At 36.6% G+C, this 68,013-nt stretch overlaps 1 protein-coding gene across 2 annotated transcripts; it reads right to left on the bottom strand.

The window, feature by feature from the left end:
• Window positions 1–13,158: 13,158 nt before the first annotated feature.
• MTMR9 (myotubularin related protein 9) lies at window positions 13,159–67,229 on the bottom strand. Of its 2 annotated transcripts, XM_044225051.1 has the most exons (10): window positions 66,624–67,229; window positions 54,110–54,218; window positions 50,257–50,382; window positions 39,366–39,539; window positions 37,143–37,360; window positions 36,132–36,293; window positions 33,537–33,678; window positions 31,533–31,753; window positions 21,547–21,698; window positions 13,159–14,852 (listed from the first exon to the last, which is right to left on the bottom strand). In XM_044225051.1, exons 1-10 carry the CDS (start codon window positions 66,803–66,805, stop codon window positions 14,689–14,691), a joined length of 1,650 nt encoding a protein of 549 aa, XP_044080986.1. In that variant the 5' UTR covers window positions 66,806–67,229; the 3' UTR covers window positions 13,159–14,688. The 2 variants fall into 2 exon arrangements, with proteins under 2 accessions (XP_044080986.1, XP_044080987.1); XM_044225052.1 differs by lacking the exon at window positions 54,110–54,218 and having other exon boundaries at window positions 66,624–66,695.
• Between the last annotated feature and the right edge of the window lie 784 nt (window positions 67,230–68,013).

Below are 68,013 nucleotides of genomic sequence, written 5' to 3'. Positions count from 1 at the left end.
GCCTGCCAAGTTGACATAGACCATTAATCATCATAGTCTCCATAGTTTTGCCTTTTCCAAAATGCCATATAGCTGAAATCATACGGTATGTAGCCTTTTCACATTGGTGACTTTTACGTAGTAATATGCATTTAAAATTTCCTCCATGTCTTTTCATAATTATACAACTAATTTATATTAATTATAATTAATTAATTAATAATTAATCTTCCATTGGTTTTTAGCCCTGAAAAGTATTCCATTATCTAGATATACCACAATTATTTAACCATTCACCTACTGAAGAACATCTTGGTTCCTTCCAGACTTTCTCAATTATGAATACAACAGCAGTAAATATCCATGCGCTCCTTTATCAAAGATTAGTTGCCAATGTTTGCATAAGTGTATTACTGGGGTCTGTATTCTTTTCCATTGATATACTTGTCTGTTTATTTTTTTTACCAGTACTACACTGCCCTGATTACTGTAGCCTTATACTAACTCTTGAAGTTGGGTAGCATCAGTCTTCTGATTTTGGTCTTCTCCAATATTATGTTGGGTATTTCGGGTATTTTGCTTCTTTAGCCTCTCCATATAAATTTTAGAATCATTTTTTCAATAACCACAAGGTAACTTGCTGGGATTTTCCTTGGGATTGCATTCAATCTATGTATCATTTTGGGAAGAACTAACATCCTGACAATACTGAATCTTATGATTAACATGGAATCGATTTGGTTCTTTTATTTCTTTAGGAAGATCTTATAGTTTACCTAGAGGACTTATACATATTTTGTTAGATTTATACCTATGTATTTCATTTTTGGAGGTGCTAATGTAAATGGTATTCTGTTTTAAATTTCATGTTCCACTTGTTCATTGATAGTATATAGGAAAATGATTGACTTTTATGTATAACCTTGTATCCTGCAACCTGGCTATTATCACTTATAAGTTCCAATTTTTTTTTGGCCAATTCTTCTTGATTTTCTGCATAGATTATTATCTCAGCTGCAAAGATAGTTTTCTATCTTCCTTTTCAATATGTATCCCTTTGGGGATACCCTTGCTTTGTTCCTGATCTTAGTGGGAATGTTTTTGTTTTTGTTTTTGTTTTACCAATAAGTATGATGGTAGCTGTAGGTTTTTTGTAGATGTTCTTTATCAAGTTCTCACAGCCAGTGCGACAAATCAACCAGGAAAACGTGAGGGTTAAGAGAATGGTGAAAAGAAATTAAGAGACAAAGAGATGGGGCCAGGAGGGACACTGAGGAGGATGTCCAACAGTGCCGATTTTATTTCACATCTTACAATCATTTATAAGGCAGACCACAATAGGAGGAGTTATACATCAGTACCTAGTCAGATGACCGCAAGTTTCTATAACAAGTTTACATTAACTACAAGCAAACCTCGTCATGCCAGGTAGTCTCGGCTAAAGCTGTTAGCAAGACAATCAACCAGGGAGTGGGTTATGGGAGGTACAGGAACTACAAGGACCAACTAAGAATTCATGACCCTGACCACATTGTTCCCTTCTGTAGGGAGAGCATGTGGGAGGTCACGTAGGCGAGCACACGACACAGACCCTTTCTCAGTGTTACTCAACTTTCCTGTCCTTAACCTTATCAAGGTGACCGGACTTTGAAGGAGACACAAGTCAGGGCCTGGTTTGATCCTCGACTCCAACCGTGCTGTGGCCTCCAACACAAGTTGATGAAGTTCTTCTCTATTCTTAGTCTGCTTTGAGTTTATATAATGAATTGGAGTTGATATTGGTAAAATGATTTTTTTCTAAATCCATTAATTGGATGATGTGGTTTTTTTTTGTTTGTTTTGCCTGTGATGTGATGGATTACATCAATTAACTTTTGAATGTTGAATGAAACTTGCACACCCAGATCATGGTGTTTTTAAAATTTATTCTTCCCTTTTCTGCCTTTTATTGTAATTTGTAATCTACTCTTACAATTAAAATAATTACTGATAAAGAAGAATTTACTTCTGCCATTTTGCTATTTGTTTTCTGTATGTCTTAGAGATTTTTTGTCCCTCACTTCCTCCATTACTGCTATCTTTTGTGTTTATTTCATTATTTGTAGTGACTTTAGATTTTCTCATTTTTTCCTTGTTTCCTCCTCCATAGATATTGTCTTTATGGTTACTATGAGCATCACAAAAAGTAACCTAAAGTTATAACAATCTAATTTGAACTTATATCAACTTTATTTATTTATTTAAAGGGAAAGAGGCCCTTTTATTTTTATTTTTATTTATTTTTTTTTTTTAGAGAGCAGGAGAATGTGAGCACAGGTCGAGAGAAAATTAAGCAGCCTCCATGCTCAACACAGATCCTGCATGGGGCTTGATCTCATGACCTTGAGATAATGACCTGTGTCAAAATCAAAAGTCAGACGCTTAACTGACTGAACTACCCAGAGGCCCCTGTCTCCCGTTCTTTGTTACTGATATCACAAATTACATCATTTTACATTGTGTGCCAAATAAGATAGATTTTTCTATGTCTTTGTCTTTTAAATCCTGTAGAAAATTAAAGTGGAGATACAAACCAAAATGACAGTAATACTGGTTTTCATATTTGCCTACATCTTACATTTGCTGGAGATATTTATTTCTTGACTTGGGTTTCCATTATTGACTATTGTCCTTTCATAACTAACAGAATGACTTCTGTTAGTTCTCGTAGACCAGGTCTACCTGGTAACAAGCTTTCTGAACTTCTGTTAATCTGGGATTATCTCAATTTCTTCATTGTTTTGGGAGGACATTTTTCTGCGTATAGAGTTCTCAGTTGACAAGATGTTTTTCTTTTAATATTTTAAATATGTCATCTATCTTCTGGCCTCCATGGATTCTGATGTAAGATCAATTGATAATACCATTGAAGATCTCTTATATGTTTTGATTCTCCCACTGCTTTCAAGATTTCCTCTGTGATTCAGTAGTTTGATAATGTGTTTTACTGTGGGTCTCTTTGCATTTACACTACTTGGAAGTTATTGAGTTCCTTGGATTTGTAAATTCATGTATTTTTTCAAACTTGAAAGTTTTCATCCCTTCATTCTTCTTCAAATAATCTTTCTGCTCTTTTATCTCTTTTCTCTTTCTCCAGCTCCTATATGTTGGTCTATCTCTTAGGCCTATCTCCTTTCTTCATTTGTTTTCTTTTTGCTCCACAGACTTACCATTTCAATTTACTGATTTTCAAGTTAGCTGATTCTTTCTTCTGCCTGATCAAATAATTTGTTGAACCCTCCTAGTGGACTTTATTTGTACTTCATTTCACTTGTACTTGCAGCTCAAGAATTTGGTTCCTTTTTATAATTTCTTTTTATTCAAATTTACATTATGTACATACACTTTCCTGATTTCCTTTAGTTCTTTGTCCATGCTTTTTGTTAGCTCTTTAAGCCCACTAAATGGCAGTTTTTTAAAAGTTTTTTTTCTAGTTACTCCAATGTCTAAAATTTCTCAGGGAGACTATTTATTTAGTTAAATTTTGTAAAATTGGTTATTTTGTTATTTTTGATTTTTAAAAATATTTTATTTATTTATTTGACAGACAGAAATCACAAGGAGGCAGCGAGGCAGGCGGGGTAGGGGGGAGCAGGCTCCCCACTGAGCAGAGAGCCTCATGCAGGGCTCGAGATCATCACCAGCAACTTGAGATCATGACCTGTGCCGAAGGCAGAGGCTTAACCCACTGAGACACCCAGGTTCCCCTAAAGTTTGTTATTTTGAATGGATCATACTTTCCTTGCTTTTTTTTTTTTGTTTGTTTTGCATGCTTGTGATTTTTTTTGTTGTTGAAAATTAGACATTTGAATATTATAATGTGGTAACACTGGAAATTAAATTCTTATGCTTTCACAGGGTTTGCTGGGGACTTTTTATTTTTTTGATTATTATTATTTTTTTAAAATTTTTTTTCCAATTTATTTATTTTCAGAAAAACATTATTCATTATTTTTTCACCACACCCAGTGCTCCATGCAAGCCGTGCCCTCTATAATACCCACCACCTGGTACCCCAACCTCCCACCCCCCCACCACTTCAAACCCCTCAGATTGTTTTTCAGAGTCCATAGTCTCTCATGGTTCACCTCCCCTTCCAATTTACCCAAATTCCCTTCTCCTCTCTAACGCCCCTTGTCCTCCATGCTATTTGTTATGCTCCACAAATAAGTGAGACCATATGATAATTGACTCTCTCTGCTTGACTTATTTCACTCAGCATAATTATTATTTAAGGTTGTCACAAACTACTTCTTTAGTTGCTTTTCCAAACTAGTTTTGTATACATTGTATTCCTTGTCATGTGTGGTCACTCAGATTTCTGTTCCTTCAGCTCTTCTTAACTTAATGTTTTGGCAGTTTTCTTGGAATGCCAGGAGCTTAAAAAAATAACATAACAAGGGAGCCTAGGTGGCTCCATCAGGTAAGTGTCTACCTTCAGCTAAGATCATGATCTTGGGGTCCTGGGATAGAGGCCCATGTTGGGCTCCCTGCTCAGCAGGGAGTCTGCTTCTCCCTCTCCCTCTGCCCAGCCCAGTCACTCACATGCTCTTTCTCTCTCTCAGAAAAATAAAACCTTAAAACAAAAACAAAAACAAGCAAACAGAAAATACTTCTTCCAATCTTTGCAGATCAGTTCTGTGTTGTGGCCCTCCTTCAATATCTTACACTGAGCCTAGGGATCACCTCTGAGTAAAAAAACCTAGGACCTTCCTAATAATTTTCTCAACATGCATCTTAATTCAGGCATATATGTGGACTTCTAAAGTGATCCATAAATACGAGTTCCTTTGAATGTCTTGATTTCTTAAAGAATTTTCCCCAGGTTTACCTCCCAGGCCTTAAATATATTGACTATAGTTATATATCTTGACTATATTTTGCCCCAGGTATTTGCAGGTTGTTAGTTCTTACAGTATTTTGGATGAAAGACTCACTGCCTTCCAGACTGAGTTCTGAGTTAGGTAGAAGAAAGATGAACACATTCTGTCAGTCCTATAGGTATCCTCTAGACAGGTTACAACAGATTTAAGCAATGTATTTGATCAGAGTCTGCTCTGCTCTCTTCACAATGTGACACTAGAGGCCCACAGTGATAACTCAGGCTGGCACTGTTTCAAGACTGTGCTGTAGAGGGATGGGACAATGGCAAGTAGAAAAAAATGCCAAAAATTTTTACTACAGTTTTCAAGTCACCTTTGAATTCATTCAGGATTTACTTTGTTACTGCAAAACTTGGACTCTTTTCCAGAGTTCTGACAAACTTGGATCTAAAATTTGTTTTTTGACATTTCTGTGTGGAAATACAAGGTTAGATCTGCCTACTCCATCAATTTCTTAATATCATTGTATATGCATTTTAAGAGAGTTACTTTATTCTGAAATTGCACTAATTAAATATTTGTAAATTGGAAAGTAGGTATATTAAACTCACATTATTTCATTAGACATTTAAAAAATAATAAAAAACATAATTTACCATCCTAACCATTTTAAGTGTACAGTTCAGTATTGTTAAATATATTCACATTGTGAATTTCTACAGCAATATGAATATACTTAATGATACTGAATATTTTGATCTTGCAAAACTGAAACTCTACTATTTAAAGAAAATAACTGAACAGTAATTTCCCATTTCCCCTTCCATCCAACCTATGGCAACTACCATTGTCCTTTCAGTTCCTACAGATTTGACTGCTTTAGACAACTTATACAAGTGAACCATAGAGCATTTGTCTTTTTGTAACTGGCTTATTCATTTAGCATGTCTTTAAGTTCCATACATGACATAGCATGTGACAGGAACTCCTTTTTAAGCACTGAATAAGGGGGATTTGGGTGGCTTTGTGAGTTAAGCATCTGCCTTTGGCTCAGTTCATGATTCTAAGGTCTTGAGATGGAACCCCACATCAGGCTCCCTACTCAGTGGGGAGCCTGCTTCTCTCTCTTCCTCTGCCTCTTTACCTTCTGTCTGCTCATGCTGTCTTTTAAATAAATAAATCTTTTTAAAAAATGGTGAATAGTATTCCACTTTTGTATATACCACATTTTGTTTATCTAATCCATTGATGAATATTTGGGTTATCTGGCTATTGTGAATATTGCTACAATAACCTGGGATATCCAAATACTTCTTTAGATTCTTTTGGATATATAACCAGAAGTGGGATTGCTACATCAGATAATTATATTTTTAATTTTTTGAGGAACTTCTAAATTGTTTTCCATAGTGGCTGTGCCATTTGACATTCCCACCAAACAGTACACAAGGATTTCAGGTTCTCTACATACTCAACACTTGTTATGTATTGTTTATCTCAGAGTAGTCATCCTAATGGATGTGAGATATCTCACTGTGGTTTTGATTTGCATTTCTCCAATAATTAGTGATGTTGAATGTCTTTTCATAGGCTTTTTAGCCATTTATACATCTTCTTTGGAGAATTGTTTACTTAAATCCTTTGTCCATTTTTAAGTCTGGTAATTTTGTTGAGTTGTGGGAATTCTCTATATATTCTGGATATTAACCCCTCATTAGACATGATTGGCAAGTATTTTTCCCCACTGTGTACATTGCCATCTCATTCTGTTTTTTCCTTTGATGTGCAAAAGTTTTTAAGTTTAATGTAGTCTATTTCTGCTTTTGTTGCCTTTGTTTTTAGTGTCATATCCAAGAAGTTATTGCCAAATCCAATGTCATGAAGCTTTGCCCCAGTTTTAAGTGTATTATATTTACATCTTTAATCCACTGCATTAATTTTTGTATATGGTATAAAGTAACTAAAAAAATTCTTTTGCATGTGGGTATTATTTTCCTGGCAACGTTTTTGAAGAGAATGGCCTTTCCCTATCATGTAGTCTTAGCACCCTTATTGAATATCATCTGACCATATATACATGAGGGTTTATTTCTTGGTTCTCCATTCCATTCCACTGATTTTTGTGTTTATGCAAGGACAACACTGTTTTGATTATTGTAGGTCTGTAATACATTCAGCCATGACTAGAACATGATTTTAAGTTTTTGGGTCACTTTAATTCCGTCTGGTGTATACAGCATAGAGTTGCATTTTACTTTATCACCCAATTTGGAGATTTTTTTCTTTAAACATATGAATCAAGGCCATTCACATTCACTGGTTGTCTGACGTTTGGTTCCAATTGTCTTTTGTTTTCATATATATACTGTGTGTATCATGATATGTTTGCTGTATTTTTTTGTTGTTCCTTTGTAGTTTTTATTTCCTTGGGTAGAAAAAAATGGAAGATTTTCTAGAGATACATTTATAATACTATTTATAAAGGTAGCTCCATAAACACATTTGTCCTCACCTTACATTCTATGGTTTGATTTGCTTGGGTTTAAATGATACCCTTGACTCCTACCTATTACTTAAATGAGAGCCAAGGAGCTTCTTTTACTTTGTCCCCTTTTCTCCTTTTTTTTAAAAATTTCATTATTTTTGCCAAAATGTATCCCTTCTACCCAATATTCTTCTATCCCTTGTATTAATCTTGGATCTACAATTACAGTATACTTAGTGCTCTAATTTACAGTTTTCCCAGTTATCTCTTAATTGGATGAAATTCATTCTTTCACAGATTTCCCAGGAAGTACTCTTGATTATAGCATTACCTGGGGTTCCTGCGTACTTAAAAACTTTGCTTTGACTCCTTAATTATAGGTTGGCTGAATATAAAATCCTTGGCTCATACTTAGGTCTAATTTGAAAATGCTCTTCTCCTTATTTATCTTAGTATGTTGTGGAGAAGTCTAGCCTGATTCGACTTTTTTTCTAGACACCCTGAGGATTTTGTTTTCCTCTTTATATTTCGCATCTAATGCTTCTACTAGGATATGTCTTGAAATTGGCCAATCTGGATCCACTTCCACTCAGACATTCTTCATTTTTGGAAGCTCTTCTTGAATTATAGGTTTAAATATTAGTTCTGTACCATGATTATTCTAAAGGAACTTCCAATTATTCATACATTGGCTCTTCTTTGTGAGGCCTCTATGTTGAACTCTTTCTCTGTGACTCTTTTCACTTATTTTACAATTTTTCACTTTGGCCTTTCAAACTTTTCTTTCATTATCTTTTGTACACTTGAAGTTGAACCTGTTCTCCCTCAAGGACCTTGTAATTTCAAAGATGACTTTGTCTTAATTCCTCAGATTCTTTCCTGAGTTTATTCAACTCGTTTTCTCTCTTCCTGCTTTGTTTTTCATTCACTTCTGTTCTAAGTTTTGTAGTTTATCACTTGAGGTGTTTTCTCCTATCATATCTGGAGTTTTCCTTAAAAGTATTTATTCCTTTTGGAATGTGTGTCAGTTTTCTTCTGTTCAGTGTTTCATTTTGGGGGGTAATTTTCATCAGCTGAGATATTTTCTTTTAAATTTTATAGCTCTGTATGAATGTCAACTACTGTTTTCTGTTCACTTTGAGTTCTTAAAAAACTTTTTTAAAAGATTTTATTTATTTATTTGACAGAGAGAGACAGTGAGAGAGGGAACACAGCGGAAGAGTGGGAGAGGGAGAAGCAGACTCCCCACTGAGCAGAGAGCGTGATGTGGGGCTCGATCCCAGGACCCTGAGATCATGACCTGAGCCAAAGGCAGATGCTTAATGACTGAGCCACCCAGGCACCCCGAGTTCTTAAAATTTTTGAAGTAAGTTCAAACTTACAAAAACTTTGTAAGTTTTCTTCTGTAATTGAAGAATTTTCTTCTGTAAAATTCAAACAGACCAGTTATGTTGTAGAAGGTCCCCCAATTTAAGCTGGTCTGATGCGTCCTTATAATTAGAACCACGTTGTGCTTTCCTGGTTTGTTTTTACAAAAATGCCACATAAGGGGTGCCTGGGTGGCTCAGTTAAGCATCTGACTCTTGGTTTTAAGTTGTGGTCTCAGGGTCCAGGGATCAAGCCACATCAGGCTCTGTGCTCAGTGCAGTCTCTCATCCCTCTCCCACCTCATTCCCCCTCACTCACTCACTCTAATAAATGAATAAAGTCTTTAAAAAAATCCTAAAATGCCACAAAAGTGATACATTGCTCTTAGTATTTATGATCCATGATGTTGGTATGTACCATAACTAGTAATGTTAATTGTGTTTGGATAAGGTGATATCTGCCTGGTTCCTTCACTATAAAGTTACTGTTTTCCCCCTTTCTAACTAGCATTTTAAGGAAAGATACTTTGAGACTATATGCTTTCCCTTACAAACTCACCTGCCAGTTTTAGCACCCACAGATGATGACTGCCTAGATCAATTATTACTGCAGTGGCTGCCAAATAGTGACTTTCTAATTTTGTCATTCTTCTATGTTTCATAATTGGCTATCTAGTCTAACAGAGAGCTTTCCCTTTTCCTTCATTGATTTATTCATGGTGATATGAACTAAGTAAACAGAATGCATAAATACATACTTGTAAATCTTGAGAGATATCTTTGAAATATTTATGTAGAAAGGTCATGAGGTCTGTAGCTTAACCTCGAATATTTCAGCAAAATAATAGCAATAATAAATACACACAATCAGGAGTGTCAAGTCAAATGTGATAAATATTAATTATTCAGTCAAGTTGAACGGTTTATGGGAGATCATTGTACTATTTTGCAACGTTTTTGTGGCTCTTTTTTCAAAATATAAGGTTTATATATAGCAGTTTTGAGATACTGCCAAAACCTTCATAGATATTTGAAAAAAAATTAAAGTCAGTCTATAGATTTAATTTACCAGCATTTGAATATATTCAAATTTTATTACCACTGTCTATAGACATTTAACACTAGCATCTTTGCAACAGTCCTCTGAGACAGAGAGCACACCACACACATCTTATATACTAGGGTAACAGTACCATGTTCAACAAGACTGTTTCATGATTAAGTAAACCAAGCTTGACAAAGCAGCCAACTCACCATGAGTGATTCCAGTTTCAGGACATAACTGAACTGATCACATAGGGAACATTACAAATAATATTAAAATGTTACAGAGACTTAAAAAGTTTAGAATTCTTCCCTAAGACTATATATATACAGGTTCACATAATAGAAACCTGTCCATTACAGCACTCTGAGGTTTTAGCAAAGCATACGTTATACACATATTTGTCATACAGTGCAATTTTATTATGTAAGACATGAATAATAGCGCACTTAAATCCAAGAGTCACATTCAAATATATCAAGAATACAATCCAAATACCCAGCTATTGAAGAAAGACATATTCTTTTTTTTAATATTACTAAATTGTGCAAGTACATTTTTAGTGTAGATGGTAACAGATCTATAAGGATGCTAAACAACAGAACTCAGTGTATTTGTGTCGAATAATCCATGTCTCCAAAGATATGCGCATTTTAAAAGTGAAGCAAATGGAAAATGTCTTGGGCAGAGACACAGGCAGTGCTGCACAACTTTTTATTACAAATTACTAATACAGTTAATCTGTATACTCACAGACTGTTAAACAGAATGTTTCTAAATATCAGGAAGCTTTCATCAAGAATTAGTTTTCAGGACAATGTAGTGTCTACAGTGACCCCCACTATTTTTCACTAAATTAAGCATAAACTACAGTTCCACAACAGAGTTCAAAAACAGGACTTTCTTAAGGGGAATTTAGATAAGAAGTTCAAACTTTCCAAAACCTCATCCTACAGTTTCACAGGGTCTCACCTGAGCTATTGGTTTAAAGGAAGAAGATGCTGTGGACACGATATAAAGACTCAGCGATGGTAGAAATAGTTCACTCAAGGAAAAACAAATCAGAAAACTGATACTATAAGGAAATTAGCATTTTATATCATCTGAGAATAGATATTAATGGAGGAATTAGTCTTTAAATAAGTTTTTTGTTAAGATGGTAAATTACATAAAAATACTATCTGGTAATAACTTAGGATACCAGCTCTGGAGGGGGAAAAGATCTAACCCACATTAAAGAATAATAAATAACTAATCTATGTTGTCTTGAGGTATAATAAACCTGTATCAGATGTACTGAATGACTTCCTTCTCTGGTAAATTTTGAAACTGCCAGGACAGGGGATCAGGTACTCTAAAATTTGCCCCTTTTTTGGTCCAGGAAATAACTTTCTGATAAAGGGTGCTTGTGATAGCCTCTTGTAGTTTTTACTCATTAAATCTGGATATGGATGAATACCAAAATTTTGCCTCAGATTGGGGTCTGATAATAAGTGAATCTGATGACCTGGTTAAGACTGACAATTAAAATAGCTGATTTCAAAACCAGATCAACTACAAGAGTTACATCTCTACTAAGCAGATTTTAATTTATTTTAATTAATTAATTAGAGGGAGAGAGAGAGAAAGAGAGATAGCATGAGCAGCAGGGAGAGGGACAAGCAGGCTCCTGGCTGAGCAGGGAGCCCAACATGGGACTTGATCCCAGGACCCTGGGATCATGACCTGAGCCACCCAGGCACCCTGCAGATTGTTTTTTTTTTTTAAGTACAGCAAAATGTTCCTTCTATTTTTTCACTTCAAGAGATAAACTATTGATCAGACCTTTTCCATGATACTGATTTTTTTAATTTAGTGTAAATACTGAGTGAATCAAAGACTAAAATGTCACTAAATTTCATCCTTTAAAATGAAAAGCAATGACATATCACCTCTGTAAATGAGGCCACAGAATTCAAAGAAAGCTTTTAAATTACCTGTATGGGATCTGAAATGACTAACTGTTGTCTTCTGAAGTTTTCCCAAAAATCACTTTAAAATCTTGTTTTAAATGCCTAATTTCTCTTAGAAATAAAATATATTTATAGGTTGTTTTAATCCTACTAGATTTTATAGTTTCTGCTTTTTTCTTCTCATTTAATAAAACCAGAATGAAAATCTTTTTTTTTTCAGAATGAAAATCTTGACCAAGCAATTAATTAACTGAAAAGTCTTACCACCCAAAATGTTTCAAAATCTTAATATAATCAACCATGTTCTTGTGGTTTCTAAAAAAAAATTGTTAATTTAAAATCTAAGGATCCCTGTATTGCCAACAGAAGACTATAGCAATCTTTTTTATTTTCAGAATATTCTCTGTAGGACCTACTTTTGCATCCCTAAAATGTAAACCAGCCTTTAATATAAATGAATACATAAGATGCTTAATATATATAAACTTGATTATATCTCGCTTGATTATTATTGGCTTCTACGGGGTAATTCATTTGCTCACTAATTCTGCCACACTCTCTTCATTCAAGTTTTTAAAGCCACATTTATCAAAGGTAATTCTCCAAACTTAATGTTTAACAAGTATCTTCTCATGAGTATATCCATTTTATGTATTCTTCTCATCCAAGGAATGGGTAACTTCATAGTATTACAAAATCCCTCTTTAAAGTATATTGATAACGCACCTTTGACACAGTTCTTGAGTTTGGGAAAACCCTAATATTTGCATTATTAATGTCCCCTTTGAAAATGTACTGATATCAAAGTTCATTTTTATGACCTATAAACAGAACTGAGGTTTGCACAATCCTGAATTATAAATTAATACTAAAATGCAAAACTTGTCCAAATAGATTATGATTGCTGCCTCAATAAAAGAAAAAGAAACACTATGCTACTATTGGACTCTGTCTCACACATAAAACATTCATCAGGAAGACAGGTTTAAATTGATGGCGTACAATTTCTCCATGACCAAGCCTAATAAAAGCCCTTATCCATGGATGCCCAATGGCCTATGTCACCAGTAGGAGTTATTTCTAAAGAATCACTAAAAACAACAACAAAACAAAACTCTAAATAGTTTTCCAAATGGGTCTGTTAACTGAGAAGGGCTCCTTCATATCTATTTTTGAGACAAAAACAGGAGCAAACAAAAAGATCAGCAGCATGAACAAATGCAGCAAGTGATTTTAAGGGGTGATAAAAAAGCTAGAGTATTTCCTATTTTAAAATATTAATATAAACATTTCACACAACATGGAGATATCAATAGCAAGATCTCCTTTGCTCCTTGCTGTAGCCTTTTGTGAGGGCTTTAATGCCTAAAGATTCATAACTATAGCCAAGAAAATAAGTTGAGAGTAAATCTGAGCTTAGAGAAAAGGCAGGCAAATATACCAAAGGAGAGTTCTGATATGTGTTGTTGTTGTCCAAGCCTTTTGCTACCAGTCCAAGAAAACAAGATGAAGCCTGGGCAACTGGAGAAGGAAAGTATTTGCTATTTTCTAAGGTGTCTGAATGTGGCCATAGATTATGCTAAACTAGATATCTTTTGAATTATATTTTTAGCTCAATATATAGCTCTAAAGCAGGGTTCAGTTCTGGTATGCTTTATACTGAAATGGCTATAAACAGATGGGGTGGAAATGGTATTAAACATTTACTCTTCGACTATCCTTTTAATAGAAAACTAAAATTGATAGTATTTATTAAAATGAACAGTGCCACAAAACAGAAATGTATATAGAAAGCACTGAACCACAGACTTTCAGCGTAGCAGGCATAAACTAGCATAGCATAAATACGGTCATAACATTGAAACATTTCAATCTGTTTCTGCAGTTTAAAACATAGCTGTGTCATGTTCATAAACTTTCACCTCTACTTTAATTAGATTTGCCTAACATTTAATGAACAAATCAGCAGAGTCGAGATAAATTTTCAAAAGGCTCAGGCCAACATGAAAGGCTTAAGCTTAGTATCAGTAAACTCTTTGAATACTTAAAAATAACACATAACTTAATAAAACTTAACACATATAGATACATGAAACAGTGCAGTAAGAACTTCGGACAAGGGCAGTGCATTTCTGGTTTAAGGAAACCGTATTTGTAGCTTAATTATAACAAACTAACATCTATCCTAAATGATGGTTTAATGGGATATCCAGCATTTGATCGCATTTAATATGTATGGTGAAAAACCTGAAAAACCAATTCAATAGTAACGATACTGTATCAGTAACAAAGACCTACTTTATTTCTATATTGCACATACTTTTACTGTCTACTGTTAAAATTTACTTCTTAATGTAAATATCAGAGGATTATACTATAATCCTTGTAAAAATATTTACCTTGAATAAATACTCAGATTTTCCTTTCTTGACAAACCAGAATGAGAATGAATTCAGCTTTGTTAATCCAAAGCTATTTTAAAGAGAAGGGCACAGGTGTTGGAAATAGCATGTTAATCACAAAATTCTTGGTTTATCAACCATTTCAGTTTTGAAAAATATTTCTGTATTTGGAGTGTTTAAAAGTCTGAGCTTTTTTAAAACTAACAGATATTCCCTAAAGAGATTAATCATATCCTTGACTGGTCTGGAGCACTGTTTGGAAAGTAGACACAGAAAAAATTTTAGGATTAAATGGCATATAACACAAATGGCATTAAATAGGTCACCTGTTTCACATAAAATAAAATGACTAGCACCTCCTTTCTGCTCCCAAAGTAGAGAGGCCTAATAGGCCACATGAATCATGAGTAACTACAGTAAGTTTCATTCATAAAGTATTGAGAAATCCACTATATTAGAGGGTTCTCACATCTAAAGCCTTACGTTCAAGGCTTCATTCAGTTCACGGTGCAAAAGTGAACTGAAGGGCCAAGGGAGAGAGAGGTGGGATTCAGGTCCTGGAAGGTCCTTATTTATGCAGGTTGTGGGGAGACTTTTCAGGGACTCTCCTGCATTCCATCCTCAGTTTCCAGTTCTGCCAACTGCCTCCTAAGTACATTTACTTTTGCCTGTAATTCCTTGTTATATTCAATGATGTTAACCATTTCTTCATATGCTTCATCCAAATACTTGGAGGATCTGTTCCAACGTAGGAAAATTCCTATTGAATCCAGTAAAGGAAGACAGAAGGCAAAAAGATACATACAATGGATTAACATTATTCCATATATAATATATTCTTTTTTTTTAACATTTCGCGTCTATATTTTATTATACTCTGAAATAGGCAAGTATCTTGAGGTACTGAAAGTATAACTAAATACACTAAAACATCACTATTTCTTTGTACATAATTTTCATTCTTCAACCCCCCTCCACAAAATTATGAAATGAATTAAAACACTATTCTCTGATATATCCAGGATTATAAGTAAGCTGGTAACTTACAATGCCATAAATTTTCCAGTTCCACAACATAAATCTTTTTTTTTTCCAATTATAGAACTTTACTCAGACCTGTAGGACCTTATACATCTATAAAATCACTTTCACTACAAAAGTGACAGTTAAGGCAACAGCAGAACCATAAACATTTTATTTAAAAACCTAAACTTCCCAACAAACAAAAGCTTAGGATCAGATGGCTTCACAGGTGAATTCTACCAAGCATTTGGAGAAGAGTTAACACTTATTCTTTTCAAACTACTCCAAAAAGTTGAAGTGGAAGGAATGTTTCCAAACTCATTCCCTGAGGCTAACATTACCCTGATACCAAAACCAAATTAAAAAAAAAAAAAAAATTGTAGGCCAGTAACCCAGATGAAACTAGATGCAACAATCCTGAATAAAATATCAGCAAACTGAATTCAACAATACATGAAAAGCACTGTACACCATCAAGCAGGATTTATTCTAGGGATGGCAGCATGGTTCAATACCCACTAATCAACACAATATACCACATTAACAAAACCAAGGATAAAACCAAGTGATCATCTCAATAGATGCAGACAAAGCATTTGATAAAATTCAGTATTCATTTATGATTAAAAACTCACAACAGGGGCGCCTGGGTGGCTCAGTGGGTTAAGCCGCTGCCTTCGGCTCAGGTCATGATCTCAGGGTCCTGGGATCGAGTCCCGCATCGGGCTCTCTGCTCAGCAGGGAGCCTGCTTCCTCCTCTCTCTCTCTGCCTGCCTCTCTGCCTACTTGTGATCTCTCTCTGTCAAATAAATAAATAAAATCTTTAAAAAAAAAAAAACTCACAACAAACTGGTTATAAAGGCCATGTATGACAAACCAACAGCTAAGATACACAACAGTGAAAAGCTGAAAGCTTTTCCTCCAGATCACAAACAAGATAAGGAGGCCTACTCTTACTAACACTTTTATTCAACACAGTATTGGAGATCCTAGCCCAGAAATCAGACAAGAAAAATATATAAAAGGCTCTCAAATTGGAAAAAAAGTAAAACTGCCACTATCTGCAGATGATATAATATTATATATAAAAAATCCTGAGGACTCCACCAAAGAATTATTGAAACTAGTAAATTCAGTAAAGTTGAAGGATATAAAATACACATAAACTCACATTTTTATATAGTAATAATGAACTACCAGAGAAATTAAAAGATAAAAAATTCCATTTATAGTTGCATAAAAAACCCTATGAATAGGAGGACGAGCTTTCACCAAAGAGGTAAAAGAACTAAGACATTGATAAACTGAAGACAGCACAAATAAATGGGAAGATATACCATGCTCATGGACTGGAAGAATATTGTTAAAATGCCCATACTACTCAAAGTATCTCCACATTCAATGCGATCCCTATCAAAAGGCATTTTTCACAGAAATGGAACAAATAATCCTAAAATCTGTATGAAAACACAAAAGACCCCAAATAGCAAAGCAATCTTGAGAAAAGAACAAAGCTGATTTCACCTTCCCTGATTTCAATATACATTACAAAGCTACAGTGACCCACAAAACAATATGTTAACAGCACAAAAACAGACACATTGATCAACAAAACAGAATAGAGTCCAGCAATAAGCCCCTACTTACACAGTCAACTCTTCAACAAAGGAGGCTACTTACACAGTCAACTCTTCAACAAAGGAGGCAAGAATATACAGTGGAGAAAAGACGGTCTCTTCAATAAATGATGCGGGGAAAACTGGACAGCTACATGCAAAACAATGTACTGGACCACTTTCGTATATCATATCAAAAATAAACTCACAATGGATTAAAGATTTAAAGGTAAGAACATAAGTGATAAAACTCCTAGAGGAAAGCATAGGCAGTATTTTTTTGACATCAGTTTTAGCAGGAATTTTTTGGATATGTATCCTCAGGCAAAGGCTAACAAAACCAGAAGTGAACAAATGGGACATCTGACTAGAAAGCTTTTATTTATTTATTTATAAAAGATTTTATTTATTTATTTAACAGAGAGAGACATTGAGAGAGGAAATACTAGCAGGGGGAGTGGGAGAGGGAGAAGCAGGCTTCCTGCTGAGCGGGGAGCGGGATGTAGGCCTTAAGCCAGGACCCCGGGCTCATGACCTGAGCCAAAGGCAGACTTAATGACTGAGCCACCCAGGTGTCCCAGACTAGAAAGGGAAAGCTTTTTTTTTTTTTCCCCCCAGCTTTATTTTTTAAATTATTTTTTTAAATTTTTTATTTTATTATAAACATATCTTTTTATCCCCAGGGGTACAGGTCTGTGAATCGCCAGGTTTACACACTTCACAGCACTCACCAAAGCACATACCCTCCCCATAACCCCACCCCCTTCTCCCAACCGGGAAAGCTTTTTTAAAAAAAAATTTTTTTTTTTAAGATTTTATTTATTTATTTGACAGAGAGAGAGAGAGAGAGACATAGCACAAGCAGGGGGAGCAACAGGCAGAGGGAGAGGGAGAAGCAGGCTCCCCACTGAGCAGGAAGACTTAAGTGGGGCTCTCCCAGGACCCCGGGATCATGACCTAATCAGAAGGCAGCCGCTTAACAAATGAGCCACCCAGGTGCCCCATGACTAAAAAGCTTTTAAACAATGAAGGAAACCATCAACAAAACAAAAGGCAACCTACTGAATGGTTATTTTCAAATGATATAACTGAAAAAGGGTTGCTATAAAATATATAAAGGAATCACTTAATTCAACATTAAAAAAAATCCAATTTAAAAAAAAGGTATATGACTTGAATAGACATTTCTCCAAAGAAGATATATAGATGGCTAAGAGACACACAAAATGATACTCAACATCACAAATTATCCGGGTAAAATGCAAATAAAAACCACAATGAGATATTAGCTCACACCTGTCAGAATGGCAAAAAGACAAGAAATAACAACCACTGGCAAGGATGCAGAGAAAAGGGAAACCTCATGCACTATTTGTGGGAATGCAAAATTGTGTAGCCAATATGAAAAAACGTATGAATATTAAATATAAACTACATATGATCTAGCATTTCAACTTCTGAGTATTTATCCAAAGAAAATGAAGACACAAATTCCAAAAGAATGCACCCTTATGTTAACTGCAGAATTATTTATAATAGCCAAGGTATGGAAGCAACCTAAGTATCCACCAACAGATGAATGGGTAAAGATGTGGTATACATACACCACAATGGAATACTACCCAGTCATAAAAAAGAATGACATCTTCCTATTTGCAACAACATATATGAGTCCAGATGGTATTACGCCAAGTCTGAAGGAAGTCAGGTATGAGAATAATAAATACCACATGATTTCACTTAGATGTGGAATCTAAAAATGAAAACCAAAACAAACAAACAAAAGAAAATAGAACCACACTCACAGATACAGAGAACAATTTGATAGTTGCCACAGGGGAGGGAGATGGGGTGATGGACTTTGTATGGTGACAGGCTGTAGCTAGACTTACCGTGATGATCACTGTGTAATGTATGTAAATATTGAATCACTATTTTGTACACCCGAAACTAATTATATGTCAACTACACTTCAATCAAGAAAAATAATAAAAACCTAAACTTCAGTGCTCTGTCTCTTAAGAGGTGTTCTTTTAATTCTACAGGCACGTCCTTCTTTTCCCAATAATTATCCTTTTATTATAGACTAAAAGGAAACATTTCCTCATCTGCACAGATCTACATTAACTGTACCATCCCAACATCATGGGTTAAAGAGGTACAAAAACTTCCCAGGCAGTAATATGTCAGTAGCTGGTAAGTTCATAAAGGTTTTACGATTCTTTAAAACACTTTGTATAAACCAATCTGCCAGAACCATAAAGTTACTCTCCATCAGAAAGGGAAAACAGAAACATAGCTTGAAGACTGAACTTCGTGGATTTTTCCATTATATAAGCCTGTGTTTGAAATCCCGTTCTTCAATTCAGGAATTACTTAACACTAATGGTTACCTATGATGTAAACATAAACAGAAGAGAGACATTTTAAGGTCAAAGAGTAATCTCATTATACAACCCATATACCTACTCTAAGAAGATTTTACCTTGCACAGAATTTCTTCCATTTCTAAGCTGGGGCACTAAACACATAGGGAAACTCTGTTCTTAATGGAATGGTAGGAATTCATTCATGTAACAAGATTTCCTCCAATCACTTCATCTCTAAACTCTCAATGAGGTTTGGTAAAAACTAGTTTAATCATCCCTTAGGCCATCCAACACCAATATGGCTTTTCTCCCAAATAGCTAGTCTCTTACTTTACATATTAAACATGACGGTGGCTTCTAGGTAAACTGTCCCAGAAATCTCTAGCAAAAAGTTTGGCTGTAATGTCTCATTGAAGAGATCACTGATCCTGCACAGGTGACGGTCTACGACAATTGAGAAAGTAGGCAAAGAGAAGTTCTGAGCAGCCAGAAATTTCCAAGCACTAAAGCTCAGACTCCAAGAATCTGGAGACTATCTGAGGCTGCTTTCTCACAACTCTAACTTGGGAACACCTCAACAGATAAGATTAGAAGCATAAACTGAGGAGGAAGGAAGGCAGCTAATGACAGATATGCCAAGAGGAATGAGAGGTAAGAGCTGACATCCAGATAAGTGACAGAGACCCAGTCTCAAACTGAGAGAGCAAAGCAATCTGAGGCCCTTTTTACAGTTAAGGGCAGTTTCCCACATATGAATTGCCCTTGTGGGCATAACATATTAAAATGTGGTATAATAACTGACATTTATGGCAATTCAGTTCAATTACCAAACAGCTAGCATTCCTTGTGTGTAGACTTTGTGCTGTTTAATACAAAGATGAGGGGTGCCTGGGTGGCTTAGTCAGTAAAGCCTCAGACTTTTGGTTGAGATCATGATCTTGGGGTCCTGGGATCAAGCACTGTGCTGGGCTCAGTACAAGAGTGTGCTTGAGATTCTCTCCCTTTTTCTCTGCACTCCCCCTGCTCATGCTCTCTCTTTCCTCAAATAAATAAATGAATCTTTCAAAAATACAAAGATAATAAGGAAGTACTTATTACCTTCAAAATGACTAAAAAGAAATGGCATTTTGTAATCTTTGTTTAATAGATGGCTAATATATTTTTGATTTTGGTTAGATTTTTAAAAACAAGCTTTGGTATTTATGGAAATAAATTTCAGGAGTCTGAAAAATTAATGTAGGCTAAATACCTTCTTTAGAATGGACTGGAAAATTAAGTATGAACTATTGTTCCCATGAACAATGAGATATGTACATCAGTGCATAGATAACATTATGTATGTTTATAGAACCTTACCAGAATAACTGGTTCATTAACGCTTCAATTGCATTTAGCAAAGTAAACTTTCCTAATGGCTAGTTAATAAAGGAAACAGAAACCATCTGCTTGGAGCTTAAAATTTATTCCTACAAACTATTTTACACCTGTACTTTCCCTAATACCCATGAGAATGAAAATACCCAAAGGGGGAAAAAGATCCAAAAACAAGAAATGTTGGCAAGGATGTGGAGAATTTGAAACCCTCGTGCACTGTTGGTGGTACTGTAAAATGGTGCAACTGTTATGGAAAATGGTATGGTGGTTCCTCAAAAATTAAACAGAATTATTATATGATCCAACAATTCCACTTCTGGGTACATAACCCAAAAAATCAAAAACAGTGTCTTGAAGAGATATTTGTGCATCTGTGTGCCAACAGGTAGAAGCAACCTAAGTGCCCATCAGTGTAAGAATGGGTTAAAAAAAATGTGGTAAACCCATATGATGGCAAACTATTCAACCTTAGACATTCTGACACATGCTACAATATGGATGACTCTTGAGGACATTATGTTAAGTGAAAGAAGTCAGTCACAAAAAGACAAACACTGTATGATCGCGCTCATATGAGGTATCTAGAGTTGTCAAACTCATAGACACAGAAAGCAGAAAGGTAGTTACCAGAGGCAATGGGAAGTTGTTTAATGAGTAGAGAGTTTCAAATTTGCAAGAAGAAAAGTTCTGGAGGTCTGTTTTGTAACAACAGGAATATACTTGACAAGAATGAACTGTATACCTAAACATGGTTAAGCTGGTAAATTTTAGTCACAATTAAAAATAGTAATGTATCTTCCTACCTAGGGAAAATGTCCAATATTAACAGCAGTATCCATCGAATAACCACTGTTTATTTCTGAAATGGGGGCTGAACAAAACAAGTGTGACTAGATAACATATGTGAAAGAGAGAACCACGTCCACACTGAGAAAAAAAGAGCAGTCACACACAGCTCTGAGGGTCAGGTCCACTCACCATCTTCAGATATTAACAACAGCAGGTATCCAGAGGCAGTTCAGAGAGGATCCTTGACTATCAATAAAAAGTCTGCAAAAGATGCACAGCTTACCTTCCCATAGCTGAAGACTCTGTGGAGCAACTGAAGGCCAGATGACAAGATTGTTGGCTTCAAAGAGAGGATTGGTGAACTTACTCAGTTCACCAGGCCGATTGACCCAAGACCACAGAGACATCGTTTTCTGCTGCAGCTTCAACTTACATCTGATTAAGGAAGAAAACTGCCATTAAAGCAATTACATGGTAACAACCATCATTAAATGCTCCTCCCCAGAGGACAGTTTCTTCTCTGTGTATATTAAAACTTTTTTAACAGATGAATAAAATGTTGTAGGATGACAGTATTTGTCAGAAAACACAACCAGCATTATAACTCTCAGTAATAAAACAAGGATAAAACCAGAATCTGGTCATGTTAGGCATAGTGTTAAACAACAACCCAGAGAACAGAATGTTACTATATACAACTCCTTTACTGTATCTGGAACTGCGTTTTATTTTTTAAAGATTTTATTTATTTAGTTGATAGAGAGCAAAAGCATGCATCAACACAAGCATGGGGAGAAGCAGAATCCCCTCTAAGCAGGAAACCTTACATGGGGCTTGATCTCAGGACCCTGAGATCATGACCTGAGCCAAAGGCAGACACTTAACTGAGCCATCCAGGCACCCCGACACTGTATTTTAATTTAAAATAACTAAATATAAAAATAACTTCCTTTTTTTTGTTTTGGAAAAGTCTAGAATGCAAAGAACAATGATTAGAGACATTAAAAATGGAGGTTGAGTCAAATCTCAAAGCTTAAAATTTTTTAGAAACTTAGCTCCTAGGACAAATAGATTACATGTACATAAAATGCAGATGGACTGTCAAAGAATAAAAATGAATATATCTTGATGTAAATACAGATACGATCTACATTTATATACAATGAACAGCCTTCATAAGAATAACCCTGGAGTGTCTGCGTGGCTCAGCTGGTTAAGCAAACTGCCTTCGGCTCAGGTCATGATCCCAGACTCCTGGGATCAAGTCCCACATTAGGCTCCCAGCTCCATGGTGAGTCTGCTTCTCCCTCTGACCTTCTCCCCTCTCATGCTCTCTCTCACTCAGTCTCTTTCTCTCTCAAATAAATAAATAAAATTAAAAAACAAACAAACAAACAAACCTGGAATTCTGTAACACTCTTTTATCATAGAATAAACTCACAGGGATGGAAGGTGAACTGGTACATTTAAAAAAAAATTTTTTTTAACAAGAACTGAAAGATAATTTGTGGTAAACCTTACATCAACCAAAAAGAGAATATATTCAATTTTCACAGGGTTCTACTCAAGTTGAAATTTTGCTATAAAATTGGTTTTGTCTCTGGAATTACTAGATTATTAGTTCATTATTCACACCCTTTTTATGCTAGCAATAAAAAGAATCAACATAACCAAAGAACCCTCCCCCCCCATGTAGTACTGCAATTTAATTGCCAGGATAGCAAGTCCTATACTATGTCCCCAGGAACCAGGCATGGCGAGGATAGGAAACCACCGTATCCACTGCTCCTGCAGTATGTGGTTTGGCCCTGCTCCCCAAGCCTATCACTAGCCAGTCACTGAACTTTTCCCACCTGAGCCCACCCCATACAGCTTCAGAATCCTTCTCAATCAGCCCTACTGATAGGATCTACCAAATGGCAATCAGAATGTGAGATAAAATGCTACCGTGATCTCTTTATTAAAGGCTAGTTCTGGGGGTAAAAGTAAACATAACATCAAAAAGCAGTCCATAGTCAAACATGTTATTTAAATGCTGAATTAAAGTTATAAATTTTGCTTTACTGAAGAGTATCTTTAAGCCTTTAACAATTATTTTGTGACTTTTTGAGAGGGGACTAACATTATACTACATTATCCAAATTTAACCAAGTAAACCACCAATTCTCCTCCTCCCCCATAAGAGTATAGTCCAGGGGTTAAGTTAAACATGTTTTAAGAAATGGCAGGATTAGGGATGCCTGGGTGGCTCAGCTGGTTAAGCATCTGACTTTTGATTTCAGCTCAGGTCACGATCTCAGGGTTGGGAGATCAAAATCCACATCAGGCTCTAATGCTAAGTGCAGAGCCTGCTTAAGATTCTCACTCTTCCTCTCCCTCTGCCTCTCCCCATAGCTCCCGTGTGTGTGCACCCCACCTCCCCACACATTCTCTCTTAAAAAAAGAGAAGAGAAATGGCAGGATAAGATACTAGATTTCTAACACATTTAAGTGCCATGAAGCATTACTTTTGTGATGATTATTTATATGTAATCTTTTTTTAAAATTTAGATTCAATTAGCAAATATATAGTACATCTTTAGTTTCAGACGTAGTATTCAATAATTCATCAGTTTCCTATAACCCCCAATGCTCATCACATCACTATATGTAATTTTCTTTGGTCAAAACAAATAAACCAAAACCAAAATAAAACAGCAAAGCCTTGACATGTACAATTTTGCTTTTTTGTTCATCATTTTAAAAGCATATCTGAGCAAGAATCCTTTTTGGTGTAGTATCTTTTAATTGCTTGGAATTAGTGAAATTGTTAATACGTTAAATTTTATATGCGGACTCCCAACTGCTAAAGGTTACCAATTATCTCTCCTTTTCTTAAGGATCAGATGACATAGAGCATGAAGTACTTGCTGTCACATTCAGTAGAATCAAAGTGCCAGCCAGAGTACTACTGGGGCTCTGGGTCAAAGTGCCATCGGTGGTTAAGTTCTAGCCTCGTGGCTAAGCAGGTGATAGAAAATTCAAAGAAAAAAATGAATGAATTTAAATGCCTGTTATGTGACAAGTATTATGCTGGTTTTCATATATGTGTTATTCGATCCTCACTGTAACCTGGTGTCTCAGAGATTAAGTTTTGCCTGTAAAAGGAGCAAAAACAGATTCAGATAAGTCATACGGCTAGTAAGTGCTATAGTGGAGATTCAAACTCAAATCTTCTAATTTCAAGACTTGAATATTTTCCACGAAAGTACACTGCAGAGAATGAGGAAGGAGCTGATCATAATAAAAAGAAAGGTACCTAAAGTTTCTCAGAGCATAGTTTTAAAATGTTGCATGTAGGTGTGGGACTTCTGGAACGACAGGGTATGGATATCTACATATCTCCTCCAAAAAGTTAAGAAAAGAGTGGCAAAAACAGTAAAAATAAATACTTTCACAACTCTGGAAATTAACAAAAGGCTTGTGACAATCTGAGGAACACTCATTCAAGAAAAACTAACAAACCTCTGAAAAAACAGTATTTGGAACATTTCAACTTGGCCAATGCCAACACCCTTTCCCCAGGTCTGTAGTATCACTGCAAACCAGCAGCCTTGTTGCCAATGAGAGGGGCAAACCAGCCTTGGAGCTCCTCAAATATTTAATACCACCCTCAGAGCATGTCAATATTTCACAATGTCTTCCAGCTCCCTGGTAAAGCCTCCTTTGTAGGGTGTTGTGGTTATTTGACACTGACTCACAGTTTTCTCAGAAGGAAAAGACCTATTCCCCAGGATATTTGTCAAAAACAATGGGGGGGGGTAGGGGACAAAACAAACGAACAAATAAACAATGAGCCAGAACTATTTAACATCACAGTTGCCTGAGGCTGCCATGCCAGTTGGGACAAATAAGAGCCTAGGAAAAATAAAAGATTTGGGCAATGAGATGTCCATTGGCAGCAGGGGGTTGGGATGGGGGCTTTTAAAGCTCTGACATACTCCTGGGAATTCAAAAGGGTGTGCACATGCCTAGGAAATGCTTAGGATAGCCCCAATTCTTTCTCCTCTGGCTGAACCGAGGCCCTGTATAAGCTGATGGTGAAAACAGAGCTATGAACTAACTACCTGAGCATTGAAGTCATGTCTAATACACATATAGAGCGCCCCTCAGCAAAGGAGGTAAGAATTAATCATTCAGAAAGTAGAGAATCTAATTTCCAGATTTGCCATATCATATTATCTAAAACATCAGTTTTCAAAAAAAGCAAATTACAACACACATAAAGAAACAGGAATGTGTGGCCCATACTCGGGGTAAAAAAAGAAATTGTCCCTTGGGAGAGGCAGAACATATCAAACTTACTAGACAAAGGCTTTATTTAGGATTTTATTTATTTATTTGGGAGCAAGCAAGAGAATGAGCATGAGTTGGGGGAGGGGCAGAAGGAGAGGGAGAAGCAGACTCCCTGCTAAGCAGAAAGCACCAGGAGGGGGTGGATCTCAGGATGCCAGGACTCTGGGATCATGACCTGAGCTGAAGGCAGATACTGAACTGACTGAGCCACCCAGGTAATCAATCCCACTAGACAAAGGCTAAATTAGCTATCATAAATGTGTTTGAAGAGCTAAAGAAAAATGCCTGAAAAATTAAGGAAAGTAGGAAAACAATGCTATACCAAATGGACAATGTCAGTAAAGAGGTAAAAGTTATAAAAAGAAATAAACAATTCCTGATTTTAAAGTACAATTGAAATGAAAAAATGACCACAGAAGTTCAACAGCGGATTTAAGCTGGCAGAAGCACTAGTGAATTTGAAGATAGGTGAATTAAGATTATTAATTTCTGAGGAAAAGAAAAATTGAAGAAAATTGAAAAGAATCTCCAAAGCTGTGGAATACCACCAAATATACCAACATGCACCATGGGAATTCCAGAAGGAGAAGAGAAAAAGGCAGAAACAATGTTTGGAAAATAATGTTTGAATACTTCTCAAATATGATTCTACACACCTTAGACAATCAAGGAACTCCAAGTAGGATAAATTCAGTGTCCACACTGAGACACATCAGTGTTAAAGTGTCAAAAGCCAAAGAAAAACAGAATTGTGAAAGCAACAAGAGAAAAATGACTCATTACATACAGAGGACTCAATGAAAGTAATGGCTGACTTATCAGAAACGATAGGCCGGAAGGCAGTGGTATAACATGTTCACGGCACCTCGTGACACAGCTGGTTAAGCATCTAACTCTTGGTTCAGCTTAGGTGGTGATTTGCTGGTCATGAGATCAAGCCCTGTGGCAGGCTCTGTGCTCAGTGTGAGTCTGCTTAAGACTCTCTCTTTCCTTCTGCCTCTGCCCCTCCCCTCCACACACTCTCTCTTTAAAATAAATAATCTTAAAAAAAAAAAAGACTATTGATCAAGATGTGTATATCAGCAAAACTATACTTAAAAAATGAAGAAGACCGACGCCACTAAAAATGGCAGAGTCAGGAGCTCCAAATGCCCATCCCTCCAGAGAAACATTGAAAACACAAGTAGAAACTGTAAGAACCTACTTTGTTAGACTTCTGGGAAGTAGAAGTATACAGCACACAACCAAATGAAGAATCAAGGAAAAGGGAACTTGAAAAACAATAAAAAAGATTAATGATATTTTTATTTGCTCTTGCCCTACTGTTTCCCTAACTCACGGAGGTCTTGAAGATGGCAGCCCACGATCTTAGTATGGGACCCTGGTTCCTGGAGCCAGAGGGAATGGAGCAGTCCCCATTCACAAAGAATTGTGTCTCTCTTCTAACTTGACCAAGGGCTACCTGAAACACTTGTCTGTTATGTCTAACTTCGAAATCACCATGGGCAGAAAAGTGATGGGCATTCCCAGAAAACACAAGGTGAATGGACAGCCTGTAGCCATCTGAGTAAAAAGGTTATGGATGAGGGGTACAACAGAGCCCCAAAAGCCCAAGGAAAAAGATTCTTTGGAAAATCAGTGTATTCAAAGTTGCCCATGTATACTGAGGCTTTGAGAAAGCCATATGTATACCTAAGGCAGGGAACATGCTCAGAAAAGGCCCCAGAAGATCCCAAGAAGATCCCAAGATTTTGGCTGATCCCTAGGCTCAGTGAGGGCCAGAAGTTAAGGATGAAGCCTGAGTTAAGCATTGAAGGAATATTCCAGCACAATGCCCATCTGTAAAGACTGCAAAAGGATTTTTTTTTCCTTTGTTTTGAGTGGTTTTCCCTATCACTTTTCCCCTCCCTCTTTTCCACTCTCTCTTTGGTCTCCAGCCATTCAAGGAAATCACTGTCAAACACTAGCTCCACACATACTGAAAGAACAGATACTTCAGAAACTACAATGAGAGAAAAATACACTTTACAAAATAGTTTAGAAAAGGTCTAAATAAACAAACAGTTACAGCTTACGGCGAGCAATAAATACAAACTCTGAGGACTGGGAAGAATCTGATTTCCAGAGAAATCACATTATAACATTATAATATTTTACATGTCCAGATTTAAAATTACAAATGATGCAAACAACAACAACAACAACAACAACAAAAACAAACCCTAAAAGTATGGCCCATTCTAGAATAATAGAAATTGTCCCTAAGAAAGCACTGACTTTGCATTTCCTAGAAGAAGACCTTAGATCAACAGTTTTAAATATGCTCAAAGAGCTAAAAAACAAAAAAACAAAACAAAACAAACCCCTAAAAAACTAAGGACAAAGAACTAAAGAAAACCATGAGAATAATGTCTCAAAACCTAGACTTTATCAATAAACAGACAAAATTATAAAATAATATCAAATAAAAATCCTGGAATTGAAAAGTATAGTATGTGAAATTAAAAAAAACAAAAAACAAAAAATCAAACTCACTAGATGGTTTTAATAACAGATCTAAGCAGGCACAAGAGTAAGCAAATTTGAAGAGAGCTCAACTTAATTTCCCCAATCCAAGGTGAACAAAAAAAGAATAAAGAAAAATGAACCAACAGAGCACAATGGGAATCCCGGAAAGAGAAGAGAGAAAGAATATATAAAGAATTAATGGCCAATTGGTCAATCATACCTCAATACCAATAGAAAAAAAATGAACATAAAAAGAACCATATACACAAAAATATTAAGGGCTGAAAACTCCCCAAACTTGATAAAAGATATGAATCTACACATTTAGAAAGTTCAACAGGCTCCAGGAAGGATAAAGGCAAAGAGATCTATAAGGAGACACATTATAGTCAAATTGACAAAAGCCAGAGAGAATCTTCAAAGCAGCAAGAGAGAAGCAACTCCTCACGTAGAAGGATCCTATATCATCCCTCTACAAGAGATTTCTCATCAGAAACTATGGAGGCTAGAAGGGACAGCAATGACATTTCTGAATTGCTAAAAGGAAAAAAAACAAAACCAAAACCATCTACCAAGAATTTTACAACCAGGACCACTATTCTTTAAAAATGAAGAAGAAATTAGGACATTCCCAGATAAATAAAATCATTGCTAAGAAGACTTGCTTTACAGGAGAAATGCAAAAAGGAATACTTCAAGCTAAAATGAAAGGACACTAGACAGTAATTCAAAGCCGTATGAAGGAATAACTCAGAAAAGATAACTATATATGAAGGTATAAAAGTAAGTTATTAGGTGGGAGGTTGGGGTACCAGGTGGTGGGTATTATAGAGGGCACGGCTTGCATGGAGCACTGGGTGTGGTGAAAAAATAATGAATAATGTTTTTCTGAAAATAAATAAATTGAAAAAAAAAAGTAAGTTATTATTGTATTTTTGACTTGTAAGTCCTCTTTTTATTTTCTATGTAAAACAGATAAAAATAATAATAAACCCATGTCAATGAGCAAATAAGAATATAATTATATGTAAGAATGTAATTTGTGATAACAACATATTGGGGAGTGGAGCTATGGAAGAGTGAAGTTTTGCATGCCACTGAAGCTGAGTTTGTATTCAAAGTAGATAGTTACAAATTTGGGGTATTAGTTGAAATCCACCTGGTAACTAGTAAAAAAAAAATTAATACACACAAAATAAGAAGGGAATCATGACAGTACACTATAAAATATCAAACATAAAGGAAGGCAGGTAATGGAGGAGATGAAAAACAAAAGAGGCATAAGACAAATAACATCTCAAACTGGCAGAAATAAGCCATTCCTTTTCAGTAATCACTTTAAATATAAATGAAGTAAACTCTCCAATCGTAATGCAGAGGTTGGCAGAATGGACTAAAAAACATAATCCAACTATATACTGTCTACAAAAGATTTACTTTTGATTCAAAGATGCAAACAGATTGAAAATAAAAGGATGAAAAAAGATTTTCCATACATAGTAACCAAGAGAGAGCTGAAATGGATATATTACATCAGATGAAATAAACTTTAGGACAGAAACTCTTACAAGAGACAAAGAAGGAGATTTTAAACTGGAAAAAGAGTTAATCGACCAAGAAGATATAATAATTATAAACATATATGTACTTTGCACGAGAGCCACAAAATATCGGAAGCAAAAACCCACATAATGAAACAAAGAAACAGATCATTCTACAATATAGTTGAGAACTGCAATATCCCACTTCTGACAATGTACTGAACTAGACAAAAGACCAATAAAGAAATACAGTGCTTGAACAAAATATAAGACAAATATAGAACACTCTGCTCAATGAGATCACGGTACACATTCTTCTCAGGTGTATATAAACATTCTTCTGGAGAGATCATAGGTTAGGCAGCAAAACAAACCTCAATAAGTTTTAGAAGACTGAAGTCATACAAGTACCTTCTCCAACTACGACAGCACGCAGTCAAAAATCAGTAACAGATGAAAAAACACAGATGAAGGAAAATGAAAACACAAAATCCTAATACAACATATGGTGATTCAGTGGAAACAGTGCTCAGATGGAAATCTATAGCAGTAAAAATCTACATTAAAAAAGAACAAAGATGGGGCGCCTGGATGGCTCAGTCAATTAAGCATCTTCCTTCGGATGAGGTCATGATCCCAGGGTCCCGGATCAAGCCCTGCATAGGGCTCCCTCCTCAGCTGGATGTCTGCTTCTCCCTTTCCCACTGGCCCTCAACTCCCTGCCCCACCCCAGCTCGTGCTCTCTCTCACTCACTGTCTCTCTCCCACTCAACTGTTTCTCTCTTTCAAATAATAAAAAAAAAAAGAAACAACAAAAAAAGGAACAAAGATCTCACATTAACAACTTTTAAATCAGTAACTTTATACCTTAAGGAACTGGAAAAAGAAGGGCAAATTAAACCAGTGCTAGCTGAAAGAAGGAAAAAATAAGTGGAGAGAGTAGGTAGATGAAATACAAAACAAGACAACAGGGAGCATTAGTGAAACCAAAGCTGGTTCCCTGAAAAGACCAATGAAACTGTCCTTTAGCTAGAATGAGAAAGGAAAAAAGAGAAGAGGAAACCTTTTGACTATACCTAATTGAGATGACCAGTTAAGTACCTTTAAAGATCATTCTAATAGGAATCTTCTAGGGGCACCTGGGGGGCTCAGTGGGTTAAGCCTCTGCCTTCAGCTCAGGTCATGATCTCAGAGTCCTGGGATCGAGCCCCATATTGGGCTCTCTGCTCAGCGGGGGGCCTGCTTCCCTCTCTCTCTCTGCCTGCCTCTCTGTCTACTTGTGATCTCTCTCTCTCTGTCAAATTAAAAAAAAAAAATCTAATACGAATCTTCTAAATAAACCTATAAACTTGACCTGTCTGGACTGTGAATCAAGGAGAATGTCACTCTGGGCCTGAGGACAGTTTCCAGGGGTAACAGACAAAGTCTGGAGCAGGAGCAGGGAAACCTGTATTATAGCCCTCCTACTGGTGACCAACTGGCTGTGTGTCCCTGGTCAAGTCAATTAACTTTCTGGATATTCCCCTCCCAATCTATAAAACTGGATGGAAGTTTGATTATACGTTAAGGCTTCTACCAGATGTAAAATTACTGTGATCTTACATGAGGAAATTAACATTTAAAATGGTTACCCAGTTTACTCAAAGCTTTTAAATCAGTGTATGGACTAATTTTAATCTAACAGAACAAGTCTAGGGCATGTTCTCACCTAGCACTGGACAGGCTCCTAGTAAGAACACATGTCATGTAATTTAATTTATACTAACTGTAACCTCTACCATCTTATAAATAATATCAATGTAGGACCAAATTCTCCTCTCTTTCAGGAAGTAACCAAAACAACCACAAGCAGAATGGTCCCCATCCATGTAAGCAGTGTACCCACCTTTCACTTTCATTGTTGCCCAGAAATGTTCCAAACTGTGAGGCATATGCATGCTCAAAGAGCATGATGAGGAAATTCTCATTAAATTCAAAAGAGCAAGGAAACTGACGAAGTATCTGCCACACACAATCCAAGAAGAGAAGAAATACAGGTGACTCCCACTTCTGCTTACTATTACAATAGGCTGACTGTGCACAGCGCTGTTGGAACGGGTGGCCAGCCTAAGACAGAGCAAATGGAAATGTGACAGTCATAGCCTAGTGAGAGCACATTATAGCACACTCTATTAACATTATTTTAAACAACTGCAACAAAACTCTTATTAGATGGAATATCATATAATCTGGATGGTTGCTGTTTAATGATCTCTTGGTTTAAAACGATTTTCAACAACTGGGGAAAACAGGACTTCCAAATACTTTACAAGACCATGCAGTTGAGGCATAACCATAAAATCTGCAATTATCCTTGGTGAACTCTATAAAATAAAATTGTCTAGGTCTCTAATTTGTAGCAAAGTCAAAGAATATAAGGTCTTTAGGTACCAAACAAAAGACAGCTACCACCTTTTATCTCTCCAAAGCGTTGCAGATTATTGTAAGCTACATAAGTGTCACTACTGAATGGAAATAAATATGGGGCTCTTACATACCAACTTTATAAGGTCACTCTTGTTTTAATTATATATGGAAAAAAGTTATTGTCATGAAAAGATCTTTATAAGTACTTTTATATTAGAGATAAAATTGTTCCTAGTTGTCCTCTTCTCTCCAAAGGAACTGGAAGAGTCTGCCCTCTACTGACTAAAGGAAATTTAAGATCATTTGGCTCTCTCCACCCAGAACCTTATTGGCCTTACCCCAAATCACACCCTTCTAGGTATTTCACACACTTGCTTTCCTTTGAGTCCTTAAGCTACCTTATCACAGGGTGATATGCTTGTGATATGCTACCTTATCTTTACACAAAGAAAATGTCATAAACATTTACCAGTGGCTAATGGTATTTTGATACCCATCAAAATGGTAATGTAAATCACATTCATTTATTCGTTTGCTCTACATCGTGAGCAATGTTGCTTAAGCTATAGATTTTAACCAAATATTTGGGATGGTCTTGAATACAGATATAGGTTAGTTGTTAAGCAGGGTAGACAGACATGGTATACATAATAGCATTAACATATAATAAATCTAAATTTTTACTAGAAGGGTCAGAGATGATTTTTCTCCAGAGATAATTCTACTTTAAAGATCTATCTAAACATTTGTTCTTAATCATAACCATTTACTAAGTTACACAGTATGTATACATTTTGTAAGTCAACCTCTGACTTGCAGGATTTCAATCTATTTTACAAGGCCTTTTTTCAGTTGTCATTCAGCATTATGTAATGGCACTGCATTATGTCCTAGGGGTAAAAGAGAAACCATCGGGCATGGTTCCCTGACCTCAAAGGAGTCACTTTATTTGGGTCTCATTTAGGGAACAAGGTATGAAGACAATGGATTGATCTTTAGCTGTGAAGAAGGTTAAGGTCCCAAAAAAGACTTCATAAGCGCAGCGACATTTAGCTGTATCTTAAATAAAGCAGGAGGATGTCACCTGGTAGGGCAAGAGGATAGGGTGGAGCCGGACGAGCAAAAGGCAGAAAGCTCTAGAGCATGTGCCTTATAATACAAGTCCTCATGCCCACTTCCTGCTTTGTTCATGTTTTTTATCTCTACACTATTTTACACTCTTTGTTATTTCCCCTGTAGGTAACAAAGTACAATTAGTGAGAGTTTGTTAAGGGAATGAAATGCCAAATGAGCAAAATAAGCAAAGAGAGGCACAAAAGTTGAGAGGCAGTAAAGATTATAAATGTTTATTGTGAGAAAGACAGTTAAACATATCATTTAAGCATTTTAATCAATCAAAATTTCAAACATTCTTTCCACTCCTGCAAACTGGGATCACATCAATTATTAGCAGTTCCTGTGCACACCAAGCAGCTTTTCTTACCTGCAGCCACTCTCTTTCTATCAGGGCCTCAAAACCACGGATGGTCCTGCTTCTGGGTTCTAAGATGATCTGGGCCAGGGAGGTAACCTGAAGTGTGGAATCAGTTCCTTCTGTTCCATGAATCAATATGGATGCCCCTTCCCTGATAGGAAAATCCAGAGTACAAATGGGATACTCCCAACATGGTCAATCAACTCCATTAATAACAAACATTTATTGAGTACAGTATTTCAAACTCATGCATTCTGCTCTGTCCAGTAGGATTTAGAGTTGAAATAAGGCACATGAAGAGAGCTTCTCTTAGGAAAGAAATACTATGGGTTTCAAATTTCACATGGCAAGATCCTTTTTAAGTTGTAACAACCTTCACAAAACATTTTAGTTGAATTTTTTCTCCTTTAACATAATAGGTGCTTACTTTTTCTGCCTTTAATAGCTGATTAAAGTGCTTCTCATCAAACATAGAAACATACAACTTAAAAGTTATTTTTCTGTATCTCTCTGACCTTGATTCTACCTTTTTACCATTAGCTGACTATTAAGGATGCATTCATAAACTGTAATGTAACAGAGCTAGGAAAGAAGACCTGAACCACACTTTCAGAAACATGAAAACAAGAAGAAACATTTAAAAAAAAATGGCATAAAACTGTCAATCTAGAAAGTCAGTGGCAATGATATTACTATACCATGATACTTAGGAGGAGTCTGGGACCCCATTATTCTAAAGACTATGAAAGAAATACCAAAAACTAAATTAAGTACATCTCTCCTCCTCTTCTTCCAACTCTCGTATTGAAATGACAGTGAAGGATATTTCAAGAAAAAGGAGAATAACCTCACCACTTTCTCATAAGAATTTCAAGTTTGGGGACTACTATTAATTCTCTTCCCATGTACTTATATCCTTTATGTAGCTATAACAAAAGGTAATTTTTTATGATTTCCTCTTTTATTATAAACATTTTCCCATGTTTCCACATCACCTTTAAAAGTATTATATTAATCGTTATATAATATTTTATTAGGTGATCAACTAAAATTTGCTTAAATGTTTGAAGAATTATTGAGGTTATTGCTAATTTTTGTTATACCATACTTAGCTTTTTGTCTTCTGTGAAATTATCTGAGAGTTTTTAATTTGAAAATAAGACTCCCCACCATTCACCTATGGTTAGGTTAACAACCTTATTCTTAGGATGAAATCTCATGACTAGGTAGAAGGATAGGAGCAAATATTTAAGACTTCTGATACATACATTCAATCGATACATCCTAGTTATCTGTGGCACATTTTACATTTAATTCAATTAATTTTTAATGTCTATTTTTACATTTTGAGCGATTTATTACAAAGGCAGATTTTTATGGAGATACAAATAATAAACCAGTATATATCAAAAAAGGGAACCCAAACCATGGCAAAATAAACCAAAACCTTCAAGTCGTACAAGAATGTGGAAGTTCCTATTTGTTTCTGGTGGCCAGCTGAATCTAAATAAAGGTAGAGCTAAATCCTGTTCTTCACCTTGCCTGGACCTGCAGTGTCCCATTAGTATGGCTGCAAATTCAGACAACATGGTGACAAGTGTGCATTATCATTTACAGTTCATAAGAAAACAGAAGCCTCCGCATTCACCATGCAAGGGGAAATCTTTTAACTTAGGTTATAAAGAAACAAAACCCTTCAATACTAACATCTCATCATTCTCATCCCAACACCAAGAATCTCTACCCATTACTGGTTTTGTCATTAACTTATCACATAATCTTAAGCAACCTGTTCTATGATCAATTTTTCACTAACCATAAAAACATACATACTTCCTTACATACATACTTCCTTAATTTGGAAACATCAATAAAACAAACTATAGTCTCAAGGAAAAGTGCCACCCAACTATGTGTTAGTGATACTTATACCTACCTATTGTTTCAGAGGAATCCCCTTCTTAAAAAGGGCATTCTAAGCTTCTGCAACAACTTACACCAATCCTTTTGCCCCTGTGTTCAAGTCTTCTGCCTCAAGTCTCAAGGATCAGCAACCTTCAACTGAGTGAATAAACTAAAATCACTTCACAAACTTCCTATCACTGCCCTCAGGTATGCTCAACTTGAGATCCTGATGTAACTACACATATCAAATCGTTTGTTAATAAGATACCTGAGAAATCAGAAAGAATCATCATTTTACTGTGTAACAGAATTACATGTTTCTTTTCACTGACATTTCCAAAGTAAGATGACCGGTTTTGCCCTCTGAGCACGGTTTAAGAAAAGGAAAATTGGTAGACCCACAATTCAAGGATTTTATAGAAAAAAATAGTTCCTTTAGTACTTAAAAAAAATCTGTATTATTGAAGATGTGTGATGTATGTGGTTCATTAATCATCAATTAAATACCAGACTCTATGTACATATTTCATTGATAACTGAATGTCAATGACTTATCATATGTAGTAATTTATACAATGATCTGAACATAAGGTATAGACTAGGCACAAACCTTAACACAATATATAAAGATAGTCTGGATAAAAGCAAAGTCTAGTTAGTAGTACGTGTCCCATTCCGTAACACTGAAATACACTTTACCTGTCGATACACTGAGCTGCTAGACAAGCAGTTGTAAGAATCTCTTTGATGTGAGTCAGCCAGTTCGAAGCCTCCAATCTACCGAGCCATCGGTCCATGTTATGTGTTTGGTCATTACAAGCTTCTACAAGTTTAATTAAGCTCTCCTGAAGAATGTGATACCTTTAAAAAACAAGAAAAAGTAAAAAAGAAAATGGAAAATATAATGATGAAGGAGAAACCAAGCCCAAACCCCAACCTCCAATATATCCAAGAGGCAAAGTAGCTCAAAACAGTACAAAAATATTTACCTAGTTATACAGTAATTTGATAACTAAACACTGAAAAACTAGTATTTAAAATGGTTGCAAAGAAGCTTAACATGCCTGTCATGGTAAATCACTCCTCAGATGAACAGATTAAACCAGTTCATACAGCTGAATTATCTGACTAGGGAGCGGGCCAGAACACTGCATTTTGTGACAAGTCACGAGGCCACACGACTGACATCCACAATCCTGTTCCCAGAGGTCCAACACTAGACACTGGTACCTTCGGCAGGGATGGCCAAGGCTAGCTCAGATCCCTTATTTTATTAGCTCCAACCCCACCCACCCATCCAGAAGCCCTTTAAACCTCTAGCTGTAAGCATAAACAAGAGATACAGGTAGAGGAAATAGGATGTGGGGGAGGGAAGTCTCTAGTCTTCTGACTTAGAAAACTATACTTATCTGTAGCATATCTGATCACTAAGTGTGGTGACCAGTGATCTACAAGTAGAGGAACAGACCTTGCAGTGATGAAATTGCAGAGTTTCACTTAGAGAAGGCATGCTATTTGACTAAAAGTCACTTTTGGGCACCCAAGATTAAGTTTCCTGCTTATCTCACAAAACAAGACAGGATATCCCGCCAATTTCTGACTTTAGGTAAATGGGTAGGTTCCTTCGAGAACCTGTGATCTTTTAACAACTAATGGTTCACTCTAATGCACTTCAAAAAAGAGTCCATTACCGTCTTTAGAGTCTTTTACCTCTCAATAGACTTATGAATCCGCCTCCACTGGGGATAATGAGCTTCTTGTTCAAAGCCGCCACCTTTGGCTCTAGCTTGCTGAGCGACATTTAAAGAGCGGGTGTCAATGATGTAGCCTCGTTTTCCTGCTCTGAGGGTAGCATTTATCAGCTTTTCATCTTCTTTGCACCTTCTCCCATTTGTGCCAGTGAGTGGCTGACCACTTCGCATGATTACCTAGAAGTACAATGCAGTTTAAAATTGAAGAGTAACCGCTTTGAAAGTTTCTGAAAACAGAAATGAATTAGCTAGAGGAAGGAAGAGTTATCTAAAAAACATCTGTGTGACTCTTTGAAGATGAATTTGATCCTGAAACAAAGAAATATTTCTATATATTTGCAATAGTTAAAAACTATAAAACAAAAATAAGCCCTGCACTTTAACAGTTTTTCTTATTATCTCAAAAATAATTCCACATAATATAGTATAATTACTAAACAGATCAAATATTACAATTCATTTAGTCAGTAAATTGTTTACTGGACAAGGCCTTGTAATAGAAGAATAATAGCCTATGTGCTGACAAACTTTTGTTTCAACTACATAAACAGGGTGGCAGGTTTTATCAAGAATTATAAAGAGAAAAGGCACCCATGGTAAGATAAAAAAGTTTATGCACTATTCTTCTTGTGGGAATCATTTTCATATCTTAAAAACTGTTTGTCTATTATTTATTCTCCTTTGGTCCTCTTTCATCCTTTTCAGTATTTAAAGACTTAGATGTTTCCAAAGACCATTAACTATATATTAGATAAGGTCTGGGTTTTGAAACTTTTCTCAAGAAATCAGTATTATACTGGTCTCTTCCCTGGTGAATGGTTTAGTTATTTCCACTTTACCCCATAATACATGCTGTTATCTTTACTACCTTGAAATTTAACATGATGAAGAAAGATCATCCAGAAGATGACAACAGCTAACTCCCAGATGTCGACAGCTAACTCCCAGGTAAACATGTAAATAGACACATAGTAAATTTAATATCAGTTTTCAAAATGCTTTGTAATGAACCCTGATTAACAGAAATATTGCTGAGCAAATAGGATAGATGATCTGATGTCAAAGCAGCAAATTTTTAGCAATCTTTTTATCCTAAATATCCATACTTGATTTATTATCCACAGAAAAAAGGAAAATGGAATATGAATATAACTTATCCACTAATTTACTATTGGCTTCAAGATGAGAGAAAAGAAGAGAACAGAAACATATTTAGAAAATATTTAGGGGGCGGCTGCATGGCTCAGTCGGTTAGGCATACAGCTCTTGATTTCGGCTCAGGTCATGATCTTAGGATCGTGGGCCCCAAATTGGGCTCCATGCTGCTCTCGCTTAGGATTCTCTCTCCACCTGCGCTACTCTAGCCCCACCCTTGTGCATTCTCTCTCTCTCTCAAAAAAAAAAAAAAAAGAAAAAATATTTAGGAAACATACACATACATACAGCAAGTGCTTGCCTATTCAATTACTGACTCCTGTATTTACTAAAGTTGTAACAATAACATGTGTCACTTTTCGGGACGCCTGGGTGGCTCAGTTGGTTGGGCGGCTGCCTTCGGCTCGGGTCATGATCCCGGCGTCCTGGGATCGAGTCCCACATCGGGCTCCTTGCTCGGCAGGGAGCCTGCTTCTCCCTCTGCCTGCCATTCTGTCTGCCTGTGCTTGCTCTCTCCCCCCCTCTCTCTCTGATGAATAAATAAAAAATCTTTAAAAAAAAAACAAAAACAAAAACAAAAACAAAAACATGTGTCACTTTTCTCCCTTTTGGGAAAATAAAAATGTCCACTCAATTTACCTCTTATAGGGAAATTTAACACAGATAATTAAATAAAAGTAATTAATTAAAATAAAGTATCCTACCGCTGTTCTAGTTGGAGAAATTTATTTTTCTATCTAACAGCATTATTTTAAGTGTCAAATGAACATTAGTTCCCTTTGTACTGAGTCCTGAAGATAAACCTATCTGTCCTTTCTAATTTTGAGCAGCATCATGAACAAAATTCAAAATCCTATCCTAATCACAAAACATACTACTCCTGATTCCCTCAAGTTTAAAAGAAGGAAGTCCTAACAGGAGAGACTAATCACATCAATGAACATGTACATAGAAAAGGGAGTATTTCTAAGAAAAGATCTGCAAACTAAGGCTTTCAGTGGATCAAGGAGCAGTACCATACACTTACCATTCCATTTTTTTTATGGTAATAGCTGAGTACTGGGAAGCGTCCTCCATGTCGAAATGCAGCTACCTTTCGAAGAGCTTCATCATCAATGGATTTGGGAACTATGACAATTGGTGGGTAAGAAGGGCAGACAGCAAATTCCTTATTGACATAGCTTAACCTCCATTCACTGGTCTGAAAAACACAAAATACTTCAAAGCTAAGCAAGTATTTCAATGTCACAAAATAATCTGAAAATTTTAAAGGACCTTAGAGATCAACTTCCACACAACGAAGAAGCCATCTCTCAGGAATTTAATGTAAGGATACCTAACCTATACTTGAAGGAGTTCTATTCTTCAGAATCAGCTTCCTGCTATGCTAGGGATCCTCTGTTCCTAGAAAGTGCTTCCTTTTATTGAGCAAAATGAGGCTTCTGTCACTTCCTCTATTGTTTTGACTATGATTTCAGTGCATGTTCCTATTTCACATGGCATCCTATTAGCTGACATCATCCCATTCATCCTTTCTGGGTACCACTTATTTTATTTTATTTTTGGTACTCTTCAGTATAGCAACAGGAAGACTGTAATACTCTAGATAATGCTTAACCAGAACAGATGAAAACAGAGCTACTATGTACATCAAATCTCCTGTTCTTTTCTATTATTTAAAAAAAGGAGGGGCGACTGGGTGTCTCCGGTCATGATCCCAGGGTCCGAGAATGGAGCCCCCACATCTGGCTCTCTGCTCGGCAGGGAGCTTGCTTCCCTTCCTCTCTCTCTGCCTGTCTCTCTGCCTACTTGTGATCTCTGTCAAATAAATAAATAAAATCTTTTTAAAAAATAAATAAAATTAAAAAAGGAAAATGTAGAAAGACCGGTAATATCTTTCTTAAGACAATAATGACTTAACACTTAAAAAAAAAAAGTTATACATAGGAATCAATGAACTCATTTCTAATTCACTACACTAAGTACTAAAAGTATACCATATAAAGTTATCCAATGACAACTTATTTCGAATATTAAAAATAAAAAACACTTGAAGACTGTAAAAAGTTGTTTACGTAAATTTTGATATATTCCGATAAATCAGAGCTGGCCTAACATACTGGCCATGGGTTGCAGTACCAAGAAGATAAAATTGAAGGATGTTCAACATACTGTAGAGAAAGAGATTAAAAAAAAAAAAAAACTTTTTACATGATACATTATATTTTTAAATTAAACCATTTTCACTTTTAAGTTATTCTCTTTACCAATTTTAAAGACAGTTTCTAAAAGATTTATTATTTAATAAAAGGAATTTACCTGTTTTCCTGCACCTCCATCTCATAATTTTCAACTCTTTTAGCTTTAATTCTGGAGTTTACCTCCAAATTTCTAAATAATATGATTACATTGTTACTTTTTTTTTTCATTTTTTTCCCAATTTATTTATTTTCAGAAAAACAGTATTCATTATTTTTTCACCACACCCAGTGCTCCATGCAAGCCGTGCCCTCTATAATACCCACCACTTGGTACCCCAACCTCCCACCCCCCCGCCACTTCAAACCCCTCAGATTGTTTTTCAGAGTCCATAGTCTCTCATAGTTCACCTCCCCTTCCAATTTACCCAAAAGCACATACCCTCCCCAATGTCCATAACCCTACCCCCCCTTCTCCCAACCCCCCTCCCCCCAGCAACCCACAGTTTGTTTCATGAGATTAAGAGTCACTTATGGTTTGTACATTGTTACTTCTTGATTTTCAAGATTAGGCATTATTTATTGATTTCCTACTCTGGAAAACGGTATGATCATCCACTGACCCGCAACACCACTTTCTGGCATATATTAAGTTTACATACCTAGAGGGCTCTCTATTCTGTCCCACTGGTGTATTTGCAGTAAGTCCCATAGCTTTTAGAATAGACTTGATATTTAGCAGGCTAAGTCTCTTCCTCCCTTTTATTTCCCCCTCTCCAAGACTACCTGGGTTCCTCTGAGTTCTCTGTTCCTCTCTGCGACTTTTATGAAATTTCATGTTAAAAGCCATTGCAGTTTTAATTAGACTGCACTGACCCTATGGATTCATTTGAAGACAATTACATCTTTAAAATATTCAATCTCCTTGTCCATGAGCATAGTGTCTCTCACCTTTTTAAAGCTTTCTTAATTTTTCAATAAAGTTGTATAATTCTCTCAATAAAAGCCCTGCATACTTTTCTTTAGTATATTCTTAGAAACCTTTTATTTTTGTTGCATTTTAGTTATATGTTTACAAAGTTGTGGTTGATGGAGAGTAATGCTTATTACAGTCGCAAGAATCTTTCAGCTTCCTGTGTACACAAGCATATAAGCAACAATGACAGTCTTGATTCTTTCATTCCAAGCCTTATACCTTTTATTTTTCCTTCTTGTCTTACTGAACAAGCAAGGAGTAGTGGCTGGTGGGCATCTTGTCTCACTCTTGAACTTAAAGTGAATAATAAAAGATTTGCTCTTTGTATGTTCTTATTTTGGGTAGCTTTATCAGATTTATCAGATAGCACTTATCAGATTATGTAAATTCCCTTCAACTGCATTTCTGATAAGAGCTTTTATCAAGCATAGATGATTAGTTCTAGCCTACTGTTTTTTTCTATTTTCATTTTATTACACCATTTGTGTAATTTGTCTTTCCTCTCTAATTTTGTGATATTCCCTTTACCTTACTATTTATAGCTATACTACAACACATTTAGTAAAGATTCTTTTTTATTGTCTTGCATGGTGTTTACCAAGACACTTTAAGAGCTTGTGACTTTCATTGATTCTGGAGAACTCTGGACCATTACCCATTTGAATAGTGCCTCTCTTCCATTTTCTCTATTATCTTCCTTCTGAACTCCCATTCAATAAATGCTGGATCTTTCCCCTTTATCATCCATGCATGTATCTAACTTCTCTATCACTTCCCCCAACTTTCTTGTTTCTCTGCTCTGTACTCCGAGCAATTACTTCAGATCTATATTCCAGATCATTAATTTTGTTTCTCATCAGCTACTTAAACCTTACATTAAGTTTTTTTCTGTTTTTAATCAACTTTGAGATTATTTGTATGAAAAATAAACTAGATCCAGTTAGAATGCATGATTTCACGAGTCTTGATAGTCGTATACACCCATGAAACTACCACCACAATCAAGATAACAAACATTTCAATCATCTCCCACAAAATCCCATGTGTATTTTTTACAATTTGTATCTTCCCCTCCACATCCCAAATTAGGAAATCACTAATCTGCTTTCAGTCACTATTGGTGTTTATCTAAAAAATTTTTGCCTAATCCAAGGTCATAAAGGTTTTCTCCTATGCTGTCTTCAAGAAGTTTTATAGTTTTAGCTGTTATTTCATCCATGTATAGGTCTTCCTTATACCATATCATATTCTCTTGATTACTGAAGCTTTATATTAAGTTTTTAAAATCAAGGAAAAGGTTGGGACGCCTGGGTGGCTCAGTTGGTTAATCGGCTGCCTTCGGCTCAGGTCATGATCCCAGCGTCCTGGGATCGAGTCCCACATAGGGCTCCTTGCTAAGCAGGGAGCCTGCTTCTCTCTCTGTCTCTGCCTGCCACTCTGTCTGCATGTGCTCGCTCTCACGCTCTCTCTCTCTGACAAATAAATAAATAAAATCTTGAAAAAAAAATCAAGGAAAAGGGGCACCTGGGTGGTTCAGTGGGTTAAAGCCTCTGCCTTTGGCTCAGGTCATGGTCCCAGGGTCCTAGGGTCCTGGGATGGAATCCCGCATCGGGCTCTCTGCTCGGCAGGGAGCCTGCTCCCTTCCTCTCTCTCTCTGCCTACTTGTGATCTCTGTCTGTCAAATAAATAAAATCTTTAAAAACAAACAAACAAATAAATAAATAAATAAAATCAAGGAAAGTAAACCGTTCATTTTCTTAAAGGTGTTTTGGCTATTCTAGTAACTTTGCATCCATATACATTTTCAGATAGTTCTGTCAGTACCAACCCCAAAATAAAACAGCTATTGGAATTGATAGGCTTTTCACTGAATCTATGTATCAATTTGGAGGCAACGGTCATCTTTTTAAAAATTTTTTACTTGTTTATTTGACAGAGAAAGAGAGCACAAGCAGGAGGGAGCAGCAGAGGGAGGGAGAGGGAGAAGCAGGCTCCCACTGCGCAAAAGTGAGACATGGTGCTTGATCCCAGAATCCTGTGAGCATGACTTGAGCTGAAGGCAGATGCTTAATTGACTGAGCCACCCAGGTGCCCCAGAGACAATTGTCATCTTAATGAGAGGTCAGCAAATAATAGTCTACAAGCCAAATCCAGCCTACTGCCCATTTTTGTAAGTAAAGTTTTTCTGGAACCTAGCACTACCAATTCACTGATGTGTTATCTATTGCTGTTTTCATGCTACAACAGCAGAGTGATGTAGTTGTAACAGAGACTGCATGACCCACAAAGCCTAAAATATTTACTTTGTGGTCCGCTATGTAAGTCAGCCCACTAGTGATCTTAACCATACTGTCTTCTAATCCACAAACATGGTATATCTCTCCATTTATTTAGAGATCCTTTAACTTCTCTCTGGAATGTTTTGTGTTTTTCAGTGTAAAGAATCTGTACTTCTTTTGTTAAATTTATTCCCCACTATTTTATTCATTTTCATTTTTTTTTTAAAGATTTTATTTATTTATTTGACAGACGGAGATCACAAGCAGGCAGAGAGGCAGGCAGAGAGAGAGGAGGAAGCAGGCTCCCTGCTGAGCAGAGAGCCCGATGCGGGGCTCGATCCCAGGACTCTGAGATCATGACCTGAGCCGAAGGCAGTGGCTTAACCCACTGAGCCACCCAGGCGCCCCTTATTCATTTTCAGATTGCTTGTTGCCAATACAATTAGTTTTGGTATATAAATATTGATCAACCTTGCTAAACTTGTTTATGAGTTCTAAGTATTTCATTGATTTATACTCTTCTTTTTATTATTTCATTCCTTCCAGTTACTTTGCTCTTTTTTCTCCATAGCTTAAGTTGGTGATTTTAGACCTTTTCTCCTTTTTCAATCTAAGCATTTTAAAGCTCTAAGTTTCTCTTTAAATATTGCTTTAGCTGTATTCCACATATTTTATGTTGCATTTTTATTATCATTCAGTTCAAAATATTTTCTAATCTTCTTTATGATTTCATTTCTGATTCCTAGGTTATTAAAAGTATTTTGTTTAATTTATAAATATTCTGGGTATTCCTAACATTTATTTTGTTTGTCCCTTCGGTTTTTATTGTTGTTTTTTTCTTTCCCACCAGTACTATTAGATTATTTATTTTTTTAGAATTGCATTTTAATATTTGTATTAAATTTTAAATTATAGCTCTTCCCATTTTTAAAAAAGTAATTGCTCTAGGAAAGTGGTTCTCAACCAGGGGTGATTTTGCATAGAGGTAACTTTTGTCAATGTGTAGAGACAACCACAGGCAGGGGGAGGAATATTCTATTGGCATCTGGTGGTGCCAAAGATGCTGCCAAACATCCTACAATGCACATGACAGATTCTCACAATGAAGAATGTAACTGTAAAAGTATATTTATCCAATCAGCCACCGTACACCCAGTCACCTTTAACATTATAGTTTCCATATATGTCTACATACACTATAAACACCACAAAGGCAATGCTATAATCTTTAAATAGTCATGTATATTTAAAAAAATTAAAAAAAAATAGCCTGTTATATTTACCTAGGTATTTAGCATTTGCAATATTCTTCAATAATTCTAAATATTCAAGTTTCCCTTGTATTACTTCCCTACAGGCCTCTTGGCAATAAATTCTTAGTTTCCTTTTATCTGAAAATGTTCTCACCTTCGTTCTTTTTTTTTTTTTTTTTTTTATTTGACAGACAGAGATCACAAGTAGGCAGAGAGGCAGGCAGGGAGAGAGGGGGAAGCAGGCTCCCTGCTGAGCAGAGACCCTGATGCGGGGCTCGATCCCAGGACCTTGGGATCATGACCTGAGCCGAAAGCAGAGGCTTTAACCCACTGAGCCACCCCAGGTGCCCCCTCACCTTCCTTCTTGAAAGATATTTTCACCATATACAAAACTCAAGGTTGGCAGGTTTTGTTTCTTTCAGCACTTTATAGTTTTCTCTTCTGGTTCATGATTTCTGATGAACAGTCCACACTCATTTGATTGTTGTCTCTGTATATGTAGTGTTTCATTTTTAACTGGCAGCTTTCAAGAACTCCTTATTATTTCTCTTTGACAGGTTGCTACGAAGTGCTTATGTATATTTTCTGTGCATTTATCCTGTCTGGGGCTTGCTGAACTTTTTGAATTTATAGCAATCTTCAAGTTCGGTAAGTTTTTGAACATAATTGTTTTAAAATATATTTTCCACCTTATTCTCTCTACTCTCTCCTTCTGGTTCTCCATTTACATATATGTTAGACATTCTGATACTGTTACACAGGTCCCTGAGACTCTGCTTTTTTACTAAAACTTGTCCCCTCCCTCTTCTTTCTACAAAGTAAGTTCTATTGCTCTAATTCCAAATTCATTGGTTCTGTTTTTTGTCATCTCTTCTGCTTTTTAGCTCATTCAATGAATTTTTAATTTCAGATATAATTTTCACAAAATTCTAAAAGTTCCATTTGATTCTTTTTGTATTTTCTATCTCTCTGTTGGTATTTCCTACCTTTTTGTTTTGTTTTGTTTTTAAGCATATTTTCCTTTATATGAGAAATTGGACAGTTTTAAGAACTGCTTTAAAGTCCTTCTGTGATGGGCACCTGGGTGGCTCAGTCAGTCGGTCATCTGCCTTCGGGTCAGGTCATGATCCTAGTGTCCTGGGATCAAGCCCTGATGTTGGGCTCCCTGCTGAGTGGGGAATTCTGCTTTGGCTTCTCCCTCTCCCTCTGCTCTCCACATCCAGCCCCACCCTGCGCTCCCTTGCACACACTGTATCAAACAAATAAAATCTTTAAAAAAAAAAAAGTTCTTGTGTGATACTTTAAACATCTGAGTGAGTCATCTTGGGGTTGGTACTGCCAACTTTCTCCTTCAGAATGGGTCACAATATTTTAGCTTTATTTTAGATTGTATCCTGCAAATGTTGTGTTGTGGAAACTCTGCATTCCATTATAGTCCTTTGGTTTTTTTGTTTTGTTTTTTAAGATTTTATTTATTTGACAGAGAGAGATTACAAGTAGGTAGAGAGGCAGGCAGAGAGAGAGGAAGGGAAGCAGGCCCCCTGCTGAGCAGAGAGCTGGACGCGGGACTCTATCCTAGGACCCTGAGATCATGACCTGAGCCGAAGGCAGCGACTTAACCCACTGAGCCACCCAGGCGCCCATTATAGTCCTTTGAAGAGACTTAATGTTTTTTGTTTTAGTAGGCAATTAACTTTGTTAGATTTGAATTGCAAATTCTATTAACACCTGTGGTGCAAGGCAGCTCAGCTCTTGGTTCTGACGGATCTTAGTATGCTCCAAGCACACATCATTCACAATCAGCCACAAGTTCAAGGTTGTATACCACAGAACCAAGGTTCTTCTTCTTTAGCTCTCTGATGCCCCAAGCCATTCACCTGGTTCCTCCTACTAGACAGAAAGTGGGCTTTCTATGGGAATGTTAGCTGTTCCATGTTATCAATGCCACAACTATGCTGACCTCAAGACAAAGTTCCCCAAATAGGAATTTCATTCTGTCATTCACTTTCTCTGCATTTTGACTCCCCCAAAATATGCTGCTTTCTGCTCAATTACCAGAGCTTTCAGGTGGCAGGTTTTTTGTGTTTCATTTATAGTTTTTCACTGATGTCTGTAGGAGGTCTTCTCAGATAGAGGAGTTATTTGATCATAAGCGGAATCTTATTACCTTTTTTATATATAATTTCAAATAGATTGAGGGAGTACAGATATATCATGTATGACTATTTCAACAAAGTACCTGAAATAATCTTTCATGATATCCTAGAATAAATGCATGCTTCAAGTAGGAGAAACTCTAGAGATCATTTCTGTTCAACATTTTCATTTTGTAGACATGGAAACTAAGCCCCAAAAAGTCAAGCTGCCAGTAACATATCTGGGATGTAACACAAGATATCCTGATAGCTAGTTTTAGTACTGTCAATACCACACATTTCTTTTAGACATAATAATGAAGTAGGGACTGGCTAATATTTTAATTAAAAAGTTTTCAGATGGAAAAAACAACAACAACAACAACAACAAAAAACCCTTACTCAAAGAATACTGATTAAGTGACAGAGATGTAACCTGGCAGAGGACTTCTAACGATATACAGAAGGCTTTACTACCCTTTTGACCCATCCTGAATAAATTCACACCTACATTCATTCACTCGACTAATATTTACCCTTTGCCTATCATGTGCTAGCAATACAATAGGAAACTAGAATGATAATGGTTCCAGCCCTTGTAAAGTTTATATCTAGCAGCTTATATTCTAGACCAGGAAAGAGAAAACAAAAAATGAATAAGAAGTTTTGCATACCGCTGACTCTCTCCTACTTGAAACTCACTCGTCCCTTGGATTTTCCTCCATTCACCTCTTAAATGGTTCAATCCTTGTCATCCTTTTTACTTTAGATGCTTTCCTTAGGCAATCTCAGTCTCTCCTCATGGTTTCCAAAGAGTATTTGCTGATTACCCTCAGTTTTTCATTTTTAACAAGGACCTCTCAAGTAAGCTTCAGACTCTCTCTTCTATATATTCAATGATGTACCATACAGGCTCTTTGAACTGCCATCCCCCAAAATGAACTTACCTCATTCCCTTTAAACACATTTCTCTTTCTGTTTTTCTCTTCTCAATGGTATCATCCTAGATGCTACTGCCTGTTTTACCTTTCATCTCCAGTGATTGGGTCTCCAATGCCTTTTAATTCTACTTTCTGAATCTTTCTACACTATATCCAACCATCTTCTGTATATTTTTACAATAGCTTTTTAAGCAGTTTCTTAGCATTTTGCAACAGAATTGATTTTCAGTAACACAAATCTAATGTCATTTTCCCTATGCCTTGTGGATACTTTTGTCAGCACTTATTTCATTGTACTTGATTAATTAAATAACTGTTAGACTTTCAACAAGTAGAAGGAAGGAACCATGCTTTGCTCATCTTAAATTTCCATCATCTAATAATAGTAACTAAATACCTCAAACAAGGCATTAAAGATGTTCTCATTAAATCTGTGGATTATAAAATTTGCAGAAAAATACCAGAACTTCAAATATACAAACAACTTAAATAATTAGCTAAACCAAAAAGAAAATGCCTACTTGGAAAATTATTGAATCTAAACAAAAATTAGTAAGTAAATACAATAACAAAAACATAGGGCAGATCCCTTAGTAACACATATGAGAAAATGTATAAATGTTAGTTTATTCCATTATTAACTTAATTCTCAAAAAAGCAAATACAACTTTAAGCTGCCTTAAAGCATCAGTAATAGTTCCAATCTATACCAAGTGGTATGGGTACTGTATTTTAAGAGAATAAATGATAAAACGGAAGGTCCTGCTGGGATAAGCAACCAGGACAGTGTATGGCCCTGAGGCCACCATTATTAGAAAAAGTTGAAGTAAATACTGATATTTAATCTGCAGGAAATAAAACTTAATGGGGACATAAGAGTTCCTAATTTGAATAAGAGTTCATAGTAGAGGAATGAGATAAATTAAATGACACAAGGTAACATCAGAAACATTGGCTCTATGCACAGGAAAACAGAGATCAGCTAAGAATTAGAGCTGGCCCCAAATGGGACACCATTGTGTTTTTGCAAATTCTCCCACACTATGATTTCAAGCAGAGGCTAAATGACCACATCATGGATGTTTTTAGCATAGGGGATTTCTGCACAGAACAGGAGACTGATTTGAATGTTGACCTGTAGAAGGTAGACTTACACTGGTTCACTTACGGCACCTAACTCCAAGATAAATCATGGGTAAGTCCTTCGTACACATAGTGTTGGCTACCCAAACAAATCATCCAGACTTCTCCCTTCCTGATCACTACGTGACTGCCACTTTCCACCTAGGAAATAATTAAGGATTCCTCTAAGCTAATTGTTGGTGGTAGGTGATTACAGCAAAAAAGTATCATGCATTTAAGAATGCTTACTCTGCAGTTTTTAATGCAATAAAAACACTAAATGTAAGTGTAAATACAGGTAGTTACCCGTGAACTACATAAACATGCCCATACAATAAAAAAGTGACCTTCTGTTCCTTTATTACTTTGCTGACATGTACATCTTTATTCTTTAAGTTACATAGTCCCCTGATCCTTACTTCTTGACCACCACCCCCACAATACCAGGGCCCATTTACATAAGTGTGATGGAAGAAGAAAGAAGTAAAATTGTGAAGAATGAGAAAGAAAACCTGGTTCTAGTGACCTGGTCATAATAGCCCAAATTATAAAAACACAAAAATTATCCCCCGGAAAAAAATGATGTATGTTTCTCTAATGCTGTCTTAGGCACACAGCAGGTTCAACAGACTTTTGGGGATGGATCAGAACCCAATTACTACATACAAAGTTGTTTCTATGGAGACGATCTTAAAACAATCAACAATGAACTCAAGACAGGTCAGGAATATCTTCTTGAAGATCTTAATGTTTTACCAATATCATTTGCAAAATTTAAAAAAGTAACATCTGGGATCCAGCCGAAATCCACTAGAATAAAAATCCCTGCAGAACTGAAAACAAATTGTACAAATCTCTGAATGGCAGAAGCTTCAGTACTAACACTAACAGAAATTTCTTTCAGGCATGGAAAAGCAAACAACACCTTCTTGGTCGTCAAAAGGAAGGGATCATTTCACAAGTAAAGTATGGGTTATTTCTCGTTACACATAAGTTATCTCAAACGTTACTCACAGCAGAAGAGTAGAGTTCAAACTCTTGCTCAGGAAGGAAAGAATGCCAGCCATCTTCCATCACTTCAAACATGGGCCGATAAAAGAAAGGGTACATCAGAGTGATAGAGTCCAGCGTAGACAATGCCTAGGGCATAAAAAGGAAACAAAAGAAAGAGAAAGGAACTTACTGCAATTTGAAACATCTTCTAACTACCAAATCGGTATTAAATAAATACAGTCTAATAAGGATGCACACCTCATCTACTTCTCCAACATTGTATTTACCACTAGACACAATTATAGCTTACTGAAGCTGATCTCCATACTTTCAGCATCTAACAAGGTACTTGGCACATAGCATATGCTCAGTTAACATTTCATGAATGAACACAAGAACAAAAAAAGTGTGCACACCTATTCCAGAAGAAAAATTAAATAACTTCTTTTGATACCACTTAACAAAGCCTAATTAAAAAGGTCTAAATATTTCTAGGGATAGGAAAAGAAACAGGATCTGGTTAGAAAAAAGGCCTTGGCTCAAGATTCATATATTGAGTATATCAACATATGTACATTATTTAAAAATTAGTGTCTGTTAGTTACCATAAATAAAGATGTTACAGCTTGGTGGCCACGTATATTACCTTCATGTTACAGTGACCCATTCTCAAGCTGGGGCAACAACTCTGTGGTTCCCAAATGAGCCTAGAATCATCTGAAACACTCGAATTCTGGATAACATCAACAGGAAAACCTGACTAAATGGGAGGAACAGACAGATGGGACATCCTCCATCACCTGGCAGTTTCAATCTTCTGACAGGGGACTTATAAAAAACACTTCTACGGCTGGGAAAAAAGGTACCAAAATCAATTAGCATAATTCAAATTACAGTAATTATGGAGACACTCACCCAGGAGCCCAACCTCATGTTAGTTCTCCAAAACTCTCAGAATAAAGCTACCTTCCTCTAGGTCACAGAAAGACCAGATTCACAAACGAATGGGCCCAAGACTTTAAAAGCAGATTAGACATGTAGTTTAGCAGTTTAACAAAACAGCTTCATCCAATGTTATTCTTCCAACTGCCCATAAATCATGACACTTTTCCCCCAGAGCTCATAATACAGAAAATATGGAGAAGCATGGCTGTATAATCCACTATCCACTTCTATACAGTCTTTGGCTGCCAATCACACTAAACTGACCACTGAAGTGTCAATCACACTAACCTAGGTCACATGTGACCTAGGCCAGAGCTGCCGTTGTTCAGTACAAACATTACTTTACTAACTGTTTCACTTTTTAAAAATTTTGTTTTTAAGATATTCTTTGCAATATTTTTTAAAAATTTCATCTTTACGGAGGTAAAACTGGCAAATAAAACTAAGATATTCAAAATGATGATATGATACATTGTGAAAGGACACCCCCCTGGAGTTAATTAACATATCCATCACATATATTTGCCTTTTGTTGAAAACATTTAAGTTCTACTCTCTTAGAAAATTTCAATTATACAATAATATAGTTTTATTGACTATAGTTACCATGCTTTACATTTGATCCTAAGACGTTATTTATCTTATAACTGTAAGTCTGTAACTTTTACGAACCTCTCCTTATCTCCCTCAGCCCCTAGCAACCACTTTTTCACTCTCTGTTTCTCTAAGTTTTTTTAGTATTTAGGATTCCACATATAAGCAGTAACATGCAATATTTGTCTTTCTCTTTCTGGTTTATTTCACTTAGCATAATGCCCTCCAGTTTCACCCTTATTGTCATAAATATCAGGATTACTGTTTTCTATGGCTGAATAATATTTTATTGATACACAGATAAATATCATATTTTCTTTATCCATTCATCTGCTGACAGATACTTAAGCTATTACCATATTTTAGTTATTATGAATAATGCTGCAATGATCAAGGGAGTAAAGATAGCTCTTTGAGATGATTTTGTTTTCTTTGCATATATATCCAGAAGTGGGGCTGCTGGGTCATACAGTAGTTCCACTTTTAATTTCTTGAGGAACCTCCATACTGTTTTCCATAGTGGCTGGTACAACCACAATTTTAAATGCAAATCAACAGCCACTTTAGTAGGTAATAAGCACTCATATTCTGACTTGTGATCACATATTATGTCACTAGGACTTTTCCTTTAAACACATTAATGCTGAAAGAACTGAAAACATTTCAATTCCAAAAGACAGTGGAACCTACACAGAAAAAAGCTTTATTAGGCTTCCTGCTATATTTTAGAAAACTGAGCACTTGCCAGTTAGTCTTCCAATGGGATTCTATTTGTGGCAGCAAAATATATTAGGGTATATGGATTCTTGATTAGAAAGACTAGCTCAACTGTTTTATATAAGAAATTCACTTGTTACTACCAAGTTTTGTCAAGATGGATAGGGGAGGCAGGAAGGAATTGGATACTAAGAAAAGGCAAGAGACCAAGTTTACAATGTATATTTGTATGTTGTAAAATAATTAATAGATCATTCACTTTCTGAGGTCAAGAGTTTCTACATACTCAGTTTCTAAAGTACTTCAGGTACTATATACAGCCAATTAAACAACTGATTCGTGTCAGATGCTAACAAAACTAAGTAAATGCAATCAGAAAGTGGGTAAAAGGCTTTGCCCTATATTTCCTTTACCATTATCCTTCACCATAAGCAACTTCACTAACATCCACCAACCAGCTATATTTTAAGTTTTATATAAAAGGGAGAAGAAGAAAAATGTAGACTGATTAGTGAAAATCCAAACCCACAGCAGAAAAAAAAAAAGCTCAAATGAAATGGGTCAGTAGTATTCCCCTGCCCAAAGAGCAGGACAGTGTTTCAATTTAACAGCCTAGAAACCACAGAGTGTATTCCTTACCCATGTTCACAAATTTGGCCAAATCAACGTTACTACATCACTTCCAAACAAGAAGATAAGCAAGACAAATAGTTCAGCTCATCTTCTCATTTCCTCTAAGAAAATTCAGCAAAGGCAGAAAGTAAACCAGTTCCATGCCATTTTTCTCAGCATGACAGGTTTTTTTTTTTTAATTTCTCTATTCTTGTTTAAAAAAGCAAACAAGATCCTAATTACAGATTTTTAAACTTTTCTGTCTCCTTTTAGTAGTTAAGTCAATAGCATTCATTCTGGATACAAAGACCAGATTAGTCACTCAAAGACCAAAGTGGGGAAAAAGTCGATGTGTCTATAATTGTCTAAAAATACTATAAACAAAAAGTTAATTGCTGTAATTAAGTGACAATGATTTAAAACAAGGCAATTTAAAATTTGAGTGTAAACCAAAATAGTTAGTTTGAATGGGTAAGAAAATGGTGTGAGCTCTTCCATTTAAATATTAAATTATCCAAGCAAAATATCTATTATTTGTTATCTGAACAGATACTCAATACTGTTGCTACGAATATAAAACAAACATGCTCTGTCTTAAGCAAACACGATGTAGGGAAAATTACAACTTACTAAAGACAAACAAAGACTATAATCATTGGTGATAATCCCCTGCTTTATAAAAGAAGTTACTTTTTAGAAAAACCTTATAATATATACACACAGTGGAGTATTATTGAGTCTTAAAAGAGAAGGAAATCGCATCAAATGCTACAAGTGAACCTGGAGGAATAAGTCACACTAAAAACTATTAAAAGTCAATAAAATCTTATTATATTCCTATAATAATGAATCAGGGTGAGGCCTTTCCTGTCAATTTTCAGTATGTGAGTCACAGAATATGACCAACCATCTACTAAAAAAACATAAGAGCCACACTGAGTCAGAATATAAGGTTCTTTTTTAATTACTATTTATTTTCATCAGATTTTTCCTCTGAAATATTTACCTCAATGGAACTGGCTATATTCAAACATTCTTCCATTCCAGGAATATCCAACTGAATTATTCGAAAATCTTTACATTTTATGATGATGGTACCCAGTGGTCCCACAAATCTGTAAAAAATTACAAATTATGCTTAAGAACATATATTTCTATCTTTAAACATATGACTATCTCCTTAAAAAGAGAATGTTGTTGTAATTACCATCTATATTCAACTTTCTTCTCCCAAATTAGTCTAATTAAGGAAGAGTCAGGATTGTATATTAAAAAATGTGAGCCATAAATTATTTTAAATAGATGTACTTAAAATTTTCTGAATTCATAACTTCACTTAATGAAGATTATTCGGGGCCTTACTTCAAAGAATAGAGAAAAAAAGATCTGTAATTAATATGTTAAATGTTCATAGAGCATAGGAAAACACTTTCAGATTTTATTTACTTTCAAGCTTGTAGTAGTTGATTTTAAATATATGTATCTCTTATTCAGTCTTTAAAAACTATTAACTTACATTATATATTCTAAATGCCATATCTACTCATAGCTTTTGTATTGGTAAATTTTGTACAAATATAATTTTACCTTGATTGCAATTTTTGTCTTCTTTTTATTATTGTTGTTTTGTTTTGTATTTGCTGACAGCTCTGAGTTTTCTTGTGCTTTGCCACTGGTTGGCCCCTTTCTTTTCCATTAATACTTCTGAGTATTCCCTAAACTAGGAATTCTTAGATTGACCAAATACTATTCATTTTACTTATATTTTGCCCAGTTTAGAAAGGCAATTCCCACGGCTACTCTTCCTGAGCTCCATCTCAACTGTAAGCACCCCTATGCCTCACATCACTGCCTTGTCAATTTGGACAGGCAAACATTATAAGCACAGGTCAAACGCTACTAAAGGTAATTCTACCAGACATCCACAACCTATCAACACACTGGAATGCCTCTTATCAAATATATTTGGAAAACTCACACTCTTGGCACTTCTACTTCCGGCAAAGGTATGACAAGAACCATATTTACCCTCCCACCTGAAACAACCAAAATAACTGGACAAACTATACGAAAGAACTATCTTCAAGACACTGGACATCAAGCAACAAAGAACAGATATCTCTGGGAGAAGGGAAAAAAGGTGAATCCTACAATTACCCCAGTTTACAGTTTTGAGAGTTTCCAAGCTACAGAAGGGGGAACATGGGTGAAAACTGATAGTCTGAGGAAAGCCTCTATATTAGAAAGAAAGTTTCATATTAGTGACTTCAGATTCTACTACACTAAAAAAAGAAGAGCAAGTCAAATTCAAAGAAGACATTAAATAAAGATTAGAACCAAAATCAATGAAGTAGAAAAAAGAAAATTATAGGGAATAATAAAAGCAATGGTGATTGCTTGAAAATAATAAAAGCAATAAACCACTAGCCAAAGTGATCAGGAAAAAAGTCAGTCTCAATTTACCAATATCAAAAATGAGAGAAATAAGAATCACTACAAACTGTATAGTATAGTATTAAAAAAAGAATCACTACAGACTAGGAACAGCTTTATGCCAATAAATTCAACAGGGTAAATGACATGGACCAATTCCTCAGAAGACACAAACTCAAGAAGAACATAATTAGTTCTATAGCTATTAAATAAACTGTAATTTTCATGAAAATCTTCCCCACCAGAAAACCCTCCAGGCCTAAGTGGCTTCACTGATGAATTCTATAAAACATTTTAGGAAAATATAATACCAATTCAAGACAAAGTCTTTCAGAAAGTTGAAGAAGAGGCAATTATTTATCAACTCATTCCATGAGGCCAGCATTACCCTAATATAAAAAACAAACAAAGACAAGAAAACTATAGACCAATATCCCTCAGGAACACAGCTGCAAAATTTCTAATCAAAATATTAGCAAATTAAATCCAATAATATCTAAAAAGGGTAATACATGATGAACAGTTGGGGTTTATCATTTGAAAATCAAAGCAATTTATCATATCGCCAAACCAAAAAAGTAAAACTATACAGACGAACATCACAATAGATACTGAAAAAGCATTTGGCAAAATTCAACATCTATTCCTGATCTTAAAAAACAAAAACAAAAAACCCCACTCTTAGCAAACCAGGAACAGAAGGAAACATCTTCAACCTGATAATAGCATTTACCAAAAGAAAACAAAACGAAAAACAACAAAACAAACCTACCACTAATCACAGACATAATGGTGAAAGACTAAATACTTTTTCACTAGTATCAGGAATAACAGAGATGTTCACTCTCATTGCTTCCATTCAACACTGTACTGATAGTTAATGGCCAGTGCAATGAGTCAAGAAATAAATGGTACCCAAATTGGAAAAGAAGAAATAAAGCTATCTTTAGTGGCAGATGACATGACTGCCTATTTAGAAAAGCTAATAAAAAATATAAAAAAACCCTACTGGAATTAAAAAGTGAGGTTAGTAAGGTTGCTGGGTACAAATTCAGTACACAAAACTCAATAGTATTTCTATATACTATTGCAACAATTGTTTAAAATATTCAGGACTTGGTTTTTATTTAGGATGACAGAGCTGACAGATCAGGAGACGACTGTCATTGGAAAGACAGTTTGTGATTCACAGTTCTCAAAAGGAGGGGGCACGCCATGTCATGCAGGGTGTCAGGAGGCAGACAGTGCAAGAGGAAAGCATGGGCCAGAACTTTTACTGTAAGTTTTCACAGAAAGGAATGGGAAAGGCAGGGTAGCTGAGCAAATTTAGGATTAAGTAGTTTGAATAATTGTCAGGCTCTGGATTATACAGATGATTCCGAGTTGTCTGTACCTGGCCCTGGAATAATGCAGGAGAGGAGAAAATAGTAGTCCTGAGTGCAGAAGCCTGATATGAGGAGGCAGATAAGGTTCCGGACTCTAGATTGGTTGGTGTGCATACCAAAGGTATACTTGCAGACAAGTTTGTAGCTATTTGGAGTAAATAGCTAACTCTGAGAGTCCCTCTCCAGGTCTGCAAGGCCTGAAGACTTCTATGGCAATAAATAATTAATACAAAGCAGTTCGAAATTGAAATTTTAAAAATACTATTTGAAAGAGCATCCAAAAATGTGTAATAAATGGGGAAAATGGGGGAAATCTGTCAAAAGATGTCTGAAATCTGTAAGTGAAAACTAAAACATACTGTTGAAAGATATTAAGCACCTAAATAAAATGAACGGAGACATATACTTTGTTCATGCGACAGAAGACTTAAAGATATCAGATGTCAATTTGGAACAAATTTATTTATCAACAGATTCAACACAATTCCAATAAAAATCACATAGACTTTATTTATTTACTTATTTATTTTTAGAAATTAACAATCTGATTCTAAAATTCATACAGAAATGCAAATGACCTTAAATAGAAAAATTTTTAATAAGAACATTCCTAGATAGTTAACACTACATAATTTCAACTTACTATGAAGCTACTGTAGGGGCAACTGGGTGTCTCAGTTAGTTAAGCACTTGACTCTTAATTTTGGCTCAGGTCATGATCTCAGTTCATGAAATCAAACCAAGTCAGGCTCTGTGCTCAGCAGGGTGTCTGCTTTTCTCCCTCTACCCCTCCCCACCTTCATGTGCATGTGCGCACGTTCTCTCTCTCTCTAAAATAAATAAATAAATATTTTTAAAAAACCTACTGTAATTAAGACTGTGGTAATGTAATAGCACCAAGATAAACAGATCAATGGAACAGAAAAGAATCTAGAAATATATGGACAAAGGTGCAAAGAAAATTCATTGAAGAAGAGGTAAAACAATCAGATATCCATATGCAATATACATACATACATATATGTGTACTATAAACCATATATAAAAACTAACTCAAAATGGATCATATACCTGAAGATAAAACCTAGAACTATAAAACTGCTGGAAAAAAATATGAGCAAAAATCTTTGTGACCTTGGGTTAGGCAAAGATTTCTAAGATAAGACACTACAACCCCAATCTATAAAAAGAACTAATAAATTGGGCTTCTTCAGAATTTAAATTATTTACTCTTTGAAAGACACTGTTAAAGAGAAAGAAATGGCAAACCAAAGACTGAGAGAAAATATTTGCAAATCTTATTTGATAAAAGACTTGTACCTAGAATATATTTAAAACCAAACCAAAACGAAACAAGGGGTGCCTGGGTGGCTCAGTGGGTTAAGCCTCTGCCTTCAACTCAGGTCATGATCCCAGGGTCCTGCGATCGAGCCCCGCATTCGGCTCTCTGCTCAGCAGGGAGGCTGCTTCCCCCTCTCTCTCTGCCTGCCTCTCCGCCTACTTGTGATCTCTGTCTGTCAAATAAATAAAATCTTTAAAACAAAACAAAACAAAACAAAAAAACCAAAATGCTCAAAACTCAATAAAGTAAAGTATTTTGGAAAGATAGTGGAGTAGGAAGCACCAAGAATCTGTCTCCCATCTAGACAACAATTTCACTGGCATGATCTGCTTGATGTGACTATTGTGACTCTAGGGTCTATTAAGGCTTGCAGCTCCCAGGGGAAAGACTTGAATGATAGATTCTGGATAAATTCAGCTCTTAGCAAACTAGCAGCTACACACCCTAGCCATGTGATGGGCAACTATGCACATGTTCCTGGAGCAGCCCGTGCACAGTCTGAGGAAGCCAAGCTGGGCAAAGACACGGTCTACTAAGCATCAGAGAAAAAAGATCCTGTCCTCCAGCTATCAGGGATCTGTGCTCTGACTGCTGATTACTGCTTCTGATCACAGCCATGCACAGGCCAGCAGTCATTATTGTTGTGCCTCTCCCTATTGTAAGTGTCCCCCAAAAGTAACTTCCAGGTAATTTAAAGGCCGGTCCTCTTTCCCCTCCCAATCCTCATTTCATATTTCACTTTTCTCCCTTCAAAAGACAGACATTAAAGATTAGGACATTCAAAAACAATTACATATATGAGGTAAATGCCCAGGGAAAAGCTCAGAAAAGAGCTACTAGATCACCTTAAATTTATACTTCAGGCTGATCCCTGGCATAGAAAAAACTTATAACAATAATAATAATTATAAGTAAATAACTATTATTAGAAAACAAACAAACAAAAACAGCAAACCCTGGAGAAGGGGAAGAATCTGATTTCCAGAGTCAGTCACCTTGTTAATAGATCAAATGTCCAGTGTTCAACAACAAAAAATCACATGCCATACAAATAAGAAAGTATGGGCCACTCAAAGGAAAAAAGTACATCAACTGAAACTTTCCCTGAAAAAGACAATGGCAGATTTACTCGATAATGATTTTAAAACAATGGTCTTTAAGATGCTCAAAGAACTAAAGGAAGATGTGGAGAAAATCAAGAATATGCTGTATGAACAAAATGGAAATATCAATAAAAAGGGAAAAACCTTAAAGAACCCCCCTCCCCCAAATGCTGGAGGTGAAAAGTGCAAGAACTGAAATGAAAAATTCACTAGTGGGATTCAAAGGTAGATGTGAGCAGGCAGAAGAAAAATAGGTGAACCTGAAGATAAAATAGAAATTATCAGGTCTGAGGAAGAGAAAGAGAAGAGATTGAAAACAAGTGAATAGAACCTAAGGACCTGTGGGATACCTATAAGAGAACCAACATACACACTGCAGGAGTCCCAGAAAGAGAAGAAAAAGGGACAGAGAGAATATCTGAAGAAATAATGGTGGACAAATTCCCCAATCTGATGAAAGACATGAATATAAACATCCAAGAAACTCAACAAACTCCACGTAAGATAAACTCAGAGAATCACACCAAAACGCATTTTAATCAAACTTTCAAAAAACAAAGAGAAAATCTTGAAAGCAGCAAGAGGGAAACAAATTGTCACATACAACAAGAAAGCCACAATAAAATAATGAATAGATTTTGCATCAGAAACTTTGAAGGCCAGAAAACAGGCAGCTTATATGTTCAAAGTATTTAAAAAAAGAAAAAAAAAAAGCCATCAACTAAGAATCCTATATCCAGCAAAAGTGTTCTTCAAAAGTAAGGGAGAAATTAAGACATTCCTGGATAATCAAAAGTTGAGGAACTCATGAGCACTACAAGAAATGCTCAAGGGAGTTCCACAAGGTTAAATGAAAAGACACTAGGCAGTAATTTGAAGCTATATAAAGAAATAGAGATCTCAGTAAAGGTAAATACATGGGTTGTTATAAAACCCAATATTATTTTAACAATGGTTTTTTTTTTTTTTTTAAAGATTTTTTATTTATTTATTTGAGAGAGAGAGACAGTGAGACAGAGCATGAGCGAGGAGAAGGTCAGAGAGCAAAGCAGACTCCGCGAAGCAGACTTCCCATGGAGCTGGGAGCCCGATGTGGGACTCGATCCCGGGACTCCAGGATCACGCCCTGAGCCGAAGGCAGTCGTCCAACCAACTGCGCCACCCAGGCGTCCCTTTAACAATGGTTTGTAACTGTGCTTTTTGTTTTCTACACGATTTAACAAAGTAATACATTCAAAGAAAAAAAATTAGTAGTATAAAAGCTATTATTACTGTATTACTGTAACTTTGGTTTTTAACTTCAAATTTTGTTTACTATATAATTTAAGAGACTATTGCATTTATAAGAATTATTAGTTTATGTTTGGGAACATAAAATGTATTAAGATGTAATTTTGTGACATTAATAATGAAAAGCAGTAAAGCCAGAGTTATAAAGGAGCAAACTTTTTGTATGTTATTGAACTTAAACTGGTATAAATTCAAATTAGAGTGTTATAACTCTAGGATGTTAAATGTAATCCCCATAGTAATTACAAATAGCTACAGGATATATATAAAGGTAACCGAGAAAGAAATTTAAACATTTCACTACAAAAAATCAACTACACAAAAAAAGAACATTAAGGGACAAAAAGCTGTAAGTCATACAGAAAACAAATAGCACGGTTACATAAGTCCCTACTTATCAATAACAACTTTAAATGTACATGAATTAAAAAAAACTGTCCAGTAAAAAGACAGAGGTTGGCAGAATGAATAAAAACATGTTAACCAACTATATGCTGTCTTGAGTCAGGAGATTCAAGATCCAAAGACACAAATGGGTTAAAAGTGAAAAGACAGGAAAAAAAATATTTCATGCAAACAGTAACCAAAGACAGACAAAATAGACTTTAAATCAGAAATGGTTACAAGAGACAAGGAAGGACATTATATTCTAATAAAAGATTCAACACAGCAAGCAGATAAAACCATTAAGAAATAATTACACACTTAACTAAGGCAATCAAAATATATGAAGCAAAAACTGACAGAACTGAAGGAAAAAACAGACCTACAATAACAGTTGGAAACTTTAATACCCATTCACGATAATGGCTAGAACAATCAGACTGAAGATAAATAAGTAAATAGACATTTAACACAATAAACCAACTATATATAACAAACATACACACATTAGCTACCCAACAACAACAGAATACACATTCATCTCAAGAGCCTATGAGACACTTTCTAGGACAGACTATATGTTAGGCCACAAATAAAAATCCCAGATTTAAAAAGATAGATATCTTACAAAAGTATCTTCTCTGAACACAATGGGATAAAATTAGAAATCTACAACAAAAGGAAAACTGAAAAATTGACAAAACTATGGAAATTAACAATGCACTACTAAACAACCTAGGGATCAAAGAAGAAATCACATGGTAAATTAGAAAATGGAAAAAATGGAAACAAACACATTACAAAACCTATGGGACACAGAGAAAGCTATACATGTATGAAACCACTTAAAATATGATGGATCAGTCAAGAATGGTATAGGCAAGTATTAGGAAATGGTATTAAGAAAACTGGCTTGCTACCTGGAAAAAACACTTGAAACAAATGTAGAATCTAAATGAATTAAAGACCTAAAATTGAAGGGTAAAACTATAAAGCTAACATAGAAGAAAACGTAGATAATATCCTAGTGATCTTGGGATAAGGAAGGACAAACAATAAAGTAAAAATTGCACAAACAATAAATTAAAAAATAATGAATTCTGAATTAAAATTAAGGCCTTCTGCTCAACAAAGACCACCACAGAAAAGTCAACAATTGGTTGAGAGACTAGGAGAAGACATCTTCAATGTCTAAATTAAAACCTAGAGAGTATACAAGGAACTGGTGCAAATCAACACTAGAAAGACAGCAAACCCAATTTTTAAAAGTGGGTCAAGAAATGCAAGAAAGGAAAAAATATTTAGTTGAATTGATAATAAGTCTATACAGAGACACTTAGACTCATCAGTAATTAGAGAAATACAAATTAAAACAAAGAGATACTATTCATAGTCATCAGACTAGCAAAACTTAAAAAGACAATTATACCAAATGTTGCTAAGAATGTGGTGGAAATAGGGACCATGGTGGGAGGGTCAAAGGGACTAGTCATTTTGGAAAGTCCTCAGCATTACTTGGTGAAGCGAACTAATTTTATGTATCTGCTTTCTGGCTCGGGCCCATCCTGAACACAAGCTCAGAGAAATTCCTGTACAAGACTGTAAGTGGACCCAAACAAGTACATTTTAAGTATGTTGTGATAGCAGGGAGTTAGAAGTTATCTAAAGGGTCAGGTAAGTAAAATGTTTTAAACAATTTGGAATTCGGTGCTGCAGTCAGAAGCAGTGAAATGGATGTATACACAGCAGTATGAAGACTACTGAATTAATGTTGAGAAATAGAACAAGATCTGCAACATAATCCTACTGAGAGAAATTAAACTTGCACATGACAGTGCTATATATTTTATAGGGATATATATATATCCTTATATGTACAGCAACACTTAACATACTTGCCTGAAGCGAATGAGGATGAGGTGGAAAATAGGGGTGAAAATTAGGGCTTGAAGAAGATAAAATATTAAAAAAAAAAAACAAGAAAACCTTGCGATGAATCTATCATGAAAATGACAAGTTCTCAACTGAATAGGATTAACTCAACTTTCTATATCTGGGATCCATGAAAAGAAAAACATACAATTGTAAAACTTAATAAAACCCTGTGAGCTGAAAGGATCTAATAAAATTGTACATGCAGTGCACATGAGAGCATTCGATGAGCTTGTAAAGCATCAAACATAAGTTACTAGATATGAGAAGGGTTGTCGTCCTCCGTGTGATAGAATTGAGAGGTTCAGAGAGGCTAAGTGGCTTGCCTAAGGACACCTGTGTAACAAGAGACAGATCTAAAGGAGTCATCCTCAATACTGTGCTTCCTTTACATCCCCTTTACAATTCACTAACAAAGCATGGCAGCTCAACCTTCAAAATACATCCCAAACCTGACCGCTTCTGCTCTTAAGTCACCATCACCTTCTCCCTGAACTACTCAACAGTCCCCTAATTGGGCCTGCTGCTTCTGCGGGATTGCCACTCTGCAATCCGTCTTCTGCCAGTGGCTAGAACCAGCTTCTAAAAAGTCTATCAGCTTACTTCCTTGTTTTCAACTCTCCAAAGAGCTTCCTTTGAAAACCATCACAATGGCAAAGAAAGTCTGAGCCACCTGTCCCCGCTTATCCCTCCAATCAGCTTCTGCTACACCCCTAGCCTCTACCCTTGCTCACTGCCCTCCAGACACACTGGCCTCTTCATTCTTCCCAGTACATGCCAGGCCTATTCCGGTCTTTGCAATGGCTGTTCCCTCTGGCTGGAATGCTTTCTTCTGATACTCACATAGCTAGCTTCCCCTCTTCCTTCAGATGTCATTCATTTGTTCATTTATTTTTAAAGATTTTATTTATTTATTTGACAGAGAGTGAGTGAGTAAACGAAAGGAGTAGCATGCAGAGGGAGAAGCAGGATCCCCATGGAGCAGGCTCCTCAATGCGGGGCTTGATCCCAGAACCCAGGGATTATGATCTGAGCGGAAGGCAGATGCTTCACTTGAGCCATCCGGGTGTTCTGGATATCATTCATTTAAATGTCACTTATCTTTTCTGAAATCTCTTCTAAGAACACTGCCTCCTGGCATTCTCTATCCTCCCATCTTTCTCTATTTTCCCTCCTGGCACCTACAACCTGATGTTGTTATTTACCTATTTGTCGATTTATTTGACTATCTATCCCCTCCACTAGTACACTAGCTCTTTGACCTCCTTAGTCACCACTATACCTGCAGAGCCCAGATGGTGCTAAGCACACAGAAGTATTTCTTGAGAGCAATAATTAAACTCTAAGCTGACCACCTATCTCGTGCTCTTTCCATCACATCATGCTGCTTCTGGGAAAAAGAGACGTATATAGAGTTTGTCATTTCTCCCCTAACAGATTAAAGGTCATGTCTTACATACTTTTTTAAGCCCTACCAGGCTTAGCATATAGTAAATGCTGGGTAAGTATGAAATGAAAGTGTGAAAAGCAACCATGAAATAAGAAAAAGAGAAAAGGGAGTTGGTGGTATGGAGAAACTCTAATTTGTATTCTGTGGCATCACTGATCATTTAGGGTTAATCCGTCTTATACTTGCTATGTGCCTATCTGCCCAAGTTAGGTGTTTTGAAAGAGATAAAAATTAACCAAATATAAGTCCTGGCTTCAAGGACCTAACATATACGTAAATATTAAAATACCAATTTAAATATATACTTATTAAAGAAGTATAATTAAAGAGTTATAGGATTTCAAGGTGAGGAGAATTACTTCTAGTTGTGGAAATTATCAGAAGAACCCACAAAAGAGAGGGCAGTTAAAATGGTTATACTACCTATTGATAAATGAGTAGCAACTGGATGATAGCTTAGGAACTAAAAGATAAGAACTACACTTTATTCATCCTGGTGTTCTACATGCCTTAAAAAATGTTGAGAATATAACGACATTAAATAAATCTTCAACAAACTTGGGAGGAACGAGGCATTCCAGGCAGAAGGAAGAGCATTGGTAAGATACAGACCGGAGAACGCAGGCCATAGTGAAGCAAAAATAAAAAAGTGAGGATTGGCTAATAGAAAGGGTTCATGAGGGACACCTGGGGGACTCAATCAGTTAAGCGTCCGCCTTGGGCTCAAGTCGGGATCCTAGGACGATCCCCGGAGCCTGGGATCTGCCCAGTATCTGGCTCCTTGCTCAGTGGATAGCCTACCTCTCCCTCTCCCTTTGCACCCCTCACCCCCACTTGTGCTCTCTTTCAAATAAATAAATAAATATCCTAAAAAAGAAAAAAAAAAAAGATTCATGAAAGGGAATGGCAAGCACTAAGGTGGAAAAAATAAGTTAGGGCCAGACATGGAGTAACATGAATGACACAGTAGAAGGTTTATACTCTATTCTGTAGGCCAGGAAAGACCACTGAACACTTTTACACAGGACAAGGTGATCTGAGGAGTCTAGTAGGAGCCCTCTGCATGAAAAATAAATGAATCTGTCATCAATTCATCCACACTGTTTCCAATGCTACCACTGGTAAATACTGTCTTTTAAGGCATAACCTCCCTAGGAATCTTCTTAATATCCAAATTCTCTTGAAACATAATTTTTAAAAAGCTGCTGTCATTCTTTTTTTTTTTTTTTAAGATTTTATTTATTTATTTGACACAGAGAGAGCGATCACAAGCAGGCAGAGAGGTAGATGAAGAGAGAGAGAGGGAAGCAGGCTCCCCGCTGAGCAGCGAGCCCGATGTGGGGCTTGATCCCAGGACCCTGAGACCATGACCTGAGCAGAAGGCAGAGGCTTAACCCACTGAGCCACCCAGCTGCCCCTGTTGTTATTCATTTATACTTTAGCATAAACTGGGTAATCAATTCACCTTCTCCTGATTAGAGTCAAATACACAGAGCCATTGGGGAAATAAGAATTTTGACTCAAAAGTATAACTTTTTGACTCTGAGACACCACCTTAGAAAGACAGTCGGGAGGGTGGGGGAGATTAACTATTAATACCTTTGTTTAAGAGCCAGTTCTGTTTTTGCCCACCCCCCATAGTAGAACTTAGTAAGGATAAAGAGTCTCCCATAGTAGAAGTATTTAATCAATGACCCTGAAGGTAAGAAATAAGAAATATGATAAACCATTTTTGAAGGAAAGAAAAAGTTTTGTGGAATTTAGACACTACATACTAAGTTCTTTGAGTTTTCCTCAGAAGAGGCAAGGAAAGACTTCACCTAAATCATTCAACCACTTTCTGGAACTGTGGCGGGCAAGTAATAATCCAAGGAATATGAGGGTGCAAGAACAAATGTTTTTTTTTTTTTTTTTAAAAAGGTTAAAAATTCACCCAAGTGATGTTTTGTACCAAAAATGATAATCAGCCTGATAACAACCATATAACCCTGGGAATTCCATCCGGATGTAATGGAAATCAAGCATCTCACTGGGATGGTTTTCTGCTTTCTAAAATTCATACCCTCAATCTAGGCCGGAGAAGGGTCATTTTGCTGGCGGGCTAGGCGATGGGGCGCAAGGAAAACACTGGACGCGTGGCTTCAGACGTCCACCTAAAACCCCCCGGGTTCCCGACGGAAAGAGGTAGAATGGGCACTCACCGCTTGTCAATGGCGTCGATGTTTGAATGGAGGAGCCACAGCTCCTCCGTGTTGTCCTGCCGGGAGGACAGGATCAGGTGGTGACCAGTCAGACACAACGTCCCTTCGACGGCGGGATAGAAAGGCCGGTGCAGCACCACATTGTCCACCCGCGGGGTCTTAATTAGCTCCGCAAACTCCATGTTTCCCCGCGGCCGGAGCCACGGGACTCCCCGGGTCCCGGAGGTCCGAGGCGGTCACAGCGCCGCAGGGCTCGGGAGGAGGATGACCGGGCCCCCGGCAGGCTGGAGGGGTGGGGACGGGGCGGGGAGACCGGGCCCCGCCCTAGGCTCGGGTGGGCGCGGCGAGGCCTGCGGTCACAGTCACTGGCCGCGGGAAGAGGAGGGCTGGGGCTGGAGCAGGCCGGGGCGTCTCTCTCGAACTCCGGGTGCCCCCAGGCGCAGGTCTCGAGCGAAAAGAAAGCTCCGCGACAGGCCCAGCAGCCGCCGCCGCCACCTGGGGACCCGGCCTCGGCTGGGCAGGCTGAAGGGAGAAAGAGGAGGCCGCTTTAAGGCCAGTTTCCAACACCGAGCCGCTGGGGACTCCTGGCGGAAGTAGCGGCTGGGAGCCGGAGACTAAAGCAACTCCGGGCGGAAGCGGTGGAGCTCGAAACTCGGAAGACTGGGAAGTCAGAGCCGGAAGTCATTCCCCTTCCGGAAGAGAGTGCTTCCGGAAAAACAGACCTCGGAGGTTTGTTCTCGTACGAGAAAAGAGCTCTTCATTACCTTCATGCCCACCGCCGTATTTCCCACCGACTCCAAATAGTCGGTATCAGAAGAGGCCGGGGAAGATGGAACGACGAGAAGAGGTCCTTGTCTGCCTCCCTGCACTTGAGTGTTATCCCCCCTCCAAGGGCTCTTCACAGCGTGGGGCTGTCGTAAATTGTGAGATGACAAGTGTGGGATCGAATGAGTGATTGTGACCGTAGAGAATCCTCCAGGTGTAAGGGAGAAACCCAGGGCCCAGCACCCCAGTCCCAGAGATCGCCGCGCCGCAACTCTTCCTTTTCCTTACTCAAGGTTCTGTGACCTTGAGCAAGGAAAAGGAAAAGCATGCAAACCTCTACGAAAAAAGACCTAGGAAGAAATAACATACAGTGCACAGAAGAGGAAAAGATTAATCCTGTCCAGTGAGGAAGCTGAAGTGACTTGTTACAGCAATCTGTAGCAGAGATGGACTTCAATCTAAATCTATGAAATCAAGGTATTAGGGCTTTGACACCACCACACAGCCTCCCCATTAGAAACAGTGCCACTTGATTCTGGGGTCCCGGGATCGAGCCCCGCATCGGACTCTCTGCTCGGCGGGGAGCCTGTTTCCTCCTCTCTCTTGCTGCCTCCTCTGACTACTT

This window comes from Neovison vison, chromosome 11 (assembly GCF_020171115.1).
Source record: "Neovison vison isolate M4711 chromosome 11, ASM_NN_V1, whole genome shotgun sequence".
NCBI classification, from domain to species: Eukaryota; Metazoa; Chordata; class Mammalia; order Carnivora; family Mustelidae; genus Neogale; species Neogale vison.
Note: the sequence above shows the minus strand (reverse complement) of the source record. Positions and strands in the feature narration are given on the sequence as shown.

Bases quoted from the DNA above. Each gene is read 5' to 3' on its own strand.
- MTMR9 (XM_044225051.1), bottom strand. From the start codon at position 66,805: ATGGAGTTTGCGGAGCTAATTAAGACCCCGCGGGTGGACAATGTGGTG. The intron at 50,383-54,109 runs GTAAATATTTCA...TTTATGCCCTAG, and splicing joins ATATAGCCAGTTCCATTGAG to GCATTGTCTACGCTGGACTC. The intron at 21,699-31,532 runs GTGGGTACACTG...TTCCTTAATCAG, and splicing joins GGCAACAATGAAAGTGAAAG to ATGTAAGTTGAAGCTGCAGC.